Source organism: Colius striatus, chromosome 6, assembly GCF_028858725.1.
Source record: "Colius striatus isolate bColStr4 chromosome 6, bColStr4.1.hap1, whole genome shotgun sequence".
Classification (NCBI taxonomy): Eukaryota; Metazoa; Chordata; class Aves; order Coliiformes; family Coliidae; genus Colius; species Colius striatus.
In genome coordinates, this window is record NC_084764.1 from 10,084,498 (window position 1) to 10,156,586 (window position 72,089).

Genomic DNA, 72,089 nt, shown 5'->3' on the forward strand with positions numbered 1-72,089 from the left:
GTAGGGATTTCCACTACCTGACTTCTGAGCATCGGGAATGTGCTGCCACCCAATTACAACTTTACATCTAAGTGATCATTTTAAATTCCACAGCACTTCTCTCCTGGGCTCAAGAAAATGTGGATTTAATTCTCTGCCTCCTCCATGATGAATTTGCTCAGGTTTTTTGCTGTGCCTGAGTAGAGCAAAAGAGTCATTACATGTTAGGTGACTAGGAGTGGATTTTACAGAGAGAAAATGAGCAGTCACATACAAGTGACTGAAGGGGAACAGAGAAAATGAGAGTTCTTTGAGTGGCCTGGAGTCAGCCACTACTCCCACAGGCTTTATGACACAGCCTATTGTAGATCACTATACCATAAAAAATGAGCAGTGAGCATAAAGACCCTTGAGCACTGAACTTTCCCAATAGGTTGCAATTATAGAAATACCTACACTAAATAACTGCAAATGGATTCAAGTGGGAGATGCATAGCATTTGCAGAGTCCCTCCAAATATGAGTTGTTGGCCCCATGGTGAGAGCAGTCTATGGCTCACAGGTGGGACTATATATTCCAGGAAGATACAGGAACCTGAGGCAAAAAACAGGTCTAAGCATTGTTTACCTGAACTGAAGAATAGTTTAGTGAGGTGATGGTCTGCCTCTGAAAAAGCACAGTACCAAGTGACTTTGGGGAAGACAGGCAACTTTCATACAGCATAATTGTGTAGCACAGCAGCTGACAGGAGATCCAACTAGAAGAAGTCAGGGGTCTTCTGATCTGGTCTTGGTTAACAATCCTGTTTCAAGCTGGAGATCAGACCAGATAACCTCCAAAGACCTCATTCAATCAGATATTCAATGGCTCTATTAATTAAGCACAAAGATGGCTGAGCATGTCACTGTTCCTAAGTAGGTCAATTAACTTCTTGCTGAGGTGTGTGAAGTACAACAGCATATTTGCTGTGTTTCTCCTTTCCCCATTATGCACTTTAGAAGGAAAAGAGAAGCTTTTCTGGCAGTCACAGTGGCTTAAAGGAAACTCACCTCCAGCATTCTGCCATTACTCTCCTTTAAAAACCTGCCCAAGGACATGTGTGCTGTGTACTACAGACTACTGTTTCTAGCTCTCTTTACACTCTTTTCTGGTCAGCTTATATGACAATCAGGAAAATGGAAAAGACAAGAGAAATACTAAAGTAGTTAATAAGAAGAAACCCTAGGCTTAACAAGCATGATAGAGAAGTCAGTCACTGAATCATTACAAAGACAACTACAAATTACATTTCAAAGCAGGAATAGAAAGAAGATTGCTCTGCAGTGCCCTATGCTATATAATGGAGCCTATCCTTCGACGGGTTGTCTTTGTACCTATGTTTCCATTACCGTCTGCTTATGTAGCTTACCTTTGCATGCAGTGAGCAGTACAATCACCTGAGGTTTAAAGATGCCTGAGGTTTTTTTTGTATAATGCCCTGTTACTCTTTTCTAATTTTTTTTATAATTGGCTTAGGTCTGCTAAATGATACTTGTTAGAGAATCTAAATGTCTGCTCTCCTCTCAGTTCTCTGTAGAGCAAGCAACCGCTTTGGGGAAGGCTAAAATAATGTGTCTCAACTTATTTATGCCTACTTGACTCACAGTCTAAAACATCTTCAGGTAACGATTTAGAGTCAGATTTTCAAAAAACAAGCCCACAGGTCTGTAAGCATGTATGCTTATACTCACTTCCCATTTCGAAGATTTATCAAAGAGGACAGTTTTATGGGAAGATCTTCAGAGGCAAAAATGAGTGATAGGTACCCAGCTCACAGTGAAAGACTTGATTAGAGCTGCTTGATATTAGCTTCTGTTTAAGCCTTTGAAAATCTCTTCCTTAACAGCCTAATTCCAACTGCCAGTTGTTATTTACACTTGTGCCTGTTCCCCTCTGAGTGCTAAAGCAAATGTTCTATGCTGTGATTTTGAGATTGAATAAATCAGAAATGATAATCAATTTGCAGGCAGGGCAGCATGATTTGTGAAGAATAAACTCACATGCCTGAACAGAGATTTACAGTGGCTCCATCACAATTTTCTTTCAGCAAGAAAGCAAGTGAAGAGTTAGCAAAGAGAATGATACAAAGGCTATGTACAGAGGTACCTGCTCATCCACACTGTCAGCATTCCTGATTCTGTAGCTCATGCTTCATGCCACCAAACTGACTTGGGTACAGCAGATAGCTCTGCACCAAACCGCCCTGCTCAAAACAAACTTTCTACTCTTAGGAACTCATTTCTAGTATCCTGCCAAGCAAAAAAGTAATCTATGCCTGGTTTATGATTCACTGGAGATATTATGTTACCAGCTAGACATTTTCACCATATCTAACACTATACAATCAAACTACAAGAGTGATGACATCTGAAATGCACAGTAAGTGATATTCAAGTCAGACAGAAGCTGCCTGAGTTCCTACTGCTGTTTATAAAATGCACTGAAAAGAAAATGAGCGGGAACATTTTTCCTCTGCCAACATATGCACAACTTCCAGTACACCCACTCTACATTTCCTTTTGTTGTTTTGTTGTTCCTGTTGTTCTATTCTGGTGTACCCTTGAGAGATCTGGAGCTGGAGTTAAATATAAATCAATTGATAGTCATTGGATAAGTTATATCTACGTGAATAGATGCTCTAGACAAAATTAAACAGCCTGTGGCAAGGTTTCTATGTAAATAAGTGCACTGATACATTACATATTCAAACAGTACTCATCAAACCAAAAGGAAGAATGAACACAACCTTCTTCATGCTCATTCAAAAAGTAACTTATTTAGGACAAGATGATGTTGTGCAATAGAAAGATTTATTGTGTGACTAAAATGAAAATTAAATTCCTGTTAAAATATTTATGTAGATGTAGCTGAAACATTCTGCTTAGAGATAAATCAAAGAGGCCTTTGGCATTTCACAGACATATAATTCCAGCATTCTTCTGCTGCAAATTTAGTGCTTACAAGATGTTAATGGCAGTTCAGTTTTCAGGACAGTCTCTGCAGACTATTTTTGCTCAGCAGGTGGTGAGGATTTGCATCCATATTTCAAATATACTTCTATCTCATTACTGGCTTCTTATTTCTTTGTGATTTATGTCTCCATAAAATTCTGGCTTGCACAATGGGGAATGTGATTTCAAAAAGGCAAATTCTGCATAATGCGAACATTTGTCATATTCTTTCCTGGTTTTTCCCTCTTTGGACTTTATTTCTTGAGAGACTGGATGGAAGAATGACATAGCATGCTTAATCAAAAAAATTTTTGAAAGAGATTTTTCTAAAAACCAAGCACTTTAAAAGAGCTTTAAAATATCGGGGTACTTTACTCAGATATGATACTCTTTGTTAAGTGGTAGTGTTGTTTGCACTGTTACCTTCTTTTGACTGAACTGAGATCTTTAAATAATATATGTGCACTGGGAAGTAAGTTCATTTGGTAACTGTTAATTTGTAAGAGTTGTAATCAGTACAAATTCAGCGAGTGCTTTTTGTAATAGGGCTGAATGCAATGAATGGATTTGGTATTCATGCAGATGTCACATGTAATTTCAGAGCTGTTACACTGTAATTTTGTTGCACTTAATAGAGATTATGGTGGTGGCAATTTTGTCACTGTAGATATGGGGCTCTCAGTGCTCCTCTCATAATTTTCCAGCTTCCCTTTTTCAGATGTTTATTATATAAAGTTAAATGCCTCAGACTAATAAAACCACGGTAGAATTGATCAAACCCTGAAGAAGAGGTAAACCCAAATGGTAAAATTTTAGACCTCTTGTTTAAGTAAAAATGCACAAGCTGACAGTTTTGCTTCAATCTAAGATAGATGCAGAAATTCAAACCTGTATTAGTTTTCTTGAACCCTCCAGCCACATCAAGGTTTTTCTAGCCAAAGCTGGTAACATTTGGGGTTTCAGATCCTTCAGGATCTCTTTTGAAGATCTTTTTCTTTGCAGTCATTATAATATTCCCCATCACTGCTTCTACTGTGGAAAGGAAATAGCAGAATTGTATATTGGGATCTTTATTTTCCTTCAAAACAAAAGTATTAATGAAAACCTCTATTCAGAAATAAAAGAGATCACTCATATATCAAAAATCGTAACACAATATTTATACTTGGCATTTCTGACCTTTAGCTTTTTGACCTGATGTCACAGATAAGCTAGAAAAACAAGCATGAGAGGAGAATTTAGCCTCATTTTCTTTCAGTTTCCATGCCTATAGGCTATTTGCAGTGCCTTCAGATCTTGTGTGTAGGCTCAGCTTTGCAATACATATAAGCTCTTAACACAGGATCTGTTCTTTGTGCCCTGTGTAAGTAAGGTTCTGTGAAATACATAGGATAATTTTATAGCTTGTGACACACCAGAAGGACTTCTACATCCACAGCAAAGCAAAGGAAATACAAGACGCTCATCCCATGTGTTTATATCCTCAGTTGGAAAACCAAGAAACTAATTTAGTTCTGACATTGAGATTAGTAGCCAATAGGCACTGAACAGCTGCTAGAAAGAAATTTCTGATGCATTTTCCCTACTCCAACAGTCGTTAAAAAATATCATTTTAATTTGATACCAGCTCAATTGAAAGCTTTGCAAAACCTCTGAAAGCTTTCCCATTCTATTGCCACTCAATGGGAAAATAAATGCAAGGAGGAGTTGCTGAAAATCATACATATACAGACGTATATGTTTTCTATAGAATAAAAGTTAAGGTCTTGCTGGAGAGCTGTTCTCATCTGAGAAGGATTGTATGCAAACTACAGTTTCAGATCAAAGTACAAGTTTTATGATTCTCATTCTGTTTTGATAGCACTGTTTTCTTACACCATAATCACATCAGATTTTAAATGTGTTCAAACAGAACATTAAAAATACAATCAGCTTGAGGCTGAATATGACCCAGAATCACGCCTCTTCTCTTATAATACTCAAAGCTGATGAAATCTAGAGTCAGTTCCAGATTTTAAATATCATTCAAATAGTATTCTGCTCATGTGCTTGGCTCTGGATGGAAGTAAGCCACTCAGCTGTGTGCCATTAGTCCAGAACAACTAATAGTTCTAGGAGACTCGTGAAATATTCCACCTGAAAAGATTTTGTCAGGCTGCGAATGGGGACTTTCAGGCAGGTTAGCAATGTACAAATGTGTAATTAATATTTACCACTATGTAAGAAGACAAGAATTCTTCAGCAATGTTTCAATTCAAGCAGGTCTTATTGCCATTCAGCATAATTGGCAGATAAGATGTAAGAAACTTCTGCAAGAAGAAATGTTCTACTGTGCTGTTCACCAGTCTCTGCTGATGCCACTCAGACTTGAATTCTTTGCTGTATAATAATCTGTATTCACATTCTGCAGTATTTCTGTAATTAAGTTAAATTCTACCATGGACTACAATTTTACAGCATGTTTTGAAGAAAAAACTATACATGAAATTATTTTCCTTCTGCTGAAAGGTCTGTTATAGTGAACTATCTCTTCATGGGAAAGAATTCTGAAAAGAATTATGAGGAGCAGCTGAGGGAACCTGGAGTGTTCAGCCTGGAAAAGAGGAGTCATGAGGAGACATGATCACTCTCTGCAACTCCTTGACAGATTGTTGTAGCAAGGTGGGAGTTGGTCTCTTCTCCCAGGTAACAAGTGATAGGACAAGAGGAAATGGCCTGAAGTTTCCCCAGGGGACATATAGATTGGAGATGGGGAAGAACTTTCTCCCTGGGAGAGCTGTTAGATACTGACCCAGGCTGGCCAGGGAGGTGGTGGAGTCCCCATCCCTGAAGAGATCCCAAAGCTATGTAGCTGTGTCTGAGGGACATGGGTTAGTGGTGGCCATGACAGGGCTGGGTATCAGTTGGATTTGATGATCTTAAAGCTCTTTTCCAAATTAAACAATTCTGTGATTCTGTAATTCAGGAATTACTCAAGAAAAGGTTAAACAGCCTCTTCCTCTTTTTTTATATCCATTGTCCTTCCACATCTCCCTTCTCAAATAAATCCCAAGGAAAAAAAGAAGTCTGGAAGTATTGAGAATTGAAATGTGATTTCAGTGACACAGTGGTAAATCTAGGATTTGTATTCTATCTTCAGAAAAGTCCCTGAATCAATCAGCTACAGGACATTTAATGAGTCAAATAATTGAGCATAGGGTTAGTCAGGTTATAACATACACGATAGCCCAGAGGATCAGCAAACTGCCAACATGTTGGCTGATCTGTTCAGGAAAAGATTGGCCCAAGCTCAGAGAGAGATAAAAGATAGAACCACCTGGGCTTTTCTGGTAGAGAAATGGCAGCAAAGAATTCTATCTCACTCTATTATTCATACTGCTTCTAAGCCTCTGCTGCTTCCTCCCCATTTTTCTAGAAATATGGATCTTTAAGGATGCTTTACTCATCTGCACTAACACTGCATTTTTTTCTTCAGTATTGATCAGCATTTACTTTCCTTCAGAATATATAGTTGGTAAGAATATTTAGTGAAAATATAATTAATCCAGAAAGCTCAGAAACACTTATGGAAAGCTATGAGTTGAGAACTGTTTGATGGATATCATAAGCAAACTGAGAAACTACAACACATTCAAAAATATGAGCTAGTATCATAAAGCATCACACAGCTCACTGCTTCAAGCACCAAGTATTCCTCACTTGTGAATACAGGCAGCTTCTTTTCCCAAACGAAAAAAAAACAAGGTAGGAAGGTGGTAAGTATTTCACCAAAACAGTTAAACATCTGGACCAAAAATAGTGCATTTATGTTCAGAAAACAGTGAACAACAGAGTGCTGTTACTGACCGGACATTTGATCCTCTGAAATGAGAGACGAGCTTTGATTAAGCTGCTTATGGTCTAAGTGGACTGACACAAGGTCATTTAAAGCCTGGTGACATTCAACCTCTAGTACTATTCTGTGTGATTAAACTGCGCAGTTTTTTGGCTGTTGATACCCTTAAATCAGATGAACTGAAAGGGGGTGGGGGGAGGGGGGAAGCACAAAGTACTTTTTTTCATTTGTAGTAAGTATATTTAGAAAAATAAGCTCCACAAAAATCTTTGACAGCTGGTTATGAGTTATAATGAACTGGACACTTATTTGGAAGTTGAAAGCAAATATTTTCTTACATCATTTTCAAGTTGATCAAATAGCATTTTATAACATGTTGTTTGGAATGGTTGCTCCAAGGTAGCTATGTTCTTTTCATGTGTCTGTTTCTAATGTAATGATATGAATCACTTAAAGTAAGAGTCCTTTTCAGTCTTAGTATACAGCCAAAACTATGATGTTTAGTGGGCTTTATAAAGGCTTCAATAACAGATCACATAAATTATAGGTGAACATAGCTTATTCAGAACAATCAGAGGAACAAAAAGAAAATGGACATTAAGATTTACAGAAAGCTAAGAGGTAGATAACCTGAATGTCTCTGTTGCTTCATTTCCTGAGTGCGTCATAACATTCAAAATGAGAAGAGGTTGAATTTAGAAATGTACTGGCTTGGTGAATCAAGAGAGTGAGAGCACACACCATCATTGTGGAGAGATTCAGACCACCGAGGACAGGTTCATTAGCAAATAAGAGAGAGTGGCAAAGTAAGTAAAGCAGGATCAGAGTCAAAAGAAGCAGCCAAGTCAGACAGCCCACTGGAATCTAAAAGTTTCTTTGGAAACTATGTCCTTAGAAAACTAAGTGAAATAGTTACATATCCAGAAAACAGTTTGTTTCCACAGCCAGAAACTGTAGTTAACATTTATTCTATTCAAGATAAGTAACCAAAAAATATAATCCTTCAGTACAGTTTCTTTATCATTTTATCCATTAGCTGTTGAAGATAATTGGTCGATTAGTAGTGCCAGATGGGATTCCAGTGGGGAATAGGAAAAAAATCTGATATTTACTTCTGCAAAGGCATGTGTGTGTGGTAGAATCATGGGTTCTATTAAAATACACAGATGTCTTTGTATAAACTTGTAGATCCAGAATTTGATCATGCTTATAAAAATGCAAACACAAATTTACTCTCCTTGGGAGAGTCTATCAGAATTTATATATAGTTACAGACGGTGATCTAGGCTGTTGTCTCCTACCTTTTCAATGTTGACACTCTAGCTATTTGTCATCATCATTTTGAAGCCAAATACAAAAATATTGGATAAAATTTATTGAACATATCCTCTCAACCCTTCCCTACTTGAGCTTTTATTTCTTCTTTTGATTATTTGTGCTCAATAAAATATTGGGTTGAAAAAATATCTAGTGTTTTGGGGGAAAAAAAAGCCACCAAATCTAGATGAAGGAAAAATAATTTCAAAATTTGCACCTAAAAAGTGGACAGTCTTTTCCTGACTGAGGTATTAGACAAAATAAGGGGAAAAAAATCCATCCTCATAAAGTAATGTAAATATTAAACCACCTACTGTTTTGTGTTTGTGAGTCAGCTGACATCATGATCAGCACATTATGACAGAGCAGTAAATGATCTGCAGCTTTTTGCTATAACATATTAGGTCTTTAATTCATTAGATTCTGTTCAAGACTCCTGACATTTGAGATGTGTCAATTGAGCCAGGGGTGGCTGTAAGGCAATGGAGATGCCCTCGTATATCTAGGATGCCTGTAGGTTTCTGGTAAGTAACAGGAGTCCCACATCTTCCTGGGGAGGAGCCTCGGGACAGCCCAAGGCACCTCAGGTAGCACTAGAAACCCTTGTTTGGGCAACTAACAAAAGCCTCTGCAGTCCCGGGGCAACAACATGTGAGTCATCCTGGATCTGTCTGCCACTAGATACCAGCTCACTCGTACAGCAGTGAATCCCATATGTTCATTTGAATTCCTGTCCATTCATGCTCTCTGTGTAGAAATTGCCATTTATTTTGCAGGAATTCATCGACAGTCACTGCCTGACAGTGAATTCACATATTATTTTATGCAGGCATGCAAGCACTCTGTTGAAACAGGCCTTGGATTTCTCCATCTAATCAAAATCATTGTAATAACTATCTCAACTTTTCATATTTAATTTATATTTTAGCCTCAACTTCATGTCACTCAAGTGTTTCCTTCAAAGAGGAAATGTCTTGCAGGAGTCTATTTTTTCCCTCTTCCTTAAGCCATAATGCTCTTTAAGCATTTCCATAATCTGATACTCTCTAGTTAATGTTCATTTACATATCTGCAGAGATCGTGGTAGAGAATTTGACAGAGCTTGCAGCTAAGTCATACATTTCCTTCAATCAAGATGGCTAGGAAATTGATTGTGGGATGAGGTCCATTGCCAATCCTCAGGACCACACCAAATGCATGCAGAAAGTAAATGGTTCCCTAATTTTGATGTATTCCCTCACCTGTGGTATAAGATACTCTGTTCAAAGAAGCCTAGAAAAGTCAGAGGCCACCTGTCAAGTAAAGAGGTTTATAATTGCTCTTCTGTGACACCAAAGAAACCACTGTGGCCGAGTTCTTTGCACACACAGTAAGCCACATGCCCCCCTGGTGTCACTCAACTGGTATGTTCATTGGCAGAGGGAAAATTTTCATCTGTCACTCATGATGATAATCACAGATGGTGAAATTTGTGTTACTAATAAAGAAATTATAAGAGGAATATGTGCCATTTATTACAAATGCCATTTTAAGAGGCAGCAGATATTACAGTAATACATTATTTCTTGACCACAAAGCCTATTTACTGTGTGTAATAAGACAAGACATTTCTATTCCTTCAGGCTTTCAAAACGCTTTGCCATTGATTTTAACATTAAAAATGATTAGTTAGCATTTTGTTTCTTTCCTATGGTTTGCTGCCAAAAGATTTTTGGTTTTAATTTAAAGCTTAAAGTGAAGTAAAGCAAATTCCCACTACACATTCTAGAAGCTCAGCTCAACTTCCTAATCTGGATCTAAGGAATCCCCCCTTTATTCTTATTTTTTATGCAAGATTATTCTAGCTTTAATTTAAAGCGGTATTGTAAGTGAATAATTGTATTCTCTCTATAGCTTGCTGTTCTCAGAAAGGGGCTGCATCATGGGATCTAGAGAGACAGTCCAGGTCTTACTAGAGCTAAGTCTAGCAAACACTTCTGCACACACTTCTGCTCCCAGGTTTGGCTTCCCAGACTCAGGCCAGAGCCTCTGTTTGATTTTTCAGCATAGTGAATTAGGAAGATCTTTTGTAATGCAGCTCCCAAATAGACATGGTGATTCAGCATGTTGTGATAACAAGCAACAACATCTTTAGTTGGTACAGCAGGTATTTCCAAAGTGATTTATGTCCCTATGGAGTCTCAGGTAGGTGATTCAGGTGTTTATGATCCCAGACATAGTTTTGCATCATCGGTTCATAGATAACTGCCTTCACTTTACCTGCTAGACAGCCTATGGAGCAGTTCACACTCTGCCACAGTGACAAAGCAGTTCCTTAGCTTATTTGTGAGTGCCCATTCTGTGGAAAACAAAGCCACACCCTCTTCCCCTTGATAAATCTTATAAACAGATAGAGCCATTCTCTCATTGAAATCCTGGGAGCAAATGAGATTACAGATCCTGAAATTAATGCTGGGGAAAGCACTAAAATGAAAATGTCTCTGCTGATGGATTTTTTTATCATTAATTACTGTTTCGAGCAAGCCCTCCATCAGCTAGAGCTCTCATCTCAAGGTGATAGTCAGGATTTCATATCTGAATCCATCTACCTCAGCAATGTAGGATATACACCTAATTTTCAAGCTGAGATAATACAATCTTTGGGAAGGGGATTGTAATCTTAGATATTACATTCATTGACTTTTGGGAAGTTTTGTACAGCCTAAGGTGAGAGGAAACATAACAAAGAAGAAAAAAACTATTTGCATACTTGTGCACATGTATAAACTGGGTTTACTCATCTGTTTGAGTTTCCAGTTACCTCTATGTCTTGCTGTAGGTTCTGCACCAGATTCTCCTCCTTAATTTGGGCCTTAAACTGCTTAAGATATCCCAAAGAGCTGCAATGTAGTTATTAAAAAGAATCCTTTTTTGTTGCTGCATAACTGATGTACTAGAGTACACAGATATCCTTTCTATTCTGCATGCAGGAGGAGGAAGGCACTGTGGGGAGATGCTGCTCTGCCCCACCAGCTCTCAACTGTTTGTTCCTTTGGAGCTCAGACACCTCCATGGGAGTCACACAGACATACTTCAGGTGCAGCTTAGGAAATCTGTCACCTTGCTTAGGGACAGACACAGCTGGTACAAAACTCAGCAGTGCAAAAGGATGATATATTTTGGCTTTCAGGAAAGAATTTGAGTGGCCATTGTATGCAAATATACTGTATGTGAGCAAGCACAGAAACATGGATGAAGCAAACATAACAAAAACCTTTCAGTAGACTTCAACTGCATTTTTTGTGCTTCTGAACTTGTTCTGCAACTACACATCTGACAAGATTATATGTCCTATTCCAGATCGCAGGGAATTTTGCAATTCCCCTACACAATTTTTTGAAATCACTACTTTTTTGTAACCTCTCTGACATTCCCATAAACTATAATTTTCTCCTCTTCATTCCTTCTTTGAAAATAAGCCATCTCAATTACTCCTCTAAACAGAAGGGGTAGCATGCATCCCTGAAGGCCTGCCAGGGTTATGAACCAGTAACTAGGACTCATAGAGCACTGAGACACCAGTGAGTGTGATAAATCTTCATATAGCAGTTATTTCCAGGTCTCCAAAACATGAAGTTGGACTAACAGTGGAACAAACTAAGACAAAGGCCTACACTACTGAAAAAAGATTTTTGGAGTTTCATCAGCAGGTCTTAAAACCTCACTGCTATTATCACTACATTTTGAGTTGTAGTCTGGTAAATCACTGCTTTTACCTTCAAACATACCTATGAATACTAAACCAACCAGAATGTCTGGTATATTGTTTAAAGGCTTTTGTGCATAATATGCGGTGGAACATGCTGAACAGGAGTGTGGCTCTGACATTCATACTGTGCAAAAACATGACAAGTTATTTACATCCTTCGTAGTCTCAGTCTGCTCTGTCTTTAAAATGAAGAGGATAATCCTCCTTTTCCCTTTCTGAGCCTCACTAATTCAGATAATAATCTGTTTATGGGCATGGACTGTCCCTTAGTTTATTCTTATTCAACACTGCCATCTCTGCTGAGACCTATAGGGACTGCCACATTTCAAACAAACAGTAATAGTGAGACAACATATAATAGGTTATCACTTAATTTGGGCTGGCAAATGCACACCTTAAAATCACAGAATCATAAAATAGTAGGGTTGGAAGGGACCTTTAGAGATCATCTAGTCCAACCCTCCTGCAGAAGCCGGTCCACCAAGATCAGGTCACCTTCATTGTAACATTATTCCTTACAGGTAATGAAGATCATGATCTCATGCCAATCACACCTCTACAAATATGATGTGCCCTGGAATTACATAGGTAAAATCTTTATATCATTCATCACATGGTCAGATGTCTTATAGAGGCAAATACGATTGGGTTTTTTTCAGCCCTTTTCATGAGAGTTTATGAGTAAAATCCTACATTGCATGAAATCTTTTCTTGGGAAGTGGGTAGTAGGCATGCAGCATTTTACAGACTTATAAGATTCAGCAGCTGAGCCTACAGCCAAATGAGAGATGAGAGCAGCAAAAAGGTCTGCTCTTCTTTGGAAATATTATAAATGGATAGAGTGACTCTCTACATGTGAAATTTCTTTAAATCCAGAGAGCAAATCAGATTAAAGGTTAGCATAATTCTTACTGGATGAAATCACATTCCAACCATGGAAATTCTACGTGGTGGATTTTGATTGCTAAATATTGCTGTATGGAGACATTCAGCACTGGATGCCACTACAGGGGAGGCATTTGAAGGCAACACTGTTAGAAGATGATGTTGAGTGGATATAGGCCACCCAGGATCAATCTGTTCTTTTCAAAACTGCTTCTCATGTACAAGATGAAAGGGTGTAGATGAGAGATGATGAGGGTCTAAGAATTATTCCACAAATAAAACAAAAACAAAACAGTCACTTTAAAGGATTTTTTTTCTTTGCTTTATCTCATGGAAAAAAAAAAGTGAAAAAACCAAGGCTAAATTGTCAGGGCAGCAAGTTGGAAAGCTCAGTCAGTCTTTAGAAAAGGCATGGAGATATATTGTCCTTTATTATAAAGATGGAGATATATTGTCCTTTATTATAAAGATATACCTTTTTTTTAAATTGCTCATTATTCTTTGTTGGGTAGGAAGAAAATAGTCTCCAATTTTGCTAAAAACAAAGCCCTAGCCTAGGAACTGTGCAAACAGACAATTCCTACCTAAATTGCTGAAAAGTTACAGTACTTTTAAAACATCCAAAAACCCTTGTTTATTCTAATCCAAAATTCCTCACCTCATGCAAACACCGTATTTTATGTCAGTGATTTTTTTTTTTTTTGTCTCTTAACTTTAACCAAGATGTACAAATTGTTTGGAGCAGGGCTTGCCTTTCTATTACTGGTCTCTATAATATGAGGTACAATAAATCTACTATAATGCCAGTAGGTATGAAGAATAATGTGAATGTCCAAGCTTTATATATATAAGGATCTCTTCTGTTCCTCTTTCAGTTTATAGATGTAGTTAAAAAATAAGTATGTTTTGCAAATTGGGCAGGAGATAAGAACAGACAATGGATTGAAACTTCCCTTTTAGTATCAATTCTGTATTTTCATCTTATTTCCCCACAGAGAATACTAAGGATGATTCACCAAGGACAAGTCAGTATAACTGCAGAGAGAAAATATCAGCTGTAAGTAACTATATACATAAACATACACATGAATCTGCCTTTACTTTTAAAGTTTTCTCTTCCAGATTTTTAAAGTTAAGGAAAACAGTCAGAAATGTTTCAGAGTAGCACTCACAAGTTTTCTATTACTAAAGCCATGAAAATATATTAACTAAAACATTTCAGGAGAACAGTAACTTTTTGAAACAAACACAAGGTCTCCTGTAGAAATTTCAATTTTGGGCTGGAAATGTGTATTTCCTGATGAAAAGTAAACACTTGTACTTCACTAAAAAGGTTTTAAAATAGGGGAGTTGAAATGTTTACAATGTACTGCATAAAATTTAAAATGTAAAAGGCTTTGTTCCAGTTTTAGTGTGGTATCTCTGGTTCTTTTATAGTTGATCCTGGCACCAAATTGGTCCTGCACTTTATCATTAGCGTTTCCCCTAAAAGGAACTGTGAGATAGAAGCTAAGTGAACCACAGCTATTTTATCTTAAAGAAGTGCAGTGATGACTTATACAGGACTTCGATGTGCAAAAAAATGGCCTGCTGCTCTTGATATACCAGAATGAAATAACAACAACAAAATCATCCTTCTGTCACATATATGAGCTTGAACCTGAAGCACAGATCATGACAGACCTTATCTTGCAGCTCATATTCACAGGAGTAACACTACTAGTGTAAAAAAGGACTACAGGATTAACACCTAATGAGAAAGAAGAAGGTATCTGATTAGTAGTGCTGTGGCCACTCAGAACGAAAGTAAATCTCTGCTGTACACAGTGGTACTTTGTGATGCATTCCTTTGCATTTGGCAAAAACCTAACTCCCATTGTATTTATATTTCTGTCAGCATCCACTAGTTATGTGGCTAGATGTTCATTTTCCATCTTCTTTCTGCAGTTAAAATCAAGGAGGAAAGTGATCTTTCAAAACATGTTAAAATGCAACTCACTTAGCATACATCTTATTATACTTTGGGCATTTAAATTTAGAAGGACTTAGTTTATTATTGCATGCAGGCATATATAACGGCAAAAAGGAAGAGACAGATCTGTCAGGGCATCACAGGATAGACTCAATCATGTTATGGAGGTGGTGAGCAGGTCACACACTTGTTTGTGTTTAGCAAGAACCACTAAAGAACTGAGGAAGCACACGAGGCTTTTTCTTGTAAAAAAATATGTGACAAGCAAAGTGCCACAGATGACAAGGATGTACATCTTTCCTTCCAAGGGAAGTCACTTCAGAGAGCCACTTCCCCACTATTTAAATCAGTTTCCTCCTTCCTTAAACTAATAATGACACAGATGATGCAGCATGTATCATATGTCACGATTCACAAAGTCCACTGTAAACACCACAGATGCTTTGTTACTGAAAGGCTCATTTAAATATGCATGAATATGGAAACATGTTTCATGCAAGTAGAACATGCTGAGTTAAATATATAAAGGAAATCCTCTAGTAAAGAAAAACAACTGTCAAATCTGACTCAGTGGGGACTTTCTGTAGTTACAAGGTTTTAATTAAGATTCTGTGGTATTTGGTGTATATCAGTTTTCTCTTTCTTTATGATTTGTGAATTTGGCATTTGTAGCTGCTGGGTGAAGTCCAGCCTATCTGAGCCACATACTATTCCAATCCCATTTTAAAATCTCAAGGTTGCATGTGGCATAGATGATTTGTTGATTTCAGCTTCTCTTAACTTATTCAATATCTGTGCCTCACTAGCTCTGAAGTCAACCATAATAGTGGATGCAACAGCCAGTTTCAGCTGGCTCATCTTCTAGAGTTCTTGCTTGTAAAGTATTCATTTAATGCCCCGACTCTTTAGCTATGCTCTGTAACTTCAGTTCCCACTCACTCTTGCAATGCTGCAACGTCCTCTCTGGATCCTCCCTCACCCTCACAAGAGCAACAACAACCTTTTCAACCTTATTGTATTTCTGTCCATCACTTAAACTTACTTCCTTGCTGCAATAGCTGTATATTTTCAGAGTTTACATCAAAGCAGATGACAGCATTTTGCTGAATCAGCTTCATGAACCATGGGTCAGTACATTGTGTTGAGCTGGGAAAAATCTCTTGAAATCAACTCCAGGATTTTCCAGTGACTGGAGTAAAGTTAGAAGCAGCTCCTAGGAACTTAGATGGTGCTACAAAACAAAAAAAGTGCCAGAAAACTCTTCCAAAACCTCAGTGAAATTATTGTTTTGCTGTTCATCTGAAAATGCAAATATGTACAGCACGTTTTTAAAATTAATTTTCTGCATAGTATTGAAGTAGTGAAAAGCCACAACAAGACTACATAAGTGTGAAGTTGATAGAAGCAACTTGCAGTGTCTCATTCTCTCATCTCAAAGGCAGCTACTGTAAGATACTATTTACCAGACACATGTATTACATCAGAAAACAACTTTTCTCAGAAGATTTGAGACCTCATACTGATCTTTTCATACTTTTCTTCTAAAACTCAGCAGACTTGTGTTTTGACATTGGAGATGAAACTTCTGTCCAACTGAATTCGACATTTTCTGCAGAATGTAAACACAAAAAACCTCCATATGCTACAGAAGGTTTTGTTCAGAATGAGAATGTCACAGAAAAGTACAAGGTAGAATTTCTGTTCCACCAGGACAAGAGAACAACATACTTCAGGGGCATAATTACTACCCACGCAACTCTGACGATAAATTAGTAACAGTGATTGCCTCAAGGGAGTGTGATTTGCACATTGCTGTAGACTCTGTATAGCCCAGTATTTTCAGTCTTATGACACTGCAGTAGTCACACTTAAAAGCACAGTAAAACATCTGTTGTCATTGTCTCTGCCACTCTTGGTTCCACTTAGCTCTTACAAAAGTATTCCTGGTGCTTAGACAACCTGTTTATGCCCCATACCGATCTTGCCCACTAGGTATCATTCATAATCTCTGAGGATGTTAGTAGCACACTTGTGGTCTTTTTCCTGTTTATTTCTCCTCTCCTCTTGAAGAGAAAAAGCTACAGAGATGCATATATATGTATTTCATTCTCCGGTATGTGCATGGATGTTTGTGAATAATGTCTCTTTTCCCTCTGTCAGAATTACCTATAGAGCTTTAAGGACAACATTTTTTAATTTTACTTTGCTTTCCTTCTTGGTTTCTTTCTCGCGCTTTTGTGCTCTCCCTTTTAGATGAGGTAGCAATGAAACAAGACTTGCCTGCGGTCATTGATCTGTAATGCAGAGAAGTTAGGATGAGGTCAAGATTCTTTATACTGTCAAAGACAGAAGTATACAATTAAGTCTCCCCTGTGCCTGACATTTCCCGATTTAGCTGCCCTGCATTCTTGAAGTAGCTGATGTAAATAAAAGCAAATAGCAGTTTTAATTCATTATAGGGACTAATGCATTTGGAAGCTCAGTTTCAGACAAAACAAGTATTGTGTGCATTTGCAACCCTTCAGCAACTGCAGGTGCACCTCAAGCCATCCGGAGCATCATTGTCATGCTTTTATTTCCCTAAATAAAAGGCAGATATCTCCTCTATTCCACTTTCTATAGTAACAGGCAAAAATGGTGTTACTGGTGCTGTTACTATTTCTGTGTTCTTAGATAAGATACCTCAGATTCTTCTGGAAAGGCAAAGGCAGAGAAAGAATACTTCACATTTTAAAAAAAAGAAAGAAAAAAAGAAAGAAAACCTTCTCTCTAATGTATAAAGCAAAGCCCACTCTTTTCTACTATGCTAGACATTTTCCTTACAGTATGTTCTTAAGTCTGGCTCCAGAACATTTTGGCTGGTTTGTCAGTGAAGTATCGCTGTCCTTTAGTGGTAAGATTTTTTTAAAGCAATATGTAAAACCTTTTCCTCCTGTCATTGCTTTAAGTGCATTATTTCCCTTAGGATGTCATCTTGGCAGTTCCAAGTTCCAGAGTTCCTGTCTCAATAACTTGTTAAATTGTAACACATTTGTAATATTCTTTTGCACAGAAAACTATTTCTACCAGGTTTTCTAAATACATTCATCTTTCAGCTTTTGCTTAGGACTTTCTGCCCCACTCCACAGCAGGCAGGCACAGCAGCCAAGGAAGGACAAAAGATTACAAATTGGAATGAGTTTTGGCAAGAATAATGCTATTGTCTCTTCTTCCTAAGGATAGAGTCATATAGGAAGTCAGGTATCTTCCAAATTCCCCTTGCAATCTTTCTCAGCCGAATGAAAGCACTTTCATCCATTGAAGGAAATGTATTGTTGTAAGTTTTCCTTTCCAGATATTTGGATATTTGACACGTCTGGTGTGTACAGGAGGTAGCTCTGGAATCATATAGAATTTCACGTTGCCAGACTGTACAGGAACTCAGTAAGACATTCAATTGCACAGGATCATCATCGGCAGTCAGATGAAGGTCCTGCTTCAGTGATGGCCCCACGTGTGAGTCGTCAAATAGTCATTCCCTGGCCTACCACTCCAGGCCTGTGTAGACTGAGCATTAGCAAACAGGAATAAACTATATTTCTTTACAGTCCCTGCAAAAAGTCACAGGACATCAAATATTGGTAGAGACACTGCATTCCTAAAATACTAAGTAGGTACAGGAGTGGAAAGCAAAAGTGGCAAAACAGTCAAACTGAAGAAAGGACAAAGAAATCAGAGGTCAATAACTGAGCCACTACCCAAGACATGAACCTGACATGACTAAATTGACATTCACTTCCCAGATTAAAGGGTTAATGGAAATAGCAAATGGCACAACTTTAATCTTGTCTTGAGACAATGATAGTAATAAAAACAGGAATGACTGTGACTTAACCCATTCTTATAGTTGTCTTAAAACTGTAATCTCATAATCCGCTTTAGATGATGGAGTTTGCAAGGCTGGAAATAGTCATTTCTAATGGCATTTTCCAAGCCATTAAGAATGTGTACATCTCAAGAGAATGCCACATGTCACAGACTTTTTCTAGGCTGTAAAATATTTAGGATTATTGTTGTTTTGGCCATCTTTCACATTTTATGTCTTCATCCTAAAAAGTAATCTGTTCCTGATGTTTTCTATGTGATTTTTCTCCTTCTTGGTACTGAAATGTGACATTATAAGAAAGAATAGTCTGTTCAGGTCTGTTCTGTTCCACTTCTCGGAGCTTGATTAAGATGCTATCAAGGCCATGAGACTTTTCCCAACTTTGATGGGAGCTGAGCTGGGCCCTAACTCAGTACAGAGCCATGCAAATTCATGGGATGGGGTAAACGCTCCTGATTTTCATGCCCTGAAGCACCAGATCCAGATAGATAATGGTACACATAATGTAGAAATGCTGAGAGTCTTCACAGATTTCTTTCAGAAAGTTCTATGATTTTTTTTTCCCCTGAAGACAAGGACAAACACAGCCAACACAGTCTCCAATTCAGTAAGCTTGCAAGCAGTGGATGTCTTGCATCCAGTTCTTGAAAAGCTTACATCCCCATTTGTTTAAGCAAAGCCAGGCTGGAGCTCTTTAAAAGATTTCAAATACTTCCACATTTTATTCTTCCATCTGACTCTATCCTGGTTTTGGGGCTCTTTCACCCTTTAGTGCATCCTAAGGCTAAACACCTGCATGCAAGAAAGCAGAAGTAATTAGTATCAAAGTAGACTTTCATGGTGTCTTCACAAATCCAGCATTTGCTGCACCAATTTATTTTTCTATTTAAAAATCCTTACTTAAGATTTCAAGTTTAATTTATAGGCAAAGAAACAATGAGCAAAGAAAAGCTTTGAAATAACAATAAGAAACATTCATAATAGCATTTTTAAAAATAACACTTACAGCTTCAAGCACAGAATGCCAGCTGTTAGTTGATAACACAAGGAGAAAGTTTCAGTAACTCTGATCAAGAAAAAAAATCTTCCCAACAAAGACATTGGAAGAGAATTAAACTTTATTCTAGATATGTAAATGGCTCACGTCTGTTAAAATGGGTTGGTGATGTGACTAGGGCAATTCCTGCACAAGCAGCTTTAATGAGGCAGAAGAAGGGGTCATTCTGTTAGATCTGGAGTGCTCGAAAGGATTCATAATTGAGAAGACCCATTTCAGATTTATGCTTCTGAACCAGTAAAGCCTTTGTGGCTTTGTATAAACAACAGCCTGCCAAGGAACAGAATCAAAGTCTGATTGGATACTTTCTAAATGCATAAAACTAGTGACAGAAAGTCTCACACTAAGGTTTAAGATCCTATAAATACTTTCAGATTTTAGCTTTCAAATTTCATGCTTAAAAGAGTAACTATGCTCTCTCTCTCTTTCATTTTGCAGGGATTTTAAGATATCCTTAAGCTAAATTCTGTGGCTCGAAGATGAAGGGGTTTTTTAGTGTATCTGGTGAGAAGTTTTCTTCATTAAAAAAAAGACTCATTATGCACATCTCACAAACCTTGTTCCAAAGCTCCTTGACATCCTATGGAAAGATTCATCTTGTTTTCAGCATTCTAACATAAAATGTTCAAAATTTGTATGCTACCTAAAGAGCATGATGTCATATAAAGAACAAAAGTCAGATCAGATGTGGACAGTCATTGACTTTTTGGCCTTTCTGTCTCTGATATTCTGGCAACTTGGCTAAAATTAGATTATTTTCTTAATAGTAAATGTATTCTTAGTAGCCTTCTTTGAGAAAAATATTTTTAGATCTTCCTTTTCTGAAACTTAGAAACTTCCTCTCATACCCCAGGGGGGAAAAAAAAAAATCTTCCTTATTGGCATGTGAAATAATGATTGTTGTTTTCATATGATTATACAGATAAGGGAACACGCTTAATTGAAATGTAGGATCTGTAAATTAAAGGATTCAGCTCCAAATCATCGGTATTTACTGTTACTCTTTAAATGCTTCTTCATCTACCTAATATTGAACTTGTCAAAGTAATTGAAATATATTTATCTATAGAGAAACAATGTGGAATTGTATACAAGTCACTGGAATGACAATATATCCACCAGTTACTTCAGAATTAGACCTGTCTTGCGTGTCACTAAATGCATCAGAACTAATCCTAGCAGGAAATTTTCACAAATGATTAGCCGTTGTGTTTTGGTTTGTTTTGTCAATATGCGGGTGCAAACTGGAAATGTATTGTCAGAATGTGTCCCATTTGGTCCAGATGCTGATAAGCTGGGTACAGTGCTGGGTACAACGAAAATAAGACAAAGAAACGTAGCGAGCAGGTTTCTAGTTGAAGTACTATGCAAAGTAAAACTACCACCTTACTATTCATAAATAATGTTTCTGCTAAAGCTGGCTTACAATGTTTGCTTTTCCTTCTTTAATCTTTCCCTAAGAAAACAAAAATACATTTTCAGAAATATTCTAAATACACTTGGCAAATAAACAATTGTTGAACTTCATGCCAAATCTTTTGGCAATTGATGTTCCACATTGTAGTCAGTTCTACTGAGGACATAATTCCATGCAGCAATTTTTACACTCTCAAAAAGGAAAGAATTTCAGCTTTAGGCAAAGGGAACGTACTAAGCCCTTCCTTTCATAACAGTATTTTTTAAATATATGATTAAGTAAAACCATATTTATGGGAATTGGAACACATTGTTTCCTTAATACAAAAATATAGCTGTAGCACAATCTACTAGTTAGTACGTCCTCGGTCCTGATAGCCATCATGTGGGTCTAAGAAAATGATCAGGCAGCCTCTAATAGGCAGATTCAATCTCATGTTCCTATTCCAGGTTATTTTAATGTCATTCCTTCAAAATATATTTAAATAATATAAATATATTTAAACTCAGCTCACTGATGCTAGACCTGTGCTATGGGACCAGAAGCATCTCCCAAAAGCTGACCCTGGCTGTTTGCTGCATCCCACGAGGACATCTGGGCAACATCTCTGTGCAGACACATGCACTATGCAACCCTTGTACTTAAGAAGCTTTGCATTCCTTCAGGTTTACACAGGAAGCAAGAAGATCTACCAAGGGAAAAAATCATATCTGATCATAACTGCTCACCTGAGTACACTGACAGGAATTCCACCAGGACACAAACTATTCAATAGTCAGATCTCCACAGAAGCCCAAATCAATCCAGATTTTGCAGATTTTTTTCTATGATAGTTTACATTACTTAAGTTTAGGAATGACTACTTCCAACCAGAAGCCATCCCATCACAATCTTTATGAGCTAAAAAAATGGGAAGAGAGTTTTTCTTTATGATCCCTAGCTTCATTCCATCTTCCTTTACACCTGGAAGTACTGGTTTCTAAGAGAACTTGTAGAACATGAGCCGGTTTTCAGACAGAGCAGGGCAAATCTTACAGCAGAAAAGATAAGCATGAAATATCTTACAAGGGAAGTTATAAAAGCTGCCTGAGGACATTCCAAAAAACAGAAATGAGGCTACACAGTTCATGCTTTAGCAATTCAATAATATCATAGATCAAGATCCAAAACCAGAAATCTTTCTGAAAATATTTCAGTGTAAGTAAAATTATTTTACAAATAATAAAATGCAAAGAGTAAGCATTTGTTGAGTGAAAGTGTTGGACTAAACAAGCAATTATTCCATTGAGACACTGTACAAAGCCATCAATTAGTATTTCGTAAGGCAATATGCATGTGAACAGTCCTTCAGTTGCAAATTTGAGGGACAGTTATTTAATATTATTCAAAGGCAAAGTATGCAATCTATAAAGCAACAATTATATTTGAGGATAGAATCATAGGATGGTAGGGGTTGGAAGGGACCTTTAGAGATCATCCAGTCCAACCCCCCTGCAGAAGCAGGTTCACCTAGATCAGGTCGCATAGTAACATGTCCAGGCAGGTCTTGAAGACCTGTATTAGCTTAATTGGTTTTTGTCACTACACTGAATATAGTCAGAATTCAAATTCTTGAAGTCTATTCAAGCCAGATGATCAATATAATACACTGAAGTCCATTGAAGTCAAGTGATCAATCTAATACTAAGAAGGTGGTCTATGGAAAATACTCAGAAAAACATTCAGCATGCTTCTGTGTGTGAAAAATATGTGCACTCATTGTAGTGGTCATGGAGTTAATCTCTTTTCACAGAAACCTGTATGTTTTTCTCACCAAGAAAAACTCAAGGACAAGAGCAGGGGGGGATGTACAATGTTATGGCATTTGTTTTCCCAAGATGCTGTCAGACATACTGAGGCCCTGCTTCCCAGGAATCAGCTGGATATACACCAGCCAACAGGAAGCAGGAAATGACTACTTCTTTTTGCTTTGCTTCTGTGCTCAGCTTTTTCCTTCTCTATTAAACTACCACTATCTCTATCCACAGGTCTTGTCATCTTCCTTCTATTTTCTCCCCATTCTGTAGGAGACTGGGGTGAGAGGCCGGGTAGATGTTTGGCTGCAGACAGAGTCAGCCCACCAAAGTGTGATAATTTCTGAAGATTAGTATAATATCAGCTATCAGAAGTAAAGGAATGAGCAGCCTCACAATGGTAGAAGGAAAGGTGGAAAGATTGGTACAATGCCTGTTTAGCAGATATACAAGTAGAGGATTGCCCATGGAAGTTGGCTGGGGTCACATGGCTGAAATGCTATAGTGACACTTGGAAACTTTCCCACATCTTATTTTGATATATGACGTACCAACATTAGCAGTAGAATATAAGTTTCCATCACAAAGATGGAAACTTTTGGCTTGCTCCTCAGCAAATAGAACACTGTAGCAAATAGTCCAAAAGATACTGCAGTGAACAGGAATTTTAGTCCAATTTAAAGGACTCTCATCAAATTCTATTCCTCTGTAGTAAAACCATAGGCAACAAAAGATCTACAGCAGTTAAACTTTCTTTAGGTTATTTCTGTCATCTCTTCATACTTCCTCTGTAAATGTTAATGCAATGCTTGTCATGTTTTACCATGACATATCTGAAATGCTCTTATCAAGAATTTATGTTATCCCTGTCTCTTCTTTCAATTAACACAAATGGAATGTTTATTTATTATCTAGTCAAGTAAAAGTCTGACAAGAGGATGTATGTCACTTACAAAAATAGAGAAATGAAATTTTTAGTTTCATTTAGTAAGAGAGCCAAAGCTTCTGAATCTCAACACCAAACTGAATCATACACCAAACAAGAAAAAATAATTAGCAGCAAAGAATATTTATGGTCTTTAAAAGTCAATGAAAAGAGTGTTCAAATCTCATACGAATTTACTCGTAAATAAGTACACAGTGGTAATGTCTTTTGCAGATTACTTGTGTTTGAAACACCTGTAAGAAGTGAGAAGCCAATATTAAAGTTTCTCAAAATGTGGTTTCGACTTCAAAGGTGTCAGTCAAAATCATCAAGGCTTGTAAACCATGTATCTACACTGGGAAGACAGCATCAGATTTCCCACTTCTTGCCAACTGCAAGTCATGTTTATTTTGTAAGGTACTGCTGAACAGATTCAAATAAAATGATAAGTTGTTTTGGGCTTTTGAGGAAATAACATCCCAGTGCTACTTCATAAAAACAAAATCTTTGAAGGTGATGAGGCAACTGCAGTTCAAAATTTAATCCCAGATTTTTAGAACTGTCTCAAAATATCTCACCAGCTAAAAACAGAGATTTGTCTTACATTCAAAACACTGAACTAGGATGTAGAAAATCTACTAATTCCTACTACCAAACTCCTATGGAAACTTGAAAAAGTTGTTTAATTTTTCCACACTTCTTTTTTCTCATATGCAAAAGTGAGGGTGGAAGAAGCAGCCAATGAAGAAAAAAAATTATTCATCATTTCAAGAGATTTGCTTTCGATAATGATATAGGCCACTTAGTAGCCTTGTATTCTTCAAATCAAATGTCTTCTAAAAAACCTAGATAGATTCAAAATATATATGAAGAGGAGTTAGTCAAAAGATTCACTCAAAATTAAGTTCACTCATCAAATGTGAATTAGCTTAAATTTAATACTTTGTTTAGATCAACAATCAGTATAGGAGCCCCTAGAAAAATTTAGAGCTTGGATTTTCTACTCTTTTTGGGGGAGATAGAATCTGAGGTCATGGTCTGCTTTTTATTTTTTAAAGGGTCAAAACAAGAGGGTGATGACATTGAAGTCTTCAAAAGACACGTGACTAGATGTTCCAACAAACCATCATGATTCAGTGCAGCAAAGCAAACTGCTAGTTTGGTCTGTAATTTATAATTTTTGTTGTTGAAATTTGCCCTGCTCATTTTTCTCTTGACAGCAGTCTGTTCTCAGGATCTAAATGGGGCATCTAGTTCTTACGGTTCCCTGGCAGTAGAAAGAATAAACATGAGCAGAAACATAATCAAAGATAGACTGGCCACTATACAGTCAAAAAAATTAATCCAACACTAGCCAAAGTGCAGAATTAAAAGGTCACACTAGGTGTGGTAATGAAAAAGAAGTGCTGAAAAAGGATATTGTAAGAACCTATGAGAGATAATTCAGGGTATTTGCGACTTTAGGTAAAGTAAGGTAATCATCTGTGCAGCCAGGAAAGAGCTTCTGATTTTGCAAGCCAAGATTAAAAAAAGCTGCAATGAAGAAAGATATCCAGCAGCATTCCAGCTAAGCTCATAAAAGAAGCTCAAGATTGAACAGCGACATGAGCTCTGATTCTCTGACTAAGAACAGGCAGTGAGCACAGAGAGTGAAAATGAACATACCTCACTCCAACTTGGAGGGTGAAATGGGTTGGAACATTGTATTTTATGTACCTGCTGAGTCCATGCCAGCACAGCAACACAAAACCAGATTTCCATTGGCAGTGCATTGACATCTCACACTTTTGTGTCACTCCCTTCATTGCCCTTTCATTGGGGTTTTCAAAAAAATATTCCAAAAGAAGTGAAGAAATGGATTTGCAACAAAAATAATAATCATCACTGTGTTCCGAGGACTTGACGTGCCCCATTTTCTTTCAGTTAAATTTATGTTTTCAACGATAATTAATTATACAAGCATGCTCCCCTTTGGAGGCAAATAGAGAGAACAAAAGTTTTCAAAAATAAGCTTTAAAATCTAGTTGTCTAAACATGTACACATGAAAGGCAGATTTGCTGTGGCCTGATATGCAGCACAGTCATCTCCACATATGTAAAACAAGTGTAAAAGGTGACCACTGTTACATGAAATCATTCCCTCAAAGTCCTCACAGCTAGGAGAAGACTCAAGGGAAAAGATGTTCTGCTCTGGAGTGATCATCGGCTTTCCATTGCAAATCTTTCTAGGTGCCTGACTACTACTGAAGACTTTGAAAACATCCATAAAGGGCCAGAATTGTTATGACTATATCAAAAAATCTCTAAGACTTCAGAGAAGGCTGCTCCTAAGAATGCAGGACTGGAAGGGATACCTTCAGTGCCCAAGTGCTACCCTTATTATTGAAGGTAGCCTTGTCATACAAAGGATTACAGTCTGAAAAAGGAGGAGTGACCAAAGCTTTATCCCTTTGGGCACCAGGGAAAATACATGGCCCTTTCTCAGCCTCCTCCAGCCCCCTTGGAGCTGGTACTGGGGAGAAGCTGTGAACTGGTGGGCACTGGTAGTAGTTTGGCCTCAGCTAGATAAATCTCAGAGCCTATCACGTTCCACCTTTAAATCAGATCAGATTTTTGTGTTTGCTATACTGTTTGGAAACATCAAAGTGCTGGCCAGCCCTGGCACAGGAGGGATCCCAGAGGGATCAGCTGTGGCTGAGGGACGGGGCTTAGTGGTGGCTGTGGCAGTGCTGAAGGAACAGTTGGACTTAGTGAGTTTAAAAGTCTTTTACAATCTCAGCTGTGTTGTGATAGTCAGAAATTTTCCCAGATCCAGACGAAGTTGATCATAACTACTTTTATAATCTCTTGTTTTTGTATCTATATCTTCTTTATCTTAGACAATGCCTTTCCTACCACAACGTTCCTAACAATGTAGTTGTAACCCATAACTGTATCTCAGTCTTCATTTGTTTTCCAATCCCATACAAGCCAAATCTGTTAGTGTCTTCTCCTACTTACTGAAGATGAAGAACTATTGAGCTTGTTGAGAACAACAGCATCTGAAACTTAATTAGAAATATATTTAAAATATCAACTACCAAAATATCTCAACATCAAAGGTGAATGTAGATGTTTTCAGAGAGCTCTGTAGCAGGTTACACATTAAAAATATACTAGAAGGAAGCTTTCTGGAGATACCATTTTTTTGTTTTTTATTAAAGTTAGCTATTTCTCTTGCTGAAAGTGCAAAGCCATCATCATAAGCTCTAAAGACAGAAAATCATGAGTATCCAAATCACCGTTTAACCATATAGCTAGAGCTGTCAACATTATACCTCATAAAGCTGGCTGAAAGGTGGCTTATATGCCTAGTGCTAACAAGCACCATTCGCAGAAGTTACATGGTGTCAGTTTTCACCAACTAGGAGGAAAGAAATCAGCCATCAAGAAGCAGAAATGTTTGTGTCCTTCAGAGAGAGACCTTCCTCCATGCCCTGGGCTACACTCCACTCAGGCTGCAGCATCAGCCTTTCACGTAGTTTTCCCTGCTATGAAGATGAATCTTATTGACCTGAGTTCCCTTTTCCTGGAATATACTGCATTTATCCTTCAGTCTTGCTGATTCCTGGCCTAGCTGCATCACTGAGAGTCTTTGCTGGGATGAGCACACCCAGAAGACCATGAGCTGAGGAGCTACAGTATAACTACAGAGAACCTGGCTCTGAGCTCCCCCAAAAATCCTATGCTGCTCAGGCAGGATAAGCTTTCTCTCTGTCTACTTACATTTTGACGTAATGTCAAGATTTTCATCTCTATAAAAGCATGCTTAGCTTCTACATATCAGTCAACAGCAAATAAGTGAGACACATTTACTAGTTATGGCTTCTGTTACAGCAAAGAAAATCCAAGAGTTCATTCAGCAGCACAGGAGTGATGGCTACACAGAACTCCAGCTCTGCTTCTGAAAATGAGGCTGTAAAATGGAAAATTGATTAAAAATGTAATATATACTGCTCTGGTTATACTTCTATCAAAAGTAATATAAAAATACTTCAGCATATCTGTTAATAACAGTTTCTGCATCACAGGGGGTCCCCCTAATGGTTTACATTTGTGGTGTTGGACACAGTTTAAAATATGTGGTTTTTTATTCTGTAAGAGGAGGACATTTTCATCTTGTGCTATTTTCATTGCACTGTCTGACCATTAGTTGCTCAAAATTTCTTTTTTAGTGTGGTAGACCACAGTAGTGGTCATCAATCCATCCAGCTGGAGTCATAAAGACACACTTTAGAATCTGCAGTTCTTCCCCTGGGAGCAATGCAAGCACTATCCCCCCAACATTCACTCCTTGTAAGAGCTGAGTGCCACCTCATCTTCTCAAGAGGAAAGGTTCACATGGTTTCATTTCAGAGAAGCATCCTGCAACAATTCACAAAACTATGGGTACAATACCAGATTGATATGTCTTGTGAGTACAGCTAGGAAACACTTCCAAAAAGTAATTGCCAATAGTTAATATTCTCCTCCAAACTTTGTCAGGGGTTTTCAAACTCTCAGGTAAAAGAGGATGACATATAGTGTTGACTTATGATTTGACACTCCCAGAGGAGCAGAAACTTACTTAGGTGTAAGAGTGAGACTGAATGGATGGAAAGTGGATGTGAGAGAAGGATTGTTGTGGGAACCTGTGGGAAGGTCTTTCTCCTGCTGGCAGCAGTTCCTACCCATCCAGCCACTCTTGAGGCCTCAAAGAGATCATGTGGATGTAAATGTGGGGCTCTGCTATACGTAACAACAGCAAATACTGCTGTGAGCCCAGGAAAGGAACAGGAAGAAGAAAATGGAGGCCAGGAGTCTCTGAGACAATAATAGAAGCCAATTATTTTATGGTGAAAATGATAAACAATAAACTTGTGCCTCTTGAACAGGGGCATTGAGTTCTACAGGAAGCATGCCCCATTTTATAGGATACCTATCTGTAAGGGATATGTGGTGGGTAAGAGGAGAGTTATATACAACCATCCTAAAAATATTCATGCCAAATTTCATCTTGAATTTGCCTTCCCAAATCTATTTCCCATTTATTCTTTGTCAGCAGAGTTAGTCTTACTCAATCTGAAATTGTTTTGAGTTTCTTATCTTTTCTTCATTTTATACTTACCTTTTCACCTGATGTGCTTTTAGATTGCTTTGATCTAGAAACATCCAAAAAACTGATATCAGCTTCCCTTAGCTGACACCAAACAGCCAAGTATTTTAGTGCAGCATTATAAGTATTTCTAGACTGCTAATGAGCAACAATTAGGACAGTAACTTAAATTCCAAGAACAGTACAAGTTTTAACCTTTTCATTCTCCGTACTTCTATTAGTCTCTAAAAGTCGCAGTCTGAAAACACTAGAACTGTAATCAATCTATCAGATAAAGACCTGACTCCCTGCTTCCAATTACTAACAGAGCTTCTCTATGAAATCTTGAATCTATAGAGATCTATTTGTCTATAGATTGATATATTAGAGAAATAGAGACTTACATAATGGTCATGCTTCCCCAAACTTTGTTTTTAATAACTTTGTTTTAAACCCTGCTACTTGAAATAGCTTTGATCTTTTGGGTTCTCAAGGCCTGGGTTTTCCTTTTCACTTTGTGACAGTGAAACCACACATTCTGCCATGCCTGAATTCTTTAAAACTCTCATGATCCTTTAAATTCATTACTGGTTACTAGCAGCTTACCATGTTTCACTTCTGTATTTCAAGTTGGAACCAAATGTACTGTATAGCACAGACAGTATTTTTTTAGCTTTTTTCTCTCTCAAATTTATAGTGTGAAGTCCTACTTTAAAAAAAATCATGATGGATGGAACCTTAAAGTGGAGGGAAAAATTAAGTCTCAAGAATGGCAATATGAGTAATTTCATAATAAAATGATGAGACTGCCCCCACAGTACTGATTCCTTAGAAGATTCTCTGTTGGCTCGCTTATTTATACTAGATAGTAAATTTCATCTTTCACATGCCTTCTTTTCCTAGTTTTTTATTATAGTTGTTTTACATCTTAAATATTTAACTTGCATCAGTACTTTGTTAAATCTATTTTCTGACACTCCAAAAGCTGTGGATTAAGCAGTGCTATATACGTAGCATAATAAAGAATTGTTGGGGCACTTGAATATAACCACCTTATAAATACAGTAGAAGAGCTTTACATCATCATCAACAATATTACTATTGTTGGTGAAAGAACTAGGCTTCCAAGATTTCAGAAGTCTGCTGTTGTTGAGTAACTTTTACCCACAGGGTTCTTTTATTCTACAGTCAATACTTTGATCATATACCGTCTTTCAGATGCACTGAAGAAAATCAGCTCATCAGAAAACGGGAAGACACATTATTTTAACAACATTAGGAATCATGTGTTGGAAGGTTATTTTCCCTTACCAATTTGTGTTGATGAACATCGTAAACCAGCACAATATCTAGTGAGACTCCATAAAAAAACAAGGACACCCAGAGGGAAAATAGCCCCATAAAACCACGATGAATTGTAATTTACCAGAGAATTTCTATGGTATCAGTACAGTTACTACAGAAAGAAAAAAAAAAAATGAGAAGAAAAATGTCCCACCACAGATCTCTTAGGAATATGGTTTTTGAAGACATCACTACTTTGTGCCATTTTTGGTCAGTTTGCCATATTACAATTTATTTGCTTCATCTACTTTAATGCATTAATACACAGAAAACACCACTACTTCCAGGTATTACAACTGCTAAAGGGGAAATAAAACTCAAGTTAACAAACTTACAGTGTTAAATGAGAAGAAACAGATCACTCAAATACATCTGATGAGTTTCACAATAAATTGCAACTTGTAATAATTCCAGTTCTCATTTCAAAGTGATATTTCATAATTAGGGACTATTATAAATCAGTATTTCTATTTGAAGGCAAACGGAGGCACCAATCTACATTGTTGTGAAACTTCAGTTGTTCCAATATTCACCTCTGATACTGTAAAAATAAAATCTACTCTGCTACCATATAGAAAGCTTTTATGAACTGTACAAAAAAATATAATATTTATTGTTACCTGGCTCCTGTACTCTTGCCAGTGGTAGATGCTGTATCTGTTTTCATTTCTCCTATGCTACATTTTCGGCTCAAAGGAACTCAGACTTGACATGGCAAGACCTTCTGTCTGGCAGTTGCCTGCAGCAGTGTCCGGATCCCCTCTCTGACTAACCCCATCATTATCTCCAAGTTTCAGAAGAACAGACCACATTGTGTCATGCTCTTCAGAACCATGTCTAACAGAAGCTGGAGCAGCACAGTTTTCCTGCTCTGCCAGGGGACTTCTCTCAGGAGGCAAAGTCACCCATCTGCTATGAAGATGCACAATAATCATGTGTTGCAGCAAACGTGCCAGTGGCAGCTTAAAGACTAGTCCAATTAAAACAATCTTATAGCTGAAATTCAAGAGCAAAAGCTAGACTAGCAGCTGCACCACAACCCTTCAGTGCCAGTGCTGTCTCATCTGTACAGCTTTCTAAGCTCAACTCTAGCCAACACAGAACTCCTGATGTCCCTCGGTTGTTATAGCTCTTGAACAGGGAGTCCAGCCAAATGATATGAACCACTACCTGAGACTGTACCCTGCAGTGTTTTTTAGCACTGAGACCTCTCCAAGCAAACTTCATCAGCCTTAAAAATGACACAAAGATGAAAACATCTTGGAAGATGTCTGCTGTGAGGGGTTTATGATTCACAGAGCCTAAAGGAATCTGGACAAGGATGTTAAAATCAGTCATCAGGCAGAATGGCATTAATTACACTGAGGAAAAGAATGATACAGAGAAAAAGTAAATAAAATAAGTTGAAATATTTAAAACGGTATTCTGCACATTTATTTTAAACTGCTTTAAAAAATATATATCTGTGAAAAGAGTTTATTGAAGTGCACATCTTTATTCTCAGCACTAGTACAACACTTATAGGAGTAATGTGTTTCTATATATGCCTCCAAAGAATCTTTATGTCATTCATTACATTGAACGTTTTTGTAGCCTTTAGTCTCTATGTGGCAGTTGCAGCAACTTAAGCTGATATTTGTAAGATGAGCAAACAAAACTATTTGCAAATACATTAACTGTCAAAAAATGATAATTCCTAACAGCTGCTATAAACTACAGTTTCAGATCATGATCCAAATGTTTAGAGACACCTTGCTCATTTCTGGTCCCCAAAACACATTGATTTTCCATATGCAATCCTCTGATGATTCAGCCATGTTGTGTAAGAGCTGTTTGTAGTTGATTAACACTAGGACTAGCTCTAGGTGCAGAACAGTAGACATACACTCAGAGCTGTAAAATGATCCTTATCTCGACAGCTTTTGCCAGATCCCTGCCAGTAGCTAACATTGACAAGAAATATCTTGGGACATGTAGGGTTGTGAGCATTAGGGTTCCCCGCTTCTCACAGCAGGAGCAGGAAAAACAAGCTGCTCTACCCTCATTCTTCACTCCTGTCCAAGCACATCCAAGGCACAAGACACCTTCACCTCTCATCCTTGCAGGGCAAAATTCAAGGGAATTGAGTGCTCTGTGTCTGGTATCATCCCTAGGATATCAACATGTTTTACAAGAGTATTCTGTATGTAAAGATCTTTCTGAAATCATCTTCTCTGAAGTAAAAAAAGAAGAATCTTTCTTTTGGAGGTTTTTCTCCTTTTATAAGCTGCTAAAAAATAAAAAAAAAATGAGAGAATTGGTCAGAGACATGGAATTAAAAGCTAAAATATTGTGCCTGTTTCTAACAAAATTACGGATTGCCTTTAAAGAAATAATCCTACAATGCAATACAAAAGCCATGTATTTGAAAATAGCAGAGAAATTGACATTTGGAAAGCGATGCAGCAAATGTTAGGAGTCTTGAAATACAAAATGCATGCATTGCCCATGAAACATAAATAGAGCATTTCTCATGACTCTCTCCACATTCCTCTCTTTAAAGCATATTTTAAAACCAATACTCTGTGTAATGTATAATGTATAATGTATTGACAGATAATGAGTAGTCAAGAGTTTGAAGATGTGAACAAAGAGAATTGATATGTTTCTGTTCTCTTTCAATATATTTCAAAATTAGAGAAAGAATCAGTATGAAAATGTGCCCTTCCGTCTTCCCTTAACATGAGTCACAGAAATACATCTTGGAGCCCAATGGGTTCCCATAGAACTAGCAAGTGAATAAGGTGTTATTCAACAAGGGTAAGGATGTGAACCTCTGCTCCTCTTCAATTAGGCTAAACAAAGTTCCCATCTGATCCTGTAACCCAGATTTACCTTTAAGAAAGTTAAATTAATCATCCTTTATTCACTACAGCTCTATATAGATACTTTTAATTAGCACTTTTCCCCTTGGCTTTTCTCTTCCTTTAAACTTCTCAACGTGTTCTTGACGGAACAATTGGTCTTTATTAATGTGTGACAGCTTGGAGCTGCAGCGAGCTGTTTGCCAGATGTTTGAACTCTGGTGAACCACTGTTCACTTGTCAGACTGGCAAGGAGAAGCAAACAAATACCACGTTACTCAGCCTCCCTCCTGAGCTGCCAAACAGCTTCAAGGGCCGGAGCCAAAGGATCTGCTGAGAAAGAATAAGGTATGTTCCTAATGAGATCAGTGAGCCATGACTTTTCTAGAAAGGCAACTTGTTTTTTTATTATCTTCTGTGAATATGTGACAGAGTCGAGAGCTGAAACATCAGAAGGACCCACGCTACAGGGAGTGCAAGGCTTCAGAAGGTCACAGCTTTCACAGATTCTCAGCTCTTCATGGACTATTAAGTAGAGGAGGGAATAGAAGAAAGCAGACTACTACAAAGCATCTCCAAACAGGCACATTTGACTCTGAAGATGTTCATATCTGGGAGAAGCAGCTGTGAGGTCTTCTGTGAGGTGTGTGGATTTTAATCATTTTTTCCAAGGGGAAGGAACAGAACATAAGGGGTTTTATTCTCCTTCTTTTTGTTGCAACACCTTCTTCAAATTTATATATTAAAAAACAAAGGGACAAATTAAGCACAGAAATTAAGCACTTTAAATTCCCCAAATAGGCCCCCAATGATATCAGTAAATAAGAAAAGGCAGATGCTAAAACATATCCCACCTGTTCTGCTAATATACATACACATGTGACTATTTTATTCAAGAGCTGCATTGACTCCAAGAATGGGACCACGTCCCACCAGGATGTGTTCATAATCTGAGTCAAGGACAGCCTCTCAGACACCAGCTGACTGCTATCTCCAAGTTAAAAGAGTATTGTCTTGATTCCATTGCGGTACTTAAAATCACCTCATTTGAGAGCAGTATCTGTGCAAAAGGACTGGGTTCTTTTCCTACAGAGGAGCAGAATGTGGTTTGAGATAGTCCCAGGACACACTTTTTATTGCAAACAAGATAAAACATTGCTTGACGCATGACCTTAAAAGGCCTTGAGGTTGTTAAATAGACTGAAATCACAACAGTGAGATGTTGCTATTTTGTAATAAACCCCCCCCATTACATTGTTTACACTGCACTGAAGGACACTTAAGCAGGATTATATGATAATTGTCCTGCCGGATGCTTTTGGAAACAAAATGCACCTCTCCCGAGGCTGTGACAATAAACAGAAATTTTCTTAAGCATTCAGCAGTGACAGAAACCCAAAGCCAGTAAAACACACTAATTATCTTTGCTCTGTGGTTTTTTTTCACTCCTTTTTGTAATGATTTCACTGCAGAATCCAGATAAGAGAAAGAAGATGGACTAGGAGGAACAAGTCCCTTTTATACATATCCTTTTATTAAAACGAAAAAGTCAAGGAAACTAAGCAGTTTGTAATTTTCATGAGTGTGTTCTCTCCCCCTTTTTTAATTTCAGATGATAATTAAACTTAGATTAAGTCCATATTCCGACAAGGCAAAAGCTATTTCTATTTACATGTGTGTGCATGCATGCGTGAAAACGTCTTTTGTAATAAAGTATAAACAAGCGTAATAATATGTTTTCCAACAGATTATTTTTCTTTTCATTATCTGTTCCTGACTTGGAATTGTTTGTGTAGGAACCACAGTAAGTCAGGGCTACAGCAGTGCCATGTACAGTACATACCTAAGAAAATGGAGGCTATAGAAAGTGGTGGGGAATATACTAACATTAAACACAACTGTAAACCTGAAAGCTGTAACTTTTGATCCACAGTGCAAATGGAGGAAGGAAGATAGTTTGATTGTGATTATCAGAGCAGAGCCTTGCTAAAGCTACCAGTCTTAATATTCCTACCAAGTGGAACACTTGGGAATGTTTTCACACGTATTTGAAGAGAGAGAAAGGATCCCTTGCAACTGACACATCTGAAAGTCCAACATGCAGAGAAGGTAGAATGAGTGTGAAAAGACTGTACTGAGGCTGCAATTTTTCTTCATGTGGAAAATCCAAATGGTTAAAGTCTTCCATCTTAAAATAAACAAACAAAAACGTTTTCTGAGTCCAGCAGGTTTTCCAGTGTGGCAGGCCCTAGGCCATCATTTTTGAGCCCTCATTCTTCAGAGCTTATGAGCAGACCACTAAAACTGTCCACAGTTGTTTGATGTGTTGCTAATGATTATAAATTGTTTTCATAGCTTTCTAAAGAGCTTCTACATTGTTTAACAGTATGTAAAACTTCACTCAGTTATACCAGGTATATCAGAGAGGGATTTTGCCAGAATCCACACAAAATAGACTACTAATGTGAGCTCACTTAATCCCATAAACTCTTGATTTTTGTAATTTCCCAAGTGATAACAAGAAAAATTGCAAATGAAACTGCAGCTTCACCCATCTCTTGTCACTATACCTGGCTCAATAAACTTGAGTTATCTTTTCCTGTTCCCTTTCAGCTGAAATATTATTTCCTTATTTTTATCCACAGGCCTTCTTGTAATGAGCAGTAGCACCTAGAGTTTTGTGTAACAGTTTCTCTGTGCTGATTCACTCACATTTCTTTCAGGACACTTTAAAAAACACTCTTTTTTTACCTTAAATTGTGAATCCTGTGTTCTCACATTTTTAATTAGATGAAATTTGGTAACCAACAATATATTGCATAGATAAGATGTATCAGGGCAAATAAAACAGCAAACAGTATTTTCTCGTGAGTTTTCCCTTGATTTTTACAATACACCCTTTGCTACTTAGATTCAGCTACAATACACAGATCCTTGTTATCTGTGTTGTAACTGAAGGTTCTTCTATAGATGTCCACAGCAAATCAGATGAAACTATTTGGTGAGTGAAGTCTTCTCTCCTGAAGTCCAGGGTAGTGAGCATGATGTGCTCCCTCATCACTGCCTTAAGGATCTTGAACTCCCCCATTTCATGGTCACTGCAGCCAAGGCTTCCCTCAAGATTCACATTCCCCACTAGCCCCTCCTTGGTGAGAACAAGGTCCAGCATAGCACCTCTCCTTGTTGACTCTATCACTGGAAAGAAGTTAACACCAATGTACTCCAGGAACCTCTGGATTGCTTATGTTTTGCCATACTATGTGTCCAACAGATATCAGGGTGGTTGAAGCTGACTTATTCGTTGGAGTAGCTGGAATTACTTTGTACTACTCTTCAGGTGTTCTCCTGATGACTTGTGATCTTTCTCCAGACCCTGGGCACCTATCACTGGCATCAAATTGGTAGGAGTGAGATGGATTGAGATTCCCCTCCCCTGGCGTATTTAAAAGCCCTCTTTACCATGCTCTTCCCCTTCTCTAAGAGATGGGCTCCATCCTAGTAGACCAGGTTTCTCAAACTATGGTCTAAATAGCCAGACCCCTGGATGTAGCACCGCTCTCATACCCATTTGTTGATCTGCCAGATTCAACTGCTTCTTTCAAACCCTTTCCCTTTGACCAAGAGGACTGATGAAAAACTTACCTGCACACCACAGTCCCTTACCACTGTTCCCAGGGCTCTGCAATCCTTCCTGATACTCCTCAGACCACTCCTGTCTCTATCACTAGTGCTCACGTGAAGCAGCAGCAGCAAAAAATAATCACTGGACTGTACAAGGTTTCTCAGTCTCTCAGTGGTATCCCGATACAAGCCCTCAGTAAGCAGCACACCTCTGCAGAGAGTGTGTCAGTTGTAAACAAGTGCCTTTGTATCTCTCAGAAGAGTTACCTACTACTGTCACCTGTCATCTTTGCTTAGTTGCACTGGTTGCAATAATTCTCTTAGGATGTAACTCTCCTGCAGCAATAGTACAATAGTACCAAAACCCACTTTTGTGCACCTTGGAATTACACCTACAATTTCAGATAGAATCTGTGCACATAATTATGTGGTGGCTTTTTTCCTCCTATATGCTGGGATAAGCGGGATCTAATATTTCCTCTACATATTAGAAATTCAGATATGTGAGAGATTAAAGCCCATTTCATGTGCTGAAGGATAATGGCATTAATTGAATTGTGCTGACAAACCTTGAAAACAATAATGGTAACACATGCTGCTGAATGCCATTATGAGTGCTATTTCTCCTCTGAATGCTTGTGTTAATAGTGAAACTTTCCCTGAAACAGTCTTTTGCAGTTCTAAACTACAGTAATAAAAATCAAGTAGTTTTGGAAGTAAACCTTGCAAAATGAGTTGTGGATTAGCAAGGGACACTATCATACCACAAACTTACCACCTTCAGACGTCATCAAAATAAAATTAATAGCCACACAAATATACATGTCTGTGCTATTCTCCCCAGCACTTGAGAGAGTGCTTCATGGCTACTGGTACGTGTACAAAACAAGAGTAGTTATCTATGTAATGTGTTAACCTTCTCATTTTTCTTTCTCTCAGTTTTATGTCATGCATAATCCATACTACCCTTCATTTTTAATCTCCAGAAAACACAACTGCCACAAGCTGAATTGACATACAATACCGAGGAAAGAAAGATGATTACCTGTTGGCATTTACAGCCTGGTTCTGATGTTTGCTCTCCACTGTGCTGCTAGAACCAAAAATGATATAAAGCTGTTTGATCTCTGTAGAATTAAGAAATCAAGATGAGAAATCCCATATTTCTCCGAAAAAAGATCAAGTGAAATGTAGCTGACCTACAAGGAGGACTAATACAAATAATGCCATCCTGTGGATCTTTGCCCATAAGATATTTGTTCTATATGGAACCTTATCATGTTAAATATTACATGTTGCATCTCCCTATGAGAAGCCTAATGCCTTCTTCATCTGCTTTGGCCAGAGGGAAAGTACTTTCCCTTGGCAAAGAATACAACTGTTTTGCAAGAGGTAAAGTAGTCTAAGTGTGAAAAACAAGCAAGGAATTAATTAGGATTAGGTGAAGGAGGAAAAAATAATAGCATAGGTGACATTGCTAGATCAAGGGGAGGACTGGAATTGCTAGACCAAGAAAAGAAAGATCACTTTGGTGGTGGACAAGACTGATTTACATTGGATTTAAGGACATTACAGATTTTGAGGATTTTCTATCCACATAGGAATAACGTGTCACAGTCAGACACTATGACAAAGAGAGGTACTGTAGGAGCAAAATATTACATAGCAAAAAAATCTTAGGATAGGATGCAAAAGGGACCCATGACTGCAGAAATAGTTAAGAAGTTTTACAAAATTGTGAGCAGCTTTCAGAATCTGTATTAGAATACTGAGATATTTATGCATCTTGTATATCTCTTTTGAAGAGATGGTATTGGTGGAAAGGGAAGGAGTACAGAGCACAGTACAATTAAACTACACCAGTTTAATTAGTTGATGTGTCAGCTAACAGTGAAATTGTAAGTTACCCTTATGAGTATTTCAGCAAAAAAGCAGCTACAGGCAAATCAATGTATTTGGACTTTAGAATGTAGACTTTGTAAAACATGGAGCTACTTGGACACAGAACGGTGCTTAATCAGACCAGATGCTGTCTGCCATGAAAGTATAAAATAGAACAGTCCAAGGATGAAAAGTAAAGTTCCAATGTAAACCAGAAAGTGATTAGAATTAGAATAAATCAGGACAGATTTTCAACGCTTGGATGTCCAAATTTCAAACTGTAGAAACGTTAAATACACATACACAGAATACATTTTCTACACTCTGATTTTAGTCCAAGTTTCACAAAGATCAGGAGACCTTCAGAATCCTAATTAAGCAAAGTAAACTGACACAAGAACTTAATCAAGCTCTACACCACATTAAAAGTCAATGCTGACCAGTAGAAAAATAAACATTTCGGAAAGGATTGTCAGAATGCCTCTTGTAACTATAACAACTTGTATATTAGCTATAGCTATTTAGAAAAAAAAAAAGGGAATCCCTAGAGAATGATCAGTGAAGGTCTCTGCTGAATGTATCAGCTGTTAAAAATTATTTTGAAAATAAAACCCACAGACTAGGATTGAAAACAAAGCTGCAACAACTTCATAAGACAAATCTATGATGTTACTTCACCTTTGAGCTGTTTTCATTCTGATCATTCTATCTGGAGAAGAGATAGAAATAGAGGCATCCTAAGAACAGTCACTGAGAGAATCTTGAGCAAGGAAAGGCTGGAATTTCTTGGAGAAGTCACTTTGGACAGTTATGTATGGAAGAGTCAGCTGTTCTCAGGACTTCTCAGGCTATCTCAGGTCAGACATTTGATGCAAGTCATCAGTCGTGACTATTAGCAGATTTTCTAACCATTAATACGGCCTTTTTCCATCTCCTAGACATTGTTTTTCAACTCATATTGTTTGAGGTATCTGACAGGAAATTTCTCATAAGCTCTGACGATATGTTTGCTTCAATACAAATACACAAAATTAACAGTGGCACACCATCGTTTTTTCTCAGCCACTCTGTATCTCTGCACACTATCTTTCATTTCAGCCTAGATTTCCTGCCAATCTTAATGGTCGCACTCTGGCACCAAGGGAAGAGCAAATCTGGCAGAGGGAGAAGCTGCAGGAGCCAGTTTACCAGCAGGGCAGAGAATTTGCTGTGGTTCTAATTGAAAAAAACATCCTCATTTGGGCTTTTGCCTTCCCCATCACTCTCTCCCTCTCTCTGCTGGCTTCCTGTTAAGTTCTATTGTGTTTCGCCAACGCAGTCATTATATTCTCTAGATATTTGATTTACATAATTGAAGCAGTCCAGCTTATTTTAGGAAAATTACAACTTTGTGGAAAAAAATAACTTATACAGTAATTATGGCAATGATGTTCTGCTTTGTGTCAGACACAATGAAATTAGTGGGTTTAAAAATTAAGAACAAGGGCCTCTAAGCTCTCAGTGTCATTTTAAAAATAAGAGTGAATACTGTTAAGAAACAGCTTTGCATGTTAATCACAGTTGCTGGGAACATTTCTTGTTAAGATATACGATGTTCAAAATTATTAAAGGAAATATTGAAGGAAGGAAATTGATTTTTTTCCACAGTAAAATTTGCCTGTCATTCTATAAGATAAGTTTCCACTGTATGTGTCTATTAAAGGAGATTATTGTATGAAAAGTCACCTACTATACAAGAAGAAATGTTGAGGCCATGTTGATTTCATCCAGGATTTATGCAACTTATTTTCAGTCAGAGAAGCAAGATTCTGAGTGGCTTGGTTCTCATTAGCATACAGTTCCTTTGTGCACAGGGCCCATTTCCAAAACACAACGTAGAATAGCAACCATGAAATAAATATCATAGAAAAAGAAAGGCACATGTAAATGCATACAAGGTGGCAGAACACACTAGAGATCATGCATACCAGAAAGAGAACTAATATGTGCTGGCAAGAAGAGAGCCATGAAGTAGTGGGAATCACTGTGGCTAAGCTAACTATAGACCCGAACCTCTTTGTGTCAGGCAGGACTCAATAAACTATCGATTTTTTTTTTACTTCACATTAGGTGTTTCCTTCAAAGCAACTCCATTGCACCAAACACTTTACAAATACAGAATAATATACTCAGCCTTGTTTGAATAAGAAAATTATCTACATGTAGAAGACCAAAAGAGTGGGAAGGGAAAACACAGCAAGGGAAATAACTGTCCAGTTTTGGGCTCCCCAGCCCAAGAGGGACAGAGAACTTCTGGAGAGAGTCCAGCACAGGGCCACCAAGATGATCAGGGGACTGGAACATCTTCCTTATAAGGAAAGGCAGCAGGAACTGGGGCTCTTTAGTCTAGAGGAGACTGAGGGGGGTAGTCTCATTAATATTTATAAGTATATAAACGGTGGCTGTCAGGAGGTTGGGACATCATTTTTCTCTATTGTATCTAGTGACAGGACAAGGGGTAATGGGATGAAGCTGGAACACAAATAGTTCCATTTAAACATAAGAAAAAACTATTTCACTATGAGGGAGCCCTGGCACAGGCTGCCCAGGGAGAGTGTGGAGTCTCCGTCCTTGGAGGTCTTCAAAACCGACCTGGACATGTTCCTATGTGACCTGACCTAGGTGAACCTGCTTCTGCAGAGGGGATGGACTAGATGATCTCTAGAGGTCCCATCCAACTCCTGCCATACTGTAATTGTATGATTGTATTAAATAGGCCTGATCAAGTTGACAGAGTGAATCTGTTGTAAGGCTGAATTTAAAAAAAAAAATTAAAAAAATAGGTAAAACTATGAATAGAATGCAAGTTATATTTCTAAGTTCCATCTCACTGGGACAGATGTTCTCCCAATCCATGTCATTCACTGTAACAACTCCCAAGGAAACAGCATCTTTCTAAACATCATCACATATAGTCAGAGTCCACTGGCATCATCGGGTTTATGCTGCACAGTGTAGTTATTTGTAATCTGCAATATATCCTCCTCTAAAAATATCCCCTAGCTTAAGCTATGAGAGAGATACATCTCATACAAGCTGGTAGTTGTTAATAGCATATTATATTCATGTTAATTGCTGTGTTTCCATCCAAAAGAAATTAGTGCACACATGTATGTACAAGACATGGGATGTCCCAGTCATTCTTCAATAGACAGGATATGTTTTATCATATTATAATCATGCTACTTATGAAGAGTACAACAAAATGTGCAATTTTCAGATGTACTTAGATAATCTTTTCCCCTTCATGATCACCCAGACACTGCTGCTCTATTTTTTTGAGAGAGACAATAAACCCACTAGAAAGCAAATGTTTTTCCTGCTATTGCTCAAGTCAACACATTTTAGATATTGTTTTTACCAAGACATTTTGCTTCTCATATAAACATAGTCTTAGTCACGTTTTCCAGATGTCTTTCCAGCTTTTCATTCTGTGATAGACCAGAGGCTAGCTGAGCATTGTCTGTCTTCCAGTTTTTGTTCACCTTTTTATAGAATGACGTACAACCTGATACATAGCTTTCCTAAGATACATGCCATTGAAACTGTCATCTCTTTCCTGTAAGAATGAGGCCAAATCCACTAGTTGCAATTATTTACCACATCCACAGGAATTTTCTGCCACCTGCTACAGTTCCTTCATAAACCAGCCTGCATTCAAGCCATCGAATTCAGACATTTTAGCAGAAATGATTGTCCTCATACACTACTCACCAGAAGTTACGTTCAGCTAAGCTTTAGAATTTATTCCATATTTGCAGAGCCCTCTTAAAAAGCATTTTATATACCAGGGACACTTCAATGTCTCAGCTGAATAGCCAAATAAAAAAGTTTTCCTAATCAGCACTCCTTAAGACCACAACAAAGCTGAATCAGGTGCTACAAAGTCAGTTCATGTCAGAGAGGAATTTCCCATCATGTTCACATCCCTTCCCAAAGCAAAGTTACTGTTCAGTTAGTGACACTGAGCAGCACTGCACATTTCACTAGCATGTTGCTCAGTAGCTACAATTTCCAGCTGTTTCCCCTGTTCACCTCTGAAAATTACTTGTTTCCCTGTAAAACCTGCTAGAAAAAAAATCATCATACAAGTAGCCTTTATTTGAATAACCCATGAAATCCCAAACTAAAATGAAACCTAATTTCAATCATATTTGTTCCCATATGTCTATATTTACTTTCCTTTCAGCTCCCAGGAGCTTTTCAGAGATGAATATATCTTTTGTGGCCTTTTATATTTTTTAATTTTTAACAACAGAGGAGGGTTTTTTTGAGAGATGTAGGAAAGGCTTTGTGCTGAATAGCACTCTTTTCTTCACAGTGGCATTTAGGGGTAGTTTCAAGTTCAATCCAGACAACAAAAATGGATTTCAGGGCTGTCAGCTAACCCTGCATATAACTTTATGTAACATATCAAGCTTCATATTGCCTGTTTTTTTCTTCTTCTTCCTCAGCAAGTATTCTGAATCCTATAAAGACAGTCTGTGGAGAGAGGTTATATTCAAAATGTGCCAGAATCTAGCCTAAAATTAGCAGCCCAGTTGTTTTTTTCCTGTAACTGAATTTATGATTTATCTTTTCTCTCATTTAATTTGATTCAATTATTTTTACAATTAATAATACAATGTCCACCTTTTAATGACATAATTACCTAATTACCTGATTGGCCAGAGAAAGATGCTACATTTTAACTCATTAGGAAGAGACCACACATCTGAAATGAAGGGCAAAAGGTACTCTACTCAGAGTAGCTAATTATTAACCTTATAGGTACCACATAATGTAAAAGCTGCAAAACACACTCTGTTTCAACACAATAATGCAATGATAAACTTATTGCAAATTGAATTGGATTCATTTGCTCCAAAGAAAAGCAAAGCTACTCTATTCACACATTTCCAGACTTACAATATGCTGCAAGCTTTGAAATATATCTGGGAAAGAAATACAGCTCACTTGAAGATCATCACTCTAAATTAACAAGATGGAGAAAGGGAAAAACCACAACTGAAAAAAGCTGCTCTCTCTCTTCACCTGCATGCAACTGGGCAAAACCACAGAAACAAAAGCTTTAGGAATTCATTGGCTTTGTGTTATGGTTACCCAGGCTGCACACAAAACTTGAGACTACTTTATCCAACACACAGCTGAGCTATAGAAGTAACTCTGCCCTCTAAATAGCTTCAAAAAAATCTAATCCAAATAATACATTTTAAAAACTCTTCTATAAAACTTCAGAAAAATTGCATAAAACTGCCAAAAATTCAACTTTACAGGGCAGAAATAGGAACACAAAAGAGTTCAGGATTAAACACAGTATGGATGAAGACTGTATATATTTATCAGCAATATGAATGGAATATACCCAGTTTTTGCCCCATTTGAAGTTGAATATTAGCAATTACAGCCAAAGCAGTATCCAGCACTCCTTAACTAATCTCTCATACTGGCCATCAAGAGGAAATATATAGCAGATAGTGAAGGTCAGACTGTCTCACAGTCTTGTCCTAGTTTGCCCTGCTGAGCACTGACTTCGTAATTTAGAGGAACATTTAATCTTGGAGATGAGTTTTTTCAGGTCTCCATGTGCATCCACTGAAGAAATCCACTAAATCTCCCACAGCGGGGAGAGGTTTGCTTTATGTACAGGTATTCTTCCCCCTGGTAATTCAATCAGTAAATGCAAGCCAGTATATATTATGTATTAGCTTCTGTCATTAAGAGGTAGTGACAGGTTATCCAGCTCTATTTGGCAAAGATTTATTTTGTGCAAGTGTTGCATAGAGTGCACAGACTTCTACAATCAGTCTTAATGTATTTGAAGTAAGTGGGTACAACCTGGTAACATACGGTTTAAGGCCTTTTTACATAACCTTCTTCTTGCTGATGCATTTTGAAAATAGCTCAAGGGGGACAATCTGGCTCAGTTAGGAAGTGAGTGCTGCAGTTTGATACAAATCCTCATGTTTACCCCGTGAGCACTAAGCAGTTTGATTTCCTGTCTGTCTAGTGTTGATTAGTGTTGCAAACTGGATACAGTGATAACTCAACATTGCAGAAAAAAAGCCTTCCAGACTAAGAGGGTTACTTATCCTTATCCACTCTTTGGGCACGATGATGCTTTTACCCCCCACCCCCTGCTTGTTCATTTTTACTAATGTGACTTTATCAGCAGCTGTTCTGAGGGCAGATGACCTTTGAAGGTATAAAAGAGGTTCCCACTGTGCTATTTGTCACCTAGCTGGCACTAAATTACAGGGGACATGAGAAATGTCTGTATGTGATTCTTCTCCAGTAAATATGGTGAGCTGAAGATGTGTCTGTAGTCATTTGAGGCAGAGTACTTATACTGATTCATTTATATAACATGTAAAAAATTGAAGACCTTTTTACACCCTTTCTACCACTCTTCTCTTATTTGGACTAATGTTTTTATACATTTGTGTTTTGTTTATAGATCTAATGAACACGACAGTAATTTGGAGAACCCTACAAGATTTCTGTCTGCACTTTAAACTGTCTTCTTGTTAAGGGAGTAGGAAGCCTCTTTAGATTTGCTATCAGTGACAGGCATCTAGTTACTTGATCATAAGACTTGTCTGTGTACAAACCCATTCCCTCATATAGAGGGGAAACCAGAAAAGAGTGCAGGACTGGCATGTGGCACCAACCTGGCCAAGGGTCTTTATCCCATCTTGGGCATCTCTCCCCGTCTCTCTCTGATTTCAGAACAATCTAACATACCAGGTTTTGCCTTTCTGTTCCAAGTTTCAAACCTTACTTCTCAACAACTCCCTTTGAAATATCATGGCCTTCAAAAGAAAGGTGACTACACACCTGCTTCACAGTTTCCTCTCAAAGAAGCCTTGAAACTTTAGATGCCAGAAGAAGAATGCTTTAATCTGAGCAGCATCTTCCACCAAGGTCTGAATGCTTATAAATCAACAGCCTGGGCATAAACCATTAGCCCCTTTCAGTGCAACACATCATTTCTATTTACCTTTCATACTACCAGTAAAAATGCCCTTAAAAAAAAAAATCTTAAGCCACAATTAAAATTATGTTTAATTAAAAAGCAGGCATGATGTGTTTCCTGTTTTTTTGCTTTGAGGATGAAATAGTAAAAGAAATTAGTGTATGTCCCCTTTAACAAATCACATACAGCATTGCAAATATCAGATAGAGATTACACAGCGTGGTAGTCAAACTTTGCCAAACATGAAGTCAGAAATGGTTGTACAGGGCCAATACAGAGGTAAATTAGCATACAGGTAATGTGCATAGTCACCGCAGTTTTCCCTGTGTTTCATAAATGCCTGTTTCCCTTCAGTTCCATGTGCAAGATTGGGGTGAAAATTACAGGGCTTTTTTTTAAAAATGTTATTTTTATTGCATTATCGTTACTAATAGAATTCATTACAAAAACACTGCACTGATTGGAGTTTTCTTATAAGACTGGAATTTCCTCCTAGTAGTTACAGATCCACATGGCACACATCTGCTTACAGCTGTAATCTTAGCATTTATAAAGACAGTGGAATTCTTTAAATGCCACCTTTGTCAGTGAAGTTACTAATTTGGTCATGGGAGATCCAAATTGGCATACATTTAACACACTCTCCATCATGATAAAAATTAAGCTTTCCTCAGTAAGACTAGCTCTGGACAAGGGTCTGTATTACTATCTTCAGCTAAGCTACCTCAGAGGAAATTCAGAATGTCTGGAATTTTGTAGGAAGTCAATTGTTGCAATGAAGGTTTCCAGCACTTATAAATTTTGGAAAGCAAACCATAATTAAGTCTACTCAACTGTATATCACTCAGTTTCTTCTGAGTTAAAACAGAAGTATGCAAACGTACCTCAAGGAGACTTGAAGCTCTAACAGCTACAGACAGAGAGCAAGTGAGAAGATTTCAGGAGCAAAGTGCCATAGATTAACATGCTGTCACTAATAACTGCTGACTTCCAATACAAACAGATCTGTGTGCCAAATGCAGCTGGACATCTTTCTATAGTATAAATCCTAAATAGGCAGTAACCTAAAGCTAGTCACTGTACATAGGCTGAAACCATCCTGTTCTTCCAGCACCAAAGGCAGCGTAGATGTGACTCACAGCTTCCCCTTTGAGATTTTTGCTGGAATATTGTTTTGAAGAATAATGAGATTTCTACTTGCATCCATATTCAAAAGCCTCTTCAACAATTCAGCCCATCTTAGGGGCCCTTTCCTGCAATTAAGGTGTGTTTCCAGCATCAAGGTAATTATCTTGATCTAAAAATCTACTGGAGATAAAACATAATAGGCTTTGAGTAGCTACGTCAATGTAAAAAACCTATAGTTCCTTCTGCTAGGATTTTATACAGCTTCACTATACAAATGTAACAAAGCAGGTAAAAAGTTTGATGCAAAGATGGGATTTTACTTTTCTCCAGTAGAGACAGGGCTTTAGCTACTGGTAGTTGATGTTACTAGGTCACAATGAAAATCAGTTCACATCTTTGATGGACAGTCTATCTGTCCGCTAAGTACAGATATGAAAAGAAATGGTAAATACTACAAAAGTTAGTAAATTTATGTTTTTTCTAAACAGTTTCTTATGGATGTTACCTCATTAACTTTGCGACTAAAGAGTTCTCTAATAGTATGTTGCCATGTTTATTAAAAGCCGCTTCACCATATTTTTCCCCAAGCTTTCCTCTTATCTTTTCAAAAGAAAATCTCTAGTGAAATGAAAGAAATGGGACAAAAAGAAACATAAACCAAAAAAAATCCCCAACAAACTGCTTAGGAAACAAATCGTGTATGCAGCTGGCTAATAAAGTACAGAATAGCTGCAACTTGACATTTAGATGTCATTAAATATCAAAGATAACATACAAATGATCTGGGCTCAAATTCAGCTTGTGTGTATAATGATAACATAATCAGAAGACACTTTATTCAATAAACTGTGCTATCTGTTGCAATTCAGTTCTGTTTCTTGGTCCTACCCTATGGTATTCATTGCCATTATTATTAGCACTACCTAATATCATGGGGTTTGTTTAAACCATAAAAGATCACAGCTGAATTATATTATTACACCAATTCCTGATGTTGATATCATTTTAGCAGTGGTAACTCTACCTAAATTATTGCCTGCATTTTTTGTACTGTGGAATCACCACTAGTCACTAGAATTATACTCATGGCACTAAACAAACAAGCATCATTAAAAAAGGAATAAAATATGCAGAACTTCCTCCTTGAATCTCATTTTTTATAAAAGATACATATTCCAGATAAATACTTTGCAAGTTGCTAGTACAATGAAGGATGAAGTGGCTCATTAAGAGACAGTATGGCAATGAAAAGCCATTAGATCATATTGGATTCTGATTTATATGTCTCCAGAAGGAATACAGATAGATTTTTACTTTCTCTAGCACAAGAACATCCTGAAAGGAAAGGCTACATTAGGAGAAGTTACCTAACAGTAGTTAACTGCAAATCCCAAAAGGGCAGGAACCGAGTCAGGATGTGGGAATCAAGCCCACAAGTGTTCAATGTGCCCCACAGGTGGACAGCTTTTCAACAAAATGCAACCACCATAGATCACAAAGCAATGAAACCAATGTCATCACCACCCGTTTTTAAAAGGAAATGCCCTTACCAGGAAATGCCCAGCACTCCTCATTTTTAACTAACCCTGACTGTAGAAGCAAGTCCAACACTCTGCACAGTCCCACCGTCAGCTTATTGTACTGACAGAGCTCTGCCGATTGAGCACTGGGCTGCTCAGCAGATACTGCCCTGATCATGTTACTACATTTTCCTCATGCTTGCTTTCTCCCCGTTCGCTCTCTCCAAACAGCCATCTGCTCACCTTTATTCCATGCACACTGCCCTCAGTTTGGCTGATTTTACAACCTTGTTTAATCATTTCGGTCTTAGTGACCCAAGAAGCCAGGTTTCATTTGCTATCTTCTGGCATTCTTCACCAAGTGGTAGTTCTAAGCATCCCTCTTTCAGTATCTATAGAGTCCAGTAGTTGCTCTGGTTGGTTTTTTTTTTGTCTTACCTAATACAATCTCTTTGTGTAAACACAAATTTTCTCTAAAAATGTACTATATGGGAGAGCCACTCTTATTAGACATCATTGGTAAACTGAGAAACTGTAAGTTAAAGAACATATAATAGAACCATAGAATGGTAGGGGTTGGAAGGAAACTTTAGAGATCAACTAGTCCAACCCCCTTGCAAAAGCAAGTTCAACCTATATCAGGTCGCATAGGAACATGTCCAGGCAGGTCTTGAAGACCTCCAAGGAAGGAGACTCCACAACTCCTCTGGGCAGCCTGTGCCAGGGCTCCATCACCCTCACAGTGAAATAGTTTTTTCTTATCTTTAAGTGGAACTTTTTGTGTTCCAGCTTCATCCCATTACCCCTTGTCCTGTTACTAGCTACTGTAGAATAAAGGGATGCCCCAACCTCCTGACACCCACCCTTTAGATATTTGTAAATGTTAATAAGATCTCCCCTCAGTCTCCTCGAATTATAAGAACTAGCTAATGAAGAGATAACTAGTGATTGTGCTGGAGAGAAAGGACAGTGTCCTAACAGCTTTTTAAACAAATTATTAATGATTGTGACACAAAAAAATGTGCTAATGAAATTCACCATCAGCACTAGTTGGAAGATAATTTCAATGCAGAGAAAAGATGAAATATCTCAAAAGAACTGAAGGTCCTCTGGGACTAAAGAGGGAGATAAAAGGACAGAGTACAAAGTCATGCATACAGCAGTAAAAAGAACTTCTGCTATATTCTAGAAACATGTTATCTATAGATAATTGGGTAACAATGAGACACTGCCATGATTCAACCATAATAAAGGTAAAAGTTGTCAAGAATTCTTCGGGATAAGCATTTCCAGTAGGAACATGGAAGTTATATGTAGTAAAAACTCCCAGAAAAATCTTCGTTTATCACAGGTAGTTCTGAATATTGATATTAAGAATGACAAGTTCAGCCTGAAGCAATTCAGAGAGGAATATGAGATTCAGGAGATGGCCGGAGAGCAGAGCTTGTGAGAAGCTGACTTAGGTTTAGGTAAAACAAGGACTAAGAGACAAATATATCCAGTGAAAGAGTCAACTGCTTCCAAAAGCTGGTGCAAGTGTCCCTTTGCTGAAGTTATTGCCCAAAGCAGGCAAGTAGCCAAGCAGTCTGTGTGGGTGCTCTCCAACTCACCATTGCAGGTAAAAGCTGCCAGGTCACTTTAAATTCCCTCACTGACATACACTAGACAGTTTTGCCTGAAGCAATTTAGGGAATGCTCATGAGAAATACTTTGCTGGCAGATGTAAGTGACTATCAGCCAGATGTGGTAACTTCTTCCACCAACACAGCCAGATCAGAAACACATTTTTCTTCATCTTGTCATAGTGTCATAAAAATGGTACAACTGCTTATCTTGCATCCAATTATGCTGGTCTAAGCATACCTGTGTTCATATAGTTCATTCCCAAATGTTTTATTCCACTAGGATTTATAGTGATATAAATATTTCAATAAAATGCAGTGCTCCTAATCTAAATAGATACACTGGAGTAAAATTTATGTATAGATGAAGCCTAGAAGGAGCAGACACTACCTAACTACTCTTTGCTGTTCTAATGAGACCAAAGCAACAGTAACCACATTACACTGAGATCCTGACACAATTATCAAGCATGCTGAACCAAACAAAAAAACACACAAAACCAAAAAAAAATCCACTTTAGTGCAACTGAAAGCTTTACTGTACTTAGCAAGGGTTCATTTTCATAATAATATAATTGCAGGAATGGGAAATTCCAGGTAATTGCTGTTGTTGTGACCTTGATCTTTCAGTAATGAAATTAGTGTAATTGCTACTATTTTGATTCCTACCCTTTCATGGGCAGCTGTAAAGTTTTTGAGAAGTGTGAGAAGGGCAAAGATGATACTCTTTTTACCCTACACCTCAGTTAACATATGGAAAACATCTCTTATTTCACTGAAGTTTTCTGAGGTTTGCTTTCCCACATGGCTTAGAAATCTTTACACAATAGGCCGTTTAAACACTGCTGACAATCGTGACAATCAACAGTAATGATTTCTTTAATTAAATAATTTTGTTTAATGATAAATATCTCACATTCTACAGTAGGTTTTGAGGATTAAGGAATATTTCAAATATTGATTTCCTGAACAAATTTAAAATGCTCAAAGACGGCCATGGGAGGTGTGGTGTGTGTGTGTGTGTGTGTATGTGTATATATATAAATGTACTTTTTCACAAAGAGAAGGTTCAATATAATTAGAGCTCAAGAATAGCCATATCCACAGTTTAATACAATCCACTGACATGGAATTCTCAAAAAAAAGTGCATCAGCAAATGCCTGTGGATGAGTTTAAAGTCAGGATATACCAATACTTCCCCAGAGCACTCTGCCAGACTTCAACGATTTCCACCTTGGGCTTCTTCATCTACCTCTTTTTATGCTTAGCAATTCTTACAGGCTTTGTCTTCCTTTAAACCATTAAAGCAGGTTTTGAACACAAGTTAAAAAAAGAATCTACAACATCTTGCCTCAAATGTACGCTTTTTTTACTGTACAATTTGGAAGTATCATGCCATGTCCTCTAATTCTTGCATCAGAAAAGGCAGCAAGCAGCTCTTTCCAGTGCACCTTCATGACACTGTGGACCTCTGCGAGAGTCCTTCCCTGATCACATCTTTTCTGTAAGATGTATGATAAAGTAGAATCAAAACTTGAGAATCCAGGATTTCTGACCATGCATGCACCCATATCTGGACTCAACTGTTTGTTATTTGGCTTTAAGTCAAGTTCTTTTCCTTTGCTTTCATTTTAGGTTTCTGTGTGGTTTATGTCCTGTCTCTTCAAGTTAAGATATTTTTCTTCGCCTTGACATTCTCATCCATTTCTCCATCACGGTGGCAAACAGGAACACTGCAACTCCAATCTGCTAGAACAGTGATTCTTACAGACAGATCTCTTGGCCTTCGTTCCTCAGATTGCATGATTACAACCCCCTAGGTGAAAGAAAATTGACACCTACTTCTTATTGCCTATGTACTCACTCACCTGTTGTCAATGGAACTCCCTCTTCATCAAAAGCTTTTTTTTTCCATTGTGCTCAAGCAAAACATGGTTCTAATTTTTTGTTGGTTTATTCTATTTTTGTTGAGTTTTCTTTATAATTGAAATCTGCTCAGAGATAGTCAGAACTCATATAACCAAGTAAAAAAGTGAATCAAGGAACAAACAACAACAGTGTGTTGTGCAAACAAACTTTACCTAGCTACTAGCTCAAAACTTGCCCTCTGAAACATCAGTGGAGTCAACAGGAGTGCCTACACAGGACAGATGCATGGCTTCCATTCCACCTGTTTTCCACAGAACTGGTATCAGAAGGGATGCAGGAACCCAGAACAACCAAAGCTGCCTCAGTTTGTTCCTTGACAAACAAGATCTCATCCACCATAACCAGCTAACTTTTTTTGTAGCTGAAATATTTATCTGAGCTACTGGATTTAGCAGGGCAGCTTCACCATCTCAGTTAAACTCCCTGGTAAATGCTATTTAAAGCCAGTTACTTGCTCCTCCCCTCTGCATACTGATACTCCCATTAACAGAGAGCTCAGGGACAAAATTCATAACTGTTCTTCACTTTACGTGTTTGTAACCATTTACTTATGTGGAATTTACAGGAGTACATCAGTGTGTATACACAATTATTCTGTGAGTATATTTAAGTAAATGTCTGTGTTTGCTCATTGGTATGTGTATGTTCAGCTTGAGTTTTTAATCTAGGCCAAGCCTCCTCCTCCTCTGTAATAGCTTACTCACTGCATATGAACACACACACACACACACACACAAACCCTGATGATAACTGTCTTCAAAGTTTCAAGTGGAAATTGTTTGATAAATAGATAGAAAGTTCTGAAAATATCTCGAGGACACACTCCAGCCAGGGGAAGCATTTTTTAAAAAAACCACATAGAATAGGAAAGCTTTTCTAGATTTCCACCAGCTAAAAATAAATTAACTTTTCAAAATCAAGGTTACTGTAAGTGACCATATATTATTGTGAGGGTAGGCATAACCTTCTCTTTTTCTGATATTGCTTTCTACCTTATCTGTGCTGAAAAGCTCTAGATCTTCCCTCTGTTAAAATATTGCATAATCTCCGAATACTTTCTTTGCCCTTTCCCACTACTATTAAGTTCAAAGTTCTTGGCACAGAAGTTCTCAGCTCACTCTTTTCCCTGTGTTCCTCTGTAATTTCTCCTCTTTGCTTCACTCCATTCACTTCTAGCAAGGCTAATTTCTTTGTGTCTTTTCCCACTCATTTCCACACTTTCTCCCTTACTGCCTCTAGGGGCATCAAATTCTATACTGCCCAAGTGTGGTGCACAATCTTCTTCTGTGCTTTCAGCAAGAAGATAAAAAACAGTCCTTCCAGCTTCACAAAGTGTTATTCTTCTGAGACAACAAAAGAGATAAAGGTGGGTCAAGGTCTTCCATGCATATCTGGTCTTTTAGGGACATGTTGAAGAGCTGGGTCTGAATAGACCATGATAGTAGTCTAACTTCCCAAAGTCCTCAGTTTCTGTTCAGTGTGAGCTACCTCTGAAGAAAGTATTCTTCTTTTGATACTCATGGAAAAATTCCAAAAATCACTTTGAACTCATTTTTAAATGGCAGTAGAATTTGGTCCCAATGAGAGGAAGCAAATTTTAATTCATCTTGGATTTGGCACCATAAAATCATATCATTAACAGAGGGATGAGATATGACCAGAACCTTGGAATGAGTGAAAATTCATCAGCATTAACAGGCCTTGGAAATACAGATGGATTTTTCACATATGCACAACAGCAGCTAGTGTTCTTAAATCATGAGCATTTATGACACCCTACTGAACAAGCAGATAAATCTACTGATCAGAATTGATTTGCTGCTCCTTGTCAGAAAAGACAAAACTGAAAATATTTAACTACTGAAAACAGACAGGAAAAAACTGCACTGATTTTCAATTAATTCTAAAACTAACAGATGAAAATGAGCAATATGCATATTTTGGTTTCAACATGTTTCAGTCTCTGACACACTTTTTGTTTACCTACAACATGCCTCAGATAGGAATGTATTAAAGCATAAGTTTCAACAGTTGTACTTAAGCGGAGAGAAGTGTAGGCTCCAAACCCCTATGCCATAGTTGCCATGGGGCAATTGATTTTTTTTTTTTGTGCATTCACTGATTCAAAATTGACATTTTTATACCCATTAAAGATACATCATAATGAAAATAACCTTCTCCACTACTCTTAAGCTTCAATTTTTGGTTTTTTTCCTGGTAAAAACCTTTCCCGATCTGCATTCACATGCTGGGCAGGATATTCTCAGATATCAGGAGAAGAACATGTCAGATGCTCCCCTGATGGTTCTATGAGCCCTGCACATGGTGTTTGTGGCAGGCAGTACTCTATATGTCATCAGAAAAATACCAAGAAATGGCTTTCGGGGACCATGGAGCAAGGAGGAAGATATAGTGTGGGCATAGACACATGTTTATGCAAAAAAAAAAGGTAGAAAGAAGCTGTTACCACCACCACACATTGAAAATCTAGGCAAACATGCAAAAAACCTTAGGAAATTTAATATTTACAAATATCTAAATTGTGGGTGTCAGGAAGTTGGGGCATCCCTGTTTTCTATGGTATCTAGCAACAGGACAAGGAGTAATGGGATGAAGCTGGAACACAAAAAGTTCCATTTAAACATAAGAAAAAGCTGTTTCACTGTGAGGGTGAGGGAGCCGTGGCACAGGCCCCCAGGGAGGGTGTGGAGTCTCCTTCCTTGGAGGTCTTCAAAGCCCGCCTGGACATGTTCCTATGCGACCTGATCTAGGGGCTAGAACTAGGTGATGTCTAAAGATCCCTTCCAACCCTACCATTCTATGATTCTATGAAACTCCAGTTCATCTAGATCTTATTTTGCTGTTAGACATCAGCACCTGGGTGGACTCTAGGCCCTCTCTGTACTACTAGCTTGCTGTATGACTTTGGACAAACCATTTGCACACGTTTAAGTGCCATTTAAAAATGCCTCTGCTGAATTTTACCTCCTTTTGTAGCAATGCTGCAATGCTGCCTTTTCTCAAGCACCAAAATACTGCTGCCTTCAAAGCCCTTTGCATAACCAGAGGCAGACAACCAAACATTCAGCTCTGTTTCCTCTCATATGCAGCTTAAATGCTTATCCTCACAGTTAACTGCTGAGCCATCCAAAAGAGCCTGACCTGCCAAGCTAGAATCTGTACAAAAACCGTGATAAAAAGCCAAACTCTCCCCCACAAGAGCATGCAATAAGGCAAAATGCAAGATATAAGGGGGAAAAAAAAAAGAAAAAAGTAAAATTGACAAAAATCTCCAGGTAAGGGTGTATTCACTACTTGTGTCATAAGCAGTTCATCGCATCAGCTACCTGATTAGCATCAAATTTAAAACAACTGCCAACAAGCCATCTTCACTGAAGCTGTGCATATGATCTGCTGCTACAGGTACTTCCCAGGCTGTATCTGAGCCTCATCTCCCTGCACTTTACATTTTGCAAAATCAGAGTTCTGTGAGCCCTTCAAGAATAAACAGTATTATTGTTCATTTTCATCATGCAGCCAAACTCATGAATCCTTCAACAAATGAAGCAGACCCCTGCTTTGCTGAGCTTTTGATCTAAAAATCTAACTAAAAGGCTTTTGCTGATAAAATATTGTCTACTCCTTCTTTGCTGCTTTGTTCATAACATTCAGAAATGGGGCAAGCTTAAGTTTTCTGATGTGCTAAGAATGTTCACCTTCACACTAGGACAAACTCTTGGATTCTTATATATTCAAAGTCATGTCACTAATCCACATTCAGAGAGACAATAAAGCGCAAAAACACGAGGGGAAAAAAAAGTGACAGAGGGGAAAAAAAAAAAGAAAGAAAGAGAGGAGGAGGGGGATTTATTTAATTTGAATTCATTCAGTAATTCTTCATCTATATGCTTGGCTTCCACTCATGACAATGCAAGGATGTACAGAAACATTGCTTAAGAATTTTACATGACACTTATACTAATCAGAATAAAATTTCACCTGAATACTAACAATATTCTCCTTTGAGGAGAAAAGTACTTAATAAAACTCTATTACAAGCACATGAAAGTAAATAAACCCATTTTTAAATGAGAAAATTATTTTGAAAAGTCCAAAAATGAAATTGACTGTCATAAACCAGAGGATTTGCCTGCCACAAACCCTCACTTTCAGCTTGACTATGCTTCTTAAATGACACTTATCTCCATTTTAATCCCTGCACAGAAGTCCGCTGGTAGAATTAATAATTACGATCAAAACCCATGAAAGTCCGTGCTAATGATAAGATAAAGAACTTACTCCCACCACCTACAGTGAGAAGCTAATCTTCCTCAACGTCCTAATCTACTGACATACCGAGTTTGATCTGAAATAAGCTCTTAATAATGAATAATCTGGCTATGAATATGATTCTGCTGAGCAGAAAATGGAAGATTAAAGAAGGAGCTGTGAAGAATTAGCTCTCTCATTTTTCCAATTTCAAGACTGCTTCTCCAGTGCCCTCCCCCTTCTGCCCCACAAGAGAAAAAAAACCAAACCAAACCCCATCCCACACCTTTTTTGATAGCTGCTGCCACCTTAAGGACACAAAGTGACAGAGCTGGGGTGCCAAGGTCCCTGCCTGGCTACAGTTTGTGCAAGTGTGTGCTGGGGTAGAGGGGATTTTTTTCATAGTAGCTGGTACAGGGCTATGTTTTGGATTTTTGCTGAGAACAGTGTTGATAACACAGGTTGCTACTGAGTAGTGCTTACACAGCATCAAGTCTTTTCTGCCTCTCACCCTAGCAGCGAGGATTTACAAATTTACAATTAATATTTACTGTGTTTGAAATCTTCGGCCAGAGCAGAAGTGCTACTTTGGCTTAGCAGAGGTTTTGCCATTGCAAACAGCCAGATAAGGCAGTTTTGAATAAACAATCAAGGAACAGCAGATTTCAAAAGTTTTGAATTTCAAAAGGATTAGGTACCTTCATTTTTAGATGTCAGGCTTGGAATGTCCATGAGGGTATAAGTATACTTTTGGAAATACAGAGCATGGAAAACCAGAGTCCTTTACAATCTATTCTTAATTAAGCATCCAAATACTTATGATGTTATTGACGTCATTTGACTCATGACTGAGCCACCTCACTGGTACAGTGGATATCTAAAGGACATCTAACTCTGCAATCCATATAAAGAAAAATCAGTCATGAAGGATTGTACTGATTTTTTTTTTTTGACAAGACAAGTGGGTCCATAAAAATCACAGAGGTAAACACAACCCTGACAATCAAGAACATTAAACAGTTCAACAAGGCCTGGAATTATAAATACATAAGTGCAAGCATCTTTAACAACAAATACACTACAAAATTTCTACACACGCATTGACTTGGATGCACAAGAGAAAAAAATAACAAGCAAAAAGCATTTTGAAAGTGCACACAGTATACAATCAAATCAGTGCTGTCTCCAGGCATTTAAAGGACAAGAGAGTCATTAGGAGCAGTCAACACAGTTTTACCAAAGGGAAGTCATGTTTGACCAACCTGACAGCCTTTTATGAAGGAGTAACCAGGTGGATAAATGGTGGTAGTGCAATGGATGTGGTTTATCTTGATTTGACACCATCTCCCACAGCATCCTCACAGCAAAACTGAGAGGATGTGGGCTGGATGATCAGGTAGACCAGGTAGTGAGGTGGATTGTAAACTGGTTGAAGTAAAGAAGGCAGAGAGTTGTGATCAATGGGGCAGGGTCTAATTGGAGACCTGTATCTAGTGGAATCCCTCAGAGGTTGATGCTGGGACAGGCCCTAAGTGGTTTCAGCTGAGACTCACAGTGTCCAGTCAAGCTCCTCCACCACCTTGTCTCTCAGGGCAGCAGCTTGAGTGTGGTGATGGATTGGTGCTGAGCTCAGAGGTGCCTAGAGAACAACTGCTTTTACCTCAGCCTTTTCCTCATCCTTGGTCACCATGCTTACATTAAAGGATGAAGATTAATGGAAGGATGAAGTATGGAGGAACAAAGCATAGATGAATGAAAGCGTGAAGCCATCCACCATGACCACTCAAGCTCCTCCACCACCTTGTTCCTCAAGGCAGCAGGTTAGGTATGGTGATGGATTGGTGCTGAGCCCTCTGGAGACGGTGGATGGGCCAGTAGGCAGGCAGGGCTAGTGGCTTGGTTGGGGGCAACGTCTTGTCTGATGTGAGGTCATTCCTGTGGCAAGATGAGAATGTCTTTCAATTTTAAGTTCAAAAGCAAGAAGTGAATTATTAATACAGCTCTAACATAACTTATCTGCTGTCCCCTTTAAAAGATTTTAAGAGAGCTACATCTGTAGTTTTCCTTGGTTTGGGAAACATCCCTGACATATCTGTTGAAGATGGCTTTTAAAAAAAAAAATAAATCTTTTCTAGAGCCTTTGGGTTTAATTACAATTCTAAAACATTTAGTTCTTAAAAAAAAAAATAGCACCACTGTTCCTTCACTAGAACATTTACTTAAGGTAAAATTTCCTTAGCTTTGACACTTTGAACACTAATGTTACCTACTGGTGAGCTCTATCTTGTGCATCCTCCTCAGACAACTGTCCTATAAGAAAACACTCTCCTTAGTATCCTCCTTAGACAACATCCTATAAGAAAGGTGACTTTTTCCATATTTAAGGTAATTTGTCAATCTCCATGTGCTTCATTGTGACTGTAGATATTTTCCCAACTATGCAAGAAGTCACTCCAAGCAGGGGAAGGGTGGCAGGATTTTGTTTAGCTCTTTTGTGTTTTCTTGGTTTTCAAAAACACTGGATACATTTTTACATATGGGAATTTATTTCTACAGAACCCAGTGTAAAGTTGTGCTGTTCATCCCTGTCAACAAGAGAGTAATGACAAACACAGGCCACTTGAACATACTTTTAGCATGAGAAGATAAATAATGATTAAGATGCATTTTTCCATCTCCTTTAACATGAAGCTTGATCCCTGGGGCTCTCCGGGTACTCTTCTGCCCCTGAAAAATCCCCTTTTACTAAGAATAAGGCAAGGGAGGCAGGAGTAGTTGACGTCTGTGTGTAATGCTGAGACACTAGTTAAGTCCAGCTGTGGCCTCACATACTTCAAATCATGGTGTATCTGATACAAGTCACATTGATGCAGAGACGAAGCTAAGGGCAAGTGGCTTCCTCCCAGACAGACTGAGAGGCATTTGGGGGATCTGTGTTAGGTCTGAGACACAGCAGCAACCCCCCTGCCTGTACTGGGAGGGGAATAGGTGAGCCGAGGGCCAGCTGCCATGAACCAGTGCCCAGGAGGGAGCAAACAGGGCAGAATCTAGAGGGAGGTCTGTAGGAATAAATATACTCCAAACCACATTTTCAGACATATCAGTTCAAATCAGATTCCAATGCCCAGTGTTTCTTTCCAGCAGTAAGATGTAGTGCACTAGAGAATCCTGATAGAATGCTGCGCTTCTAGGAATACTTTCACAATGACTGTTTGGGGCTTGTCCTTCACTGAGGGATTGCTTGTTTTCTTGTTTGTAGCAATTTGAAAACGAGGCAAGGCTGAAAGCCTAGCCCAAAGCTTTCAGATAAGCTTTCTTAATAGTCCTTTAATTTTCTGAATGCATTTTACTAAATCACTCCCTGGTTGTTTACAAACAGAATTAATTAAAACCTGTGATAATCAATGGAATGGGTATTGTTACAGATATAAAATGAGGAACAGAGGCTGAAAAATTTCTTCGTCTGACAGCAAAAGTTAGACATAGATGTAAGCAGTACTAGTCTCCCTTCTTCCCCATCACACTTGCACTTTCTGAGAGTATTTTTCAAAGTATGCAAGTCACCAGCTAACATGTTGGCTGCTATATCCTCCTTCCTGTCCCCCAACACCCAAAAACCCCCAACAAACCAATCTTCCACACTCTCAAGTAGGAGATGTACCACAGTTTATATAGAATCGAAAAGAAGCAAGTTTTCTTTTCAAATCATGAGCTCAAGGGAAAGAATGAATTTGTGAGTTGAATCTCAAACAAGAAAATGGGTCAGGAGGAAAGCACTAAGAGGCAAGCAGTGTCAAACAGCGAGTGGACAAAAAATCATAAGGGTAACTCCGGTCCACCAAGGAGCTGCACAGGGCATGGAAAGATCAGCATCACTCAGCATTTGCCTGAGATTTGTAAGGAGTGTCCTTGAGCCAGGAGGAAAATGGGGCAACTGAAAGGGAAAAAGTGCCAAGTTGCTCACTGTACCTGCTGGGATTCTGTTAATGTCTTAAACCCTTCAGTAGGCAAACTAGTCACCTCTGCATGGCCTTTGCCTTTGGCTTCTTATTTAATTCATGAATCTGGAGAGGTAAAAGAGAAGGATGACCTGTTCCTCTTAATTTTGAGTTCATGTAGTCTTGTAGCAGTGAAAAAGTCCAGCACACCTGACAGTGTGTGTGAACTGCAAAATAACAGCTCACCAAAGATGGTCTGCTGTATGACAGATGTGGCATGGATTTGGTTATAGCCCTGGTAAGCACAGAAGCAAAGTTATGAGCCTGACTAAATGAGCATTTTGAAGTACAGCTAAGCACTGAGAATTAATGATGATAATGATAGCAATTATGTAATTTTGAGTAATTAGCATAAAGGACTAGGACAACTAGGATACCTATAACTGATTTCTAGCTAATCTAGCAAGACTTGCAGATTTCCTAGCCATGGTGAACAGAGTTACACAAGCAGACATATGTGAACACTTAAGAAGCACAAGTGTATTGAGAAAACTAGGGAGCTGGTCAGAAGTTTTGTAAGGTAGTAGAATCTTTATGGCACGAAAGGGCAGACCAGATTCCCTGTGTCCAAACAGCATAGATGCACATAGATGATGCCAGCTTCAGGGAATACTGCAGGAAAACTCAGCTTTGCATCAGTTTAATTTCAAAGTTTGGCTAACTGATAACATGGATGTGTCCCACCATGTTATCCCATCTTGCCTAGTGCTGCTGTAAAGCTACAGTAAGGTTCCTATCTGCAAGGGGAGGTAATGTTGGCCCTAACACAGTGAGTAATATGCTGCACCAAACTGCAGGCTACAAATTTCTGGCACTGCAGATGTGCAGAGTAGGGAGAAAGCAGCAGTCTGGGCTTTAGCCCACATGTCACCTAAATATCTACAATGTGTATATGTATAAATAGTCACAGAAATACATTCTTTCAATTGATTTCTAGAAACAGATGAGTCTCAAAAGACTCATTCTGTTTGAATAAGCATTCAGAATTATATCCATAGTGCTTATGAACATGAAAACATCATCAGGTGCAGTTTGAAGTATTGCACTCTATAGCTAATTTTTCCTTGCAAGAAACCTTTGTGGAGACATAGGCAAGACAATAAGTAACCACACAGAATACCTGTTAAAACTATAACTATATATTTGTCTCCAAGTATTATCCACGCATGGCACACTGCGGGTACTGTGATACCTTGAAGTTAATAAAGTGTTTTCAAGGGGTGTCATTTTTGTGGCAACACTGTCTGCTTGAGGCGAAGAAAATCATGAAGAAAAGTTAAGGCTGCTGATATTTTACCTATCTGATGTTTTTCCTCTGATTAGCACCAAAAATGTTCCCAAATCATGGGAAAGGAGTTTAATAATTCAGTTCAGTCCAGTAGTGCTCAGGAGTCATTCAGTCACAGGGAAGGATGATACTGCTGGGTAAGTGTTCAGCATAAAGGGACAAAGGGATTCAACTTCAAGTTCCTAGGCAGAAAAAAAGCATTGTTTGAAAAGAGAAAAAAGTTCTGAGAATGCATTGCAGACTGAGGTTTTAGTAGGAGGAGAAAGGTAGAAAATAACAGTCTGGGTAGTGTGCTTGTGGTGTGACTTTTGTCTAAACTAGAGTTGTGTGTGACCTTATAAGCCAGAATATAGATATGGAAGATGGAGAGAAAACTGGGGAGGCAGTTGATGATTTGTTTGGGGTTTTTTTTCTGAGATTCATCTATAGAAGAGAAACAGTTATTATAAAGACATTTGCAAATACAATTTTGAAATTCTCTCGGAGAAAAAGATTTTAATCACTTGAGCACTTAATCACTAAGCACAGTGACAAGCGTCTTTCCTTGTAGGCACTGACATGACAAAGCTCCTGTCCTGTACTTCCTCTGTCATTGGAGAGTGCCAAATCAGATCAGACTGATTGGCTGTAGGGTTCTCACAGAATCCAACAGGGAATGTGCTTGCCTGCAGATGGGACCTACACACCATCCCTTGTTACCTGTGCTGAGGACACTCCTGCCCTGGGTGGGCCTTCACAGGTGACCAAGTAGATTTCTTGCAGCCACGGGGCTCAGGTACTCTCTGGAACATCAGTACCTGCTTCAACAATGCCAGCTTTTACCCATTGTATTAACCATATCGCTCTTCCCAAACAGGCTGAGGCTCATAAGTGGAAACATTTTATTCAGATCAAACATCTTAATCATTTCAAAGTGATTTAATTTTGAGGGTAGCTTTTACTCCAAGCAGCCTGATATACTCCACCTGCTTGACTCTGTCTTGCCTTTACAGCCAAGCCTACAGTCAGCTTTGAAATTCTTCACTGATTACCAAGTGCTATAGTTGCACTGTTTTCAATTAAACATATTCATTTATGGCAGTGCTTCTGCTGGCTGTGCTTTGAGCACTGTGATCCAATTATTTCTTCATTGTAGGATTAGATGCAGCTACAGACAGAGTGAGAACACTAAAATCCCCAAATGTCTGGTTCCTCAATGAAGCAAATGAACTATAGAAACTAATACAAATTCTAGGAAATATGTAAAAGAAGAAAGAATTGCAAGTTTATATCCTACTTCAGAAATCCAAAGTGGGTCCCTCTAGGCATTTTTACCTCCCAAACTTATCTCAACATTGGGAATATTTTGAATTTAGGGATGACAGCTGTTAGTGCCAGGAACTAGTCTGTAGCAATAGCACTTAGTACTGTCTCAGACATCTGGAAAACTGAGTCACACTTCTGGTTTGATTATGTTCATTTTGTGCTTTCCTCATAATTAAGAGAAGCAGAAATGTTCATCTTTCAATAAAGAACTAAAAGTGGAAATGCCGAGCAGAAAACTCTGTGATCAGGGCATCACAAATTGCCCTGACTGAATATAGCTATGACCACAAGCAATTGCCAGCTATGGCAGTGACTTACAAGGCTGTTTCACAGTATCAGTTTCCTAGGCAAGCCATCTACTCATCTGGAAAATCACAGCTTCATGGATGCACTGTGTAGACTTCTGAGTTCACTCGCTCTCTCGTAGATGTCACTGTTCCCACCACACTCTCACAGATGGTATCATTGCTCTCTGTTGTCAGACGTGTTTGTGCCAGATGCTATATACTGAATGCAGGTGGACTCACCTAAAATAACCATGATATCAGGCATCAACAATATTCCCATGTGGTAGTATCACTTGTATTTTGGGAAAATAAAAACTAAAGGCTTCTGTATCTTTATCTGAAGTAGGAAACCGTGCATATGAAAACCCAGTATATGAGCTGTAACTACAACATAGATGCAAAAGCACTGAGGGATGTGAACTTGTAAAGGATTACTCACAAGTTGTCAACAGATCACCTAGGAACTCTTGACATCTGAAGTTGAAACATCTTTTACACACTTTTTAAAGCACGAGTTAAGACTTTAGAGCAATGTTTATTCAAATGCTATGTCCTTGGCATAGCTAAATCATGACAAAAGGATGATTTTCTGGTTTCCTTCCTGTTCCTATCACCTCTGGTAGTAAAGCTCCTTCGTTATTGTTGTATCTTGAGCCTGCGTGAATCTCATTGATTTTTCTTACTCCTTGTAGAGACAGATATGAATGGCCATAAAAGTGCTTTTGCAGAAAAACAACTTCAGACAGACAGATTATTTAATACAGTTGCATTTCACATACTTCAATTAAATAGTGCTAATTCAAAGCCATTAAACCTGCAAGTGTATGTTCAAAGGTTTATCCTGGGCTATCAGGCAGAGCCATTGTTGAAATAGTTAGCCTGCAATCCTAGGAACTTAAGGCAGGAAAAAAAAAGAACTTACTGAAAACAATGAAAAACATAGTTTGGTGTATGCAGCATTGGGTACCCAGAGAAGCTGCACTTTTGTCTTTTTTTTTTCCCCTGAAAGCAGCAGTGTGACAGTCAAAACTGTAAATCCTTGCAAGAACATTTGCAGCAAAATAGCACAGTCAAATTTGTTCAATTGTTTCCTATTACCAAACCACTGCATACATTTTTCAGGAATTTGCAGCAAAAACATTGATTGAAAGCAACAGATATAATTTTTCTTCTTTTGGCATTTGGGTTTTTTTTTTTTGCTATCAGTATCAGAGAATAATTGCTTTTTTGAAAGACATCATCTTGGTCCTGTGAGGCCATGAAATGTTCTTTTTCATTTCTCCAGGGTTTTCAGACCTTGGGAGTTCTATTCTCTGAGTCTCAAATGTATAAATTATTTCCAAAACTCATGATTTTAAGACTAATGCCAAAAATTTGCAGGGGAAGATGTGATTTTTTCTTTTTTTTCTTTTAAACTTCAGTTGACAAGGCAAATGAGATCAATTAACCCTAATATACTATAGCAGAACATAATTAGTGGTCACTACTGGACTTTTCTGTATGGATCATGATTGCTCCTGACTGGGGCTATTTCAGTTGGAGACCACGTTGCAGGAATTGATTTGTTCAACTATTTCTTGGTTACGGTAGCTTCTGAGAAAAGTGGCAGCCCACTCTGGTGTGACTATGCACATTCAGAGTAATCTCAGTCATCTACATTTCCACAGTGGAAAACCAAATTCTTATGGTCACGTACCTTGAGCTGGGAATAGGAGAAGGTTTGGAACCAAGCTGATTTTGTCATTCAGAGATTAGTGTGACAGCAGGAACTTAAAGGCACTCTGAATTTCAGGCTAACAGCAGACACTTTTCTTAACAATTACTTTTAAAATCCATCATTTCATTATTGGCTTGAAGGACACTGCAAATGAACACCATAGGTACCTCATTTACATGTTTAATTGGATTAGTCTCCTGACTTTCCGATTCTAACAATTAATTTGTCTAGGTGATTTTTTTAGATTAATCTTTTTGTATTTCAGTGCATGGATTCACATCACACATTTTTACATTCAGAAAAGTGTTGTTCCCTCTGCAGTGTTATTCTGCTGTTGCTGTATGACTTGTTGGAGAGCAAACATTGCTTCTTGATATAAGTGGGTGTTACTACTTAAAAAAAGAAGAGCCATGCTTCAAATTTTGGAACAATTCAATTTATATCACCTGCGAATATTTTTCTTTTCATTACAAAATCATAATTGAAAATATCTAATGCCTAACTTTATGTGCATGCAGACTCAACATATGAACATTTCCTGCTATGTTCAGTTCTTATCTGTTTGATAATTAACATAGCTATTTGGGCAAGGTAAGATGGAGTGACACCGTTGTCATGATCATCTGTTAAAAACACTAAAATCTAGGTTTTTCAAAAGGATTAGCAACCCATGGTTGACATTAGGCCCTTTGGAGCCAGACATGGGTTTTCTGTGTTTATAATGTAGATCTATAATAATTGACCCTTGTCAACTTGACATCTAAACATGAAAACAGAATCAATCTTAATAAATAAAGATGTCACATTGAGACATGTTGAGAAATCTCCATTATTCAGACTTCTCAACCATGGTGCTTGTCAGCTTGGTTGGTTAACTGGAAACTGGCAAAGAGGTGGGTCACTCTTAGAAGTTCAAGAGGGCTTTCAGGACCACACAAGGCAAAGAAGCATGCATCTCTTCTGGTCTTCCATCAAGATCTCCAGTGCTAATCAGAGAAACTTCCTGTTTATTTTGTCAAGCTTTCTTTGTTACACATTAAAACACTGACACTGGATTTTACATGGAAGTCTAAAGTAAAGTCTGAGTTCCTTTTCCCTTGAGAGTCACCAGTAATGGCTTTTCAGAGATAAATAGTTCTGCTGATTTTGTGGGGAGAATGTTAGTTTGGGTCTGTACTGGTTTGCTGACAGGTGTAAAATGTAAAGTTATCTTAGGCACTGCTCGACAAAGTGTCCACATGTATGAACTATCTGTTAATTGCAACAATTACCGATGCATTTCAGACTGAAAAGCATCATCCTGCAAAATAATGAACATCCTCAGTCTCCATAGAAGCCAGTGAATGATACAAGGGTTTTACCTCCACCTCAGCTTTAGTTATCCAAGTCTCTCCTGGTTCTTTAGTGTGTTTGGGTAATTAGATGAGTAAAACACACATGTTTAATTTCCTTTTTTTGTATATTAGTAGCATGTGTTTGACAGACTACACACTATTTTGGCACATGTTTCTCTGGCTGTGTTTTGCATTTGTTATTACTGCTGAATAGAAGCATATAACTCTAGTAATGAGTTAAACAAATTGCCTTAATAGTGATAGAATGGAAGACACAGGACCCAGTATATATAACATTAAAAATTGTATCTTATAAGACTGATTGAGCCTACAAGCTTTCCTAGCCAGATCTTAATCCTTTATTTTAAAAAACTCAACCTAACTCAAACATTACAGTCCCTCTGGCAAAAGGCCGAAGCTGAACTCTTAGTGGAATACAAAGAAATCCTATTACACAGGTTTCACGGGGCTTTGGGCTTCAGCTCTTAATATATTGCTACTTCCAAGTTCATTTCCTTGGGGGAGGGCTCTGGTGTCTTTACCAATAGAAAATATATGTTTCTACAAAGAATTGCAAAGGTTGCGATTCTCCACAATCAAAACTGAACAAGATCATTCCCATCGGATATTTCAGGGCAAGAGCCATGACAGCAAACCCAAGAGCAATGACAACATCAGAAAGCTCAGCTAATATTAAAACTTATTGCAGGCACTACCGTACTTCTCCAGTTGCTCAAAAATAAGACAAGTCTGTATAAAACACAGAGCATGTCAATGGGGTGCATGCCAATATGGGGCTTTTTAAGAGTGATTTTTATTGTTCAGAGCTCCTACTAGAACTTGGATGGTACACAAGTTCTTCCCTTTCTCTTGCTGTGTAGGTAGCTAGACCTACCAGTCCATATTTATGGGACCATTCTTTGCCCATGAGACACCAATAATTTGAGGTTACCTAAATTAATTTGCTGGAAATATCTTCTAAATGGAGGCACTCACTGGAAGATCTAAAACCTGCTGAGCCACTGCCTGGCCTTTGCTCTACCTGAGACAGAGCTTATAGCAGGGAGGAGACACAGCTGTGATGCTGAAAATGTCCTGGGAGGATCTGCCCAGCAGTGACATTCAGACTAGCATTTTTAAGCTGCTTTGTAGCTCTTCCCTGCTAGAGCAAGAAGTGTGTGACTATCTGAGTGATGATCACACTAAATGTACAGGAGGAAGCTATGTGACCAGCTTTCCTCTATGTGAGCATCTGTGATCAAGCTCCAATTTTGACTGCTGTAATTGCATTTTTTTACTATTTTCCATTTGTCAGAATAGAAGCCAATAGAAGCTGGAGCAGAACTTTAGAAATCTGATTACTGTGGTTTATTGATAAAAGTCATGAGTAGTCATGCTTGGGCTTTAAAGCTCATGACTTCTGAAAATTGATTTAATAATTTTCTAATCAATTGCAGTAAATGCTGAGGAATGGTTGTCTAAGCATTTCAGATCATATCTATTGTCCTGGTTTAAGCCCAGCCAGCAAGAAAGCACCACAGGGCTCCTCATTCACTCTTCCCCTCCCAGTGGGATGGGGAGGGAGAAAACATAATGAAAGGCTTAGGGGTCAAGTGAAGGACAGGGAGGGCTCACTCACCAGTTATGGTCACAGGCAAAACACACTTGTCTTGGGGGGGGGGGAAACATCATTTTAATTTGTTACCAATCAAATCAGAAGAAGGTAATGAGAAATAAGCCCAATCTTTAAAACAACTTCTCCCCATCCCTCCCTTCTTCCCGGACTCTCAATTTCTCTACTCGCTCCCTTGCTGTGGTGCAAGGGAATGGGAAGGGGGATTGCAGTCAATTTGTCACACATCGTCTCTGCTGCTCCTTTCTTCTCAGGGTAAGAGGACTCCTTACACTGTAGTTGTTGAATCTTAAAGACTGTTCTCAGTTAACATCAGTTTGAAAACTATGTAAATATTACGCCAGTGCCAGGTCAATCTGCTCATCAAGATGACAAGAATGATTAAGTAAGGAACCTCTAATCAAGAATCGCTGTCCTTGGAGAGCAGCTCATTCTGGAACATACGTATTCTGTTAAGCTTGTTTACTATAAACTTTGAAACTGTCAGATTATACTATCCTTAGAGAAACTGTCTGCATCATACTACTGAAAATCACACCTGTGGTCAAAAGACCCTGCCCAGGTGAAGACTCTAAGTCATGGGCACAGGTAATAGAGGAAAATGATTGTGTAGTCTTATGTAAATAAGACTCAACTGTTAGCTCTCTTAACAGTGCTTGTTGGTTTGAGCACAGTGCCCTGGTTCTGACTCAGGTGCTGGATCACTTGGGAATCTTCTGTATTTATGCAGTTTAAACAACTCTTAAAGCCTATGCAAGAGGGAAGAATAGCACTCAGGTCTTCTGGCCCAGACTACTGTTGCTTCATTATTTCCTTCATTGCTTCCTTCAGCAATCACTCTTGTATATTACATGATTCTTCTGGAATAATTGAAAAGGAGTATTTCCTGATGCATTAAACAACACCTTATGCTTAAAACAGAAGATTACTAAAACATGTATTCTTAAATTTCCTAAATTTTCTTCATCGTGTTCAGCCTGTAGAGGCTGAAAATTATCAAGTGCTTTACAAAAGAAAGAAGATGTCTCAGCTTGGAATTAGTCTTGTATCAGCTGGAAGGAAGCAGAAGTAGTCTCCTTGCACCCTCTGCCAAGCTGGCAGTTTGTCTCATTTCCTCCCGGTCAAATTTTGGACTGGAGGAATTTCCAGAGAGGTTCACCAGGGTCTCCGTAGTGCCCTTGGTGAAAACTGCAGGTAGACACATGAAAAAAAGACCTAAATCCTGGTAGAATATACTTAGAGCATCTTGTTACTGAGCTCTCTGCTTCCTGTGTGTCTTCCAAATCACGTATGCAGTAATGTACTGCCAAAACCAAGCTTTGCCACCATCAGTGCTTCAGAATCAATAGCCTTGCGGAAGAGCAAACTGGGTTCCCCTGCACCTTGTGCATCATAACCCTACCAACAAGCTCCAGCTCTGATTCCACAAGCTGTCCCCAGCAGCTGAGAAAGACAAGGGAAGGGCACAACGTGATTGGAAATCATCAGAAGGAGTGAGCCTGCTGCATTGACAGATCAGAAATGGTAATTCTGACCTGAAAAGAGAAGCAGCACAACGGCATAGCTAAGCCTTTTTTAAACAGGACTTTTTTTCCTCTCATGAATTGCCTTTCACAAACAGTGCATCTGTTTACTTGCTGATGAGATTTGCAACCTGAATCAATATTAATCTAGCCTTTGCTCGATGCAAGGATGTAAATACTAGTAGCAACAATGTGAATCACTTGCATTCCCAGAGCTGGAACAATACCAATTTATCAAGAGAGTCGGTGACCTTCAGTATTGCAAACCTAGCCCTATTCAGTAATGAGTGATATTTTGACATCTGCACGACTGCCTGCCAGGAACAGGAGTGATGTGGACTCCTTTTGCAGTCACCAAATTTGGTTCCTGGGCTACTATCAATACTGATACTTGGACAGACTGAGGAGATAGGCTATGGTGGAAGCTCCTGCTTCTTCCTCCTACTTACACTTCTCATAGCTGAGTTGCATTCGCAAGAAGAGGAGTATCTTGCAGGGAGGTGTTGTGAGATGGGGAATCCTCTGCAAAGTAATGGCAAAATGGAGGACTTTGGGCAAGACAGCATCACATATGCAAGGTGTTTTCAGCATTTATGCCACCCTCTCTGCTGAGGTGGGTTTTGTTGCACACTCTCCTGAAAGAGTATTATACTTCCCATGTATTTATTCTGCTTTATTTTATCTACACTGTCTCTGGTGTTAGAAAAAATGGGTTCAAAATTAGTTTGTAATCAGCTCCTGTGAATCATTGCAACTACACATGACATCATTCCTTGGCTGGAGAAAGCTTAGCAGCATTGTGAAAAGAAATGCTTTCCCTTTTACTGAATGCATCAGTCACAGAGAGCCTGAAATGACATAGGGTACTAGGAGAAAGACCAACAAAAATCTCTCTTTGCTCTCCTACAGAGCATTTACTTAATTTCTCCACCACAGACTTGCTGTGGCAGTTTGCACACACAGTGAAGTTGCAACAGCTCAGCTACATCTCTAATGTAAGGTGTGCAGAAAAATATTGCTTTTTTCATGCTTATAGCCTGGATTTAGAAGTCTTGTTTCAACATAACGCTAGCCAAGATGATTAAAGAAACATTGAACGGGAGCAGGTAATGCTGCAGTCTCAAAGAAGCATTTTCAAGGTTTTGTCTGCTGTATCTAACTGAAAAGCTAATTCCTTTGAGGTTGATTAGGCATTAGATACTACTGTCAGACCTTAGGAGTAAATCCTGATATAATTCCGTATATCATAGACAGATATATCTAATAACTGCATAATAATACAAAACCATATAATAAAGATATGCAATTCAACTATTCAGAAACCTCAGCTTTTGTTGAGTTCAATATTTAGCCAGATTTCTTTGTGGACAAGCCTTCTGCAGCACCTAAACCACAGAAAAGTTGGAAAGTATCTTGCAAAAAACTTTGGGAAAGTTATTTTTAAGTGTTTGATTTGCACTCCCCTGTCCCCCCAACAGCAACATCAAGGGAGTTGTCCAGGGGGGCGAAGAAGGGTTTGGAATGACTCATGTTGTCTCAATCCAGCCTTCATCATTTGGACTCCAGATTTGGAGGGCCAAAAAGCACAAACTCACTTGTCAGCAGGATTAGCTCCCAAGGCTGAATTCATTTGGAGAGCTGTATGAGAAGTCATCTTGATAAAAGCCATAATAATGAATCATATTCTTTTGTGATAATGTTTTGAATCATTATTCAGAGAGCCCACCCTGTAGGGGCTTTTTGTGTGTAAAGCCTTTTAAATGTTTTTAGCTAATCTTTATTTTTAAAAAGAACCCTGCTCTCTGTTCTGCTGTGCACATTATGTTCGATCAATGCTTTCTTTGTGTCTGAAAAGCAGAAAGTGTATTTTTCTTTGTCATTTTATTATTGTAATCTCCTATACCGTTACATTTTAATACCAAAGGGCAGTATGTTCTAACTTTTTATATTTAAAGTGACATCAGTGTTGTTGAGGTTTTTCTTCATTGTTAGTGAAAAGTGTTAGGCTGGAGCACCACAGATTACTAGTCCAGCCTTAACCAGTTTACCACTCTTTACTTCTAAGTAAATAGATAATTGCAAATGCAGGCAACAGGGCTCTCAACTCTTGTTGATCTATCCTTTATTCTCAAACTCACTGAAGAGGAGGCTTTGGTGAACAAGGGATTGGGAAAGGGATTTCCAGAACCCTGTTTATTGTTCATTGCATAAAGTTAAATCTAAATGCCCATATTGTGCAAGTGAATAGTGGCTTTCTTTTGTTACATTGTGTGCTTTACATTTTGTTTTCTTCGAAGACAAGACTTCCCACAGAAGCGTGAGGTCACGCTGTATGTTTATGTGTAAGAGTAAGAACTGGTAGCTAGCTAGCAGTGAGGTAGATTCCCAAAAGAGGTCTGGCTGTGCATCACAACAGAAAACTCAAGATGGTACAAAAATCAGCACAGGTTACCCTGTGTGTACTGAAACTTTCCTTAGCTACGGTCCAAAAGAGTAACTGCAAACCAGTAAGGTCCTCAGGGTGATTTCTTGCCCATGGGTAGTTTAATGCTGTGAGAAATTACCTCAAGGGAATAGACAATGACTGATAAAAGTGTGTAAACAGTGCAAGAATTGGGAGGACACTCTAGGGGATGTCCGAAGATCCCATGCAGATGGCTTGGTAAATTGGAGACTGGCAAACCTGTTCTTAGCCATTGTCAAACCTAAATGTATATCTTCACAGTTAAAAAAAAAAATAACCAAACTATACTTGAGTGCTACTGACCTGGGAAGCAATGGCAGTGGAAGGAGCGCGACAGGCCCTTGGGAGGCAAACTTCTCAGGGATGTTGTCACTAAAAGGCATGCTCTAATTTTTGACCTCACAACTAGGTTAGGAGGTGGATTTATTATTTTTGTGCTGTCAGTGATAGACTTGCTACAGAAGAACCATC